A 72,089-nucleotide genomic window follows, 5' to 3' on the forward strand; every position below is an offset into this window, starting at 1 on the left:
TCTTGCAAGGAATACTGGAAAGAATCATGCAGGTTGAAATAAAAGGACACTAGATAGTAACTCAAAGCTGTCTGGAGAAATAAAGATAATGGTAAAGACAAATACTTGAGCAATTATGAAAACTAGTAGTATAACAAACTAAATTCTTAACTTTGGTTTGTAAACCCACTTTTGTTTGCTATATAATTTAAGAAAATAATGCATTGAAAAATATTAATTTATGTTTTGTGACACATACTGTATAAAGATATAATTTTGTGACAGCAACAACTGAAAGGGGTAAGGATGGAATTAAAGGAGCAGGGTTTTTATGTTATTGAAGTTAAGCTGGTATAAATTCAACTTGAGTGTGATGATTATAAAATGTTAAATATAATCTCCATAGTGACCGCAAAGAAAATAGCTATAAAATAAACACAAAAAGAAATGAGAAAGGAATTCAAATGTTTCAGTACAAAAAAAAAAACAGCTAAGCACAAAATAAGACAGAAATGCAAGAAATATATGGCAAAAAGAGCTTAAGGCATAGTGGAAATAAATAACAAAATGACAGAAGTTTATTCTTATCAGTAATTAATAGTAAATTGAACTCAGCGTCAAAAGATAGAGATTAGCAGAATGGATAAAAAAACATGATCCAGTTATAGGCTGTCTACAAGAGACTCACATTAAATCCAAAGACACAAATAGGTTGAAAATGAAAGGATGTAAAAGATATTCCATGCATATGGTAACCAAAAGAGAGATACATACAATGGAATATTACATAGCCTTAGAAATGAAGGAAATTCTGACATATGCTTCAACATGTATGAACCATGAGAACACTACGCTAAGTGAATTAAGCTAATCATAGAAAGATGAATAATGTATTATTCTATTTATATGAGGTACTCAGAGTAGTAAAAAAATCATAGAAATAGAAAGTTGAATGTTGGTTGCCAGGAGCTGGGGCAAGGGAGGAAAGGGCAGTTATTGTTTAATGGGTTTAGAGTTTCAGTTTTTTAAGATGAAATAGTTGTTCACATGCATGGTGGTGAAAGTACTTAATACCACTGAACTGCACCATTTAAATATGGTTAAAGTTATATGTCTTATGTTCCATGTATTTTACCACCATAAAAAAAAAGTTGGTAAAGAAAGTTGCGTATTTTCAAGAACAATTGTCTCTGAGCACCCACATTTATTTACATATTGATTTATTTTGAAAGGATAATAGGAACAAAATATTGATTTTGTTAGGAAATTGCTCTTAGATTTTAAAAATAATGTAACAATATGCCAGAATTAACAATATAACAAAAAATTTGGTATAAAGGGAAAAAAATTAACCCCAAAATATTTAAGCATAAGTATAATTCTTAAAATTTTTATACATTCTTTCTTTCCTTTTTTAATATCACTTTTTAAAATTTTTTACCAATTTATTTAAACCAAAAGAGAACACAACCATTCACCCATTTCTCCCATCCTCCATCCCTCCCTCTTGCAACACCAATTTGTTCTCTGTATCTATGAGCTTGTATTCTTTTTAGATTCCACATGTAAGAGAAACCATATGGTATCGTCTTTTTCTGTCTGACTTATTTCACTTAGCATTATATCCTTGAGGGCCATCCATGTTGCTGCAAATGGCAAGATTTTATTTTTTATGGCTGAATAATATTTCATTATGTATTTATTTCATTATATATATATATACCATAATTTCTTTATCCATTCATTCATCACTGGACACTTAGATTGTTTTCATGTATTAGCTATTATATATCACTATAATGAACATGGGGGTCCATATATCTTTTTGAATTAATGTTTTCTTGTTTTCTGGTAAATACCCAGAAGTGGGACTGCGTGTAGTCCAATTTTTAATGTTTTGAGGAACCTCCATACTGTTTTCCATAGTGGCTACACCAATTGACATTCCTACCAACAGTGCACAAGTTTTCTCTTTTCTCCACATCCTTGCCAACATTTATTTCTTATCTTTTTATAATACCAGTCTAAGAAGTGTGAAGTGATATCTCATTATGGTTTTGATTTCCATTTCTCTGATAATTAATGATGAGCATCTTTTCATGTATCTGTTAGCCATCTGTATGTTATATCATTTTTTAAATCTAGTCTTGCTCAAAATTTGTTCCAAAATAAGTACTACAAGGAAAAGAGATTTTTGTTTTAAATATATTTGAAAACTAATGAGTTAAAGGAAACAGGGTTCTTTTGTACAAATTCTTGCTGTGCTTTGTTATTATTATATAAATGGAGAACCTCTAATAAAATGTATAGAATGCACAGAATGTTCCAAACATATTCGACTTTCTTGACCATAGAATGCTTTATAACTAGTGCTTCATTGGAAACATTTTTGGAAATACTATTTTAAGCAGTTGTTGTTAGAGTATGTAGAGTTTATATACTGCTTTGTAATTTGTCTTCATAGTATATGTTTTAATAGTGGGATTCAGTTATATAAAATATTAAATACTGTGCTAGATTCTGAAATAATCATAAAAACATGACCTTTCCTGTAAGATGCCAACAATTCATGTGTGAATGTTTGTTGAAGTAAATGGGACATCATGATACAATATGAAAAGCGCTCTCCTAAAGGATAAAGAAAATTTGTAGTAGAATTCTTAACACAGGATTGGAACATTTGGAGACATTCCAGAGGAAGTGATGTCTAAATTAACAAATGGCTTTGGTGAAAGAGGATGAGAACAGAGAATTCTCCACATAGAGCAGGATGCAAAGATAAGAGGCAAAGTATGCTTGGCAACAACTCTTCAACTTAATGTATATAATATACTTAACCAATGAACTAAAAGTCAAGTATTTTGTTTCATCAACTTTTTACTCTTGTATATTTCTCATATTATAAAGAAAGATGAGATAAGCATGTTTACCTGCATCAATTTTGCTATATTTTGGGTTATTTCTGGGTATATTCTTGGAGATAGGACACTGAGGGAAAATATATAAATAGTTTTTATGGTCCCTGACATAAATAGCCAAATTTCTTTTCAAAGGAGTTACATAAATTGAAAAAAATCACTAACAGTGTTTTTGAATGAGAGTTTCACTGAATCCCTACCAGTACTCATCTATTTACCCAGTGCCTTTTCCTTATAGTTCTGATTAACATGCCACAGAAATATTTAGTCTTCTCAGGAATACATTTTTATGAAAACTAGATTTTCAGAAATCACATTAAAAAACAATAGAATAATATGCACAACATTAAAATGGCTATAGCCCTAGGTTTATGCAATTATGAATTAGAATTTTCCTCTTTCTATATTCTATATTTATGTCTAGAATATGTATTTTTTATTTTTATAGCTTAAAATAAATTTTCTGACATGTTTTGCTTCCATCTCCCTTTTGAAACAAATCTTTCTCTCTCCAGGTATATAGGTACATAGATCATCTGTATCTGTATACAGTGTCATACCATGTATTATATAAAATACTTAATACCACATCTAATACAATATTGCACATAATAATATTGTAGTATTAGATGATTAACAATATTTATCATGCACATTATATTATTCAAGATTTTAAAGAAGAATAAAGTTCATTTCTCTTTCATGTAAACATCTGGAGATGGGCAGCCCAAGGCTGATATGTAGCCCTCCTCACTGAGATCCTAAGGATCCGCCTCCACTTCTCCCAGCTCTATCATCCCTAGGCAGGCGGTCAGAGAAAGGGGCAGAGAAGAAATGGAGGAAAGGGCACTGAGCAGCTGTTTCTTATGAAAGGAAGATTGCTGGAAGCAAAATACAGATGCCTGGAGGGAGTTGGCAAGCTAAATATGGAGTTTGTGTATCCAACAAAAATGTTTTTCCTATACTAAGAAAGGGATAGAATATGAGAATTGGGAGAACACAATTTATCTGCTACAGCATTACACTAAAGTTTCTCTAAAACCTACAAGCCATTTACTGCCTTAGTTAATCCTCACAATGACACTGAAAGGTATTGTTTTCCTACATTCTACTGCCTTCCAAAGCCCCTCAGTGACCTCACTAGTAATTGAAAACTTTATTTTTAATATAATGGAGGCTAAGAAACAGGGAGGTTAAAAATGCTGTTTCAATGATGCTGAAACAGACTATTAATTCTATCAGTAAGTCTGATTAATAGGCATAATTGACCACTGTATAATAAGAAGTCAGTCAATTTTTACATAAAGATCCCTGATCCAGGATACAAATGAAATGATTTACTACTTCACTGACCTTTCCCATTTTGCCCCATTGCCATTGCGGCATTTAGACACAGCCTAACATTCAGGCAAACATTCAGCTCAAGCTGACTGGTTTTCTTTTTATCTTATTGCAGGGTTTGTGTAAAAGAACCTGGGGTTCTTTTTTAACACAGAGATTCCTGGGTACCACTTAAGCCCTATTCAATCAGAATCTACCCTGATGGAACCCTACCATCTGTCTTTTTTTTTTTTTTTTTTTTTTTTGAGAGGGCATCTCTCATATTTATTGATCAAATGGTTGTTAACAACAATAAAATTCAGTATAGGGGGGTCAATGCTCAATGTACAATCATTAATCCATCTCAAGCCTAATTCTCGTCAGTCTCCAATCTTCTGAAGCATAACGAACAAGTTCTTACATGGTGAACGAATTCTTACAGAGTGAATAAATTCTTACATGGTGAACAGTACAAGGGCAGTCATCACAGAAACTTTCGGTTTTGATCATGCAATATGACCTATAAACCATCAGGTCAAATATGAATATTCATTTGATTTTTGTACTTGATTTATATGTTGATCCCACATTTCTCCTATTATTATTATTATTTTTATTTTTAATAAAATGCTGAAGTGGTAGGTAGATGCAAGATAAAGGTAGAAAACATAGTTTAGTGCTGTAAGAAGGCAAATGTAGATGATCAGATGATCAGGTGTGTGCCTATGGACTAAGTATTAATCCAGGCTAGACAAGGGCAGCAAAACATCCACGGATGCAGAAGATTTCTCTCAAAACAGGGGGGGTGAGGTTCTGAGCCTCACCTCTGTTGATCCCCAAATTCTCACCTGATGGCCCCCCTGCGACTGTGCCTGTCTTAGGTTGTTCCTCCCTTGAGGAATCTTACCCGTCTCTGGCTAACCAGTCATCTTCCGGGGCCATACAGGGAAATGTAAAGTTGGTAAGTGAGAGAGAAGCCATATTGTTTGCAAAGGTTAGCTTTTTACTTCTTTGCAGATTTATGCCCTGTGGCTTCTATGCCCAGCACTTGTCTCGAGGTATCTTTACCACCTGGAGGAATTATGATACTCGGTAAATTCGATATGAGGCACGAATTCTATTTAAAGTTTGTAATTAGGAAGGAAGAAGAAAAGCTATAGATGTAGCATATGAAGGAAACTTGGGAGGATTGATTATTTCTTTGACATATCTTCTTGTATAGTACCTTAAGTATGTATAGGTTTTAAACTACTAACTAATTTGCACACACATATTGACATAATAGGAATACGGTGACATAAACAAAGCAAATCTATAATTACCAGCCATCTCCAGTGAAGCCAAGAAAACCATTTAGGCACCCTAGGCATTTGTGAAAATTTATCTATGATATGATGGATATTTTCCAACTGTACTTGAACCATTAGACAAATTAAAGCAGCCCATTTCTGGGATCTGTTCACATCCCATATGTTCTTTTAACCATAGATAGTCTATAGTCATGAGATTTTGGGGTGCTACAACTTGCACCCCTCCCAACTCCTGGTTGAGTTCCAACAGACAGATCCGGTCAAATTCGTTGTCTCACTGTATGCACATGCCAGCCTAGACATCTCCCTCCTCCTTCTCATGGCAAGTCCAGGAGATGGTGGGCTGGATGCAGCCACAACCGCAGCATCGTCCGGATCCCTGTGGAGGCTTTTTGATGATCATCCCCCGGCACGAGTCCTCCAGAGAGTGCTGATGCCGGAAGCTCCTCCTCATATCGTATCTTAGTTCATTTTCTGGGTATCCAAGCTAGGCCTTGATCTTCTGCGTAGAAACAAACAGACCCTTTGCCCACACTTTGACATGCCCTCTATACCACTGTGCAGAACTCATTGGAGGTCAGCACACAGTAACTGCTTTTTTTTTTTTTTTTTTAATTAAGAGAAAGGAATATTATCAGAAAAGAGTACCTCCATAGCTGATCATCTGACACCCTTTAAGTGATCAACATTAAGGATATTTAAAGCATGCGTTGATCTTTGATTTACCAATAGTTTTATCCTGTTAAGGAGTAATCCCCCTTTTCTTTCTTTCTTTCTTTTTTTTTTTTTTTTAAATTTTTAATCTACACTTACCTGAAGAATACTATGTTTACTATGCTCTCCCCTATATCAGGTCCCCCCTAACAACCACATTACGGTTACTGTCCATCAGCTTAGCAAAATGTTGTAGAGTCACTACTTGTCCTCTCTGTGTTGTGCAGCCCACCCTCCCCTTTCTCCCTCCCCCCCATGCATGCTAATCTTAATACCCCCCTTCTTCTTCCCCCCCCTTATCCCTCCCTGCCCACCCATCCTCCCCAGTTCCTTTCCCTTTGGTACCTGTTAGTCCATTTTTGGGTTCTGTAATTCTGCTGCTGTTTTGTTCCTTCAGTTTTTCCTTTGTTCCTATACTCCTCAGATGAGTGAAATCATTTGGTATTTCTCTTTCTCCGCTTGGCTTATTTCACTGAGCATAATACTCTCCAGCTCCATCCATGTTGCTGCAAATGGTTGGATTTTTCCACTTCTTATGGCTGAGTAGTATTCCATTGTGTATATGTACCACATCTTCTTTATCCATTCATCTACAGATGGACATTTAGGTTGCTTCCAATTCTTGGCTATTGTAAATAGTGCTGCGATAAACATAGGAGTGCATCTGTCTTTCTCAAACTTGATTGCTGCGTTCTTAGGGTAAATTCCTAGGAGTGGAATTCCTGGGTCAAATGGTAGGTCTGTTTTGAGCATTTTGATGCACCTCCATACTGCTTTCCACAATGGTTGAACTAATTTACATTCCCACCAGCAGTGTAGGAGGGTTCCCCTTTCTCCACAGCCTCGCCAACATTTGTTGTTGTTTGTCTTTTGGATGGCAGCTATCCTTACTGGTGTGAGGTGATACCTCATTGTAGTTTTAATTTGCATTTCTCTGATAATTAGCGATGTGGAGCATCTTTTCATGTGTCTCTTGGCCATCTGTATTTCTTTTTTGGAGAACTGTCTGTTCAGTTCCTCTGCCCATTTTTTAATTGGGTTATTTGTTTTTTGTTTGTTGAGGCGTGTGAGCTCTTTATATATTCTGGACGTCAAGCCTTTATCAGATCTGTCATTTTCAAATATATTCTCCCATACTGTAGGGTTCCTTTTTGTTCTATTGATGGTGTCTTTCGCTGTACAGAAGCTTTTCAGCTTAATGTAGTCCCACTTGCTCATTTTTGCTGTTGTTTTCCTTGCCCGGGGAGATATGTTCAAGAAGAGATCACTCATGTTTATGTCTAAGAGGTTTTTGCCTATGTTTTTTTCCAAGAGTTTAATGGTTTCGTGACTTACATTCAGGTCTTTGATCCATTTTGAGTTTACCTTTGTATATGGGGTTAGACAATGGTCCAGTTTCATTCTCCTACATGTAGCTGTCCAGTTTTGCCAGCACCATCTGTTGAAGAGACTGTCATTTTGCCATTGTATGTCCATGGCTCCTTTATCAAATATTAATTGACCATATATGTTTGGGTTAATTTCTGGGGTCTCTAATCTGTTCCACTGGTCTGTGGCTCTGTTCTTGTGCCAGTACCAAATTGTCTTGATTACTATGGCTTTGTAGTAGAGCTTGAAGTTGGGGAGTGAGATCCCCCCTACTTTATTCTTCTTTTTCAGGATTGCTTTGGCTATTCGGGGTCTTTGGTGTTTCCATATGAATTTTTGAATTATTTGTTCCAATTCATTGAAGAATGTTGCTGGTAATTTGAGAGGGATTGCATCAAATTTGTATATTGCTTTTGGCAGGATGGCCATTTTGACGATATTAATTCTTCCTAGCCATGAGCATGGGATGAGTTTCCATTTATTAGTGTCCCCTTTAATTTCCCTTAAGAGTGACTTGTAGTTTTCAGAGTATAAGTCTTTCACTTCCTTGGTTAGGTTTATTCCTAGGTATTTTATTCTTTTTGATGCAATGGTGAATGGAATTGTTTTCCTGATTTCTCTTTCTATTGATTCGTTGTTAGTGTATAGGAAAGCTACAGATTTCTGTGTGTTGATTTTGTATCCTGCAACTTTGCTGTATTCCGATATCAGTTCTAGTAGTTTTGGAGTGGAGTCTTTAGGGTTTTTTATGTACAGTATCATATCATCTGCAAATAGTGACAGTTTAACTTCTTCTTTACCAATCTGGATTCCTTGTATTTCTTTGTTTTGTCTGATTGCCGTGGCTAGGACCTCCAGTACTATGTTAAATAACAGTGGGGAGAGTGGGCATCCCTGTCTGGTTCCCGATCTCAGTGGAAATGCTTTCAGCTTCTCGCTGTTCAGTATAATGCTGGCTGTGGGTTTATCATATATGGCCTTTATTATGTTGAGGTACTTGCCCTCTATTCCCATTTTGCTGAGAGTTTTTATCATGAATGGATGTTGAATTTTGTCAAATGCTTTTTCAGCATCTATGGAGATGATCATGTGGTTTTTGTCTTTCTTTTTGTTGATGTGGTGGATGATGTTGATGGATTTTCGAATGTTGTACCATCCTTGCATCCCTGGGATGAACCCCACTTGGTCATGGTGTATGATCCTTTTGATATACTGTTGAATTCTGTTTGCTAATATTTTATTGAGTATTTTTGCATCTACGTTCATCAGGGATATTGGTCTGTAATTTTCTTTTTTGGTGGGGTCTTTGCCTGGTTTTGGTATTAGGGTGATGTTGGCTTCATAGAATGAGTTTGGGAGTATTCCCTCTTCTTCTATTTTGTGGAACACTTTAAGGAGAATGGGTATTATGTCTTCTCTGTGTGTCTGATAAAATTCCGAGGTAAATCCGTCCGGCCCCGGGGTTTTGTTCTTGGGTAGTTTTTTGATTACTGTTTCAATTTCTTTGCTTGTAATTGGTTTGTTTAACTTTTGTGTTTCTTCCTTGGTCAGTCTTGGGAGGTTGTATTTTTCTAGGAAGTTGTCCATTTCTTCTAGGTTTTCCAGCTTGTTGGCATATAGGTTTTCATAGTAGTCTTTAATAATTCTTTGTATTTCTGTGGAGTCTGTCGTGATTTTTCCATTCTCATTTCTGATTATGTTGATTTGTGTTGACTCTCTTTTTCTCTTAATAAGTTGGGCTAGAGGCTTATCTATTTTGTTTATTTTCTCAAAGAACCAGCTCTTGGTTTCGTTGATTTTTGCTATTGTTTTATTCTTCTCAATTTTGTTTATTTCTTCTCTGATCTTTATTATGTCCCTCCTTCTGCTGACTTTAGGCCTCATTTGTTCTTCTTTTTCCAGTTTTAATAATTGTGATGTTAGACTATTCATTTGGGATTGTTCTTCCTTCTTCAAGTGTGCCTGGATTGCTATATACTTTCCTCTTAAGACTGCTTTCGCTGCATCCCACAGAAGTTGGGGCTTAGTGTTGTTGTTGTCATTTGTTTCTATATATTCCTTGATCTCTATTTTGATTTGTTCATTGATCCATTGATTATTTAGTAGCATGTTGTTAAGCCTCCATGTGTTTGTGAGCCTTTTTGTTTTCTTTGTAGAATTTATTTCTACTTTCATACCTTTGTGGTCTGAAAAATTGGTTGGTAGAATTTCAATATTGTGGAATTTACTGAGGCTCTTTTTGTGAGCTAGTATGTGGTCTATTCTAGAGAATGTTCCATGTGCACTTGAGAAGAATGTATATCCTGTTGCTTTTGGATGTAAAGTTCTATAGATGTCTATTAGGTCCATCTGTTCTAGTGTGTTGTTCAGTGCCTGTGTGTCTTTACTTATTTTCTGCCCGGTGGATCTATCCTTTGGGGTGAGTGGTGTGTTGAAGTCTCCTACAATGAATGCATTGCAGTCTATTTCCCACTTTAGTTCTGTTAGTATTTGCTTCACATATGCTGGTGCTCCTGTATTGGGTGCATATATATTTAGAATGGTTATATCCTCTTGTTGGACTAAGCCCTTTATCATTATGTAGTGGCCTTCTTTATCTCTTGTTACTTTCTTTGTTTTGAAGTCTATTTTGTCTGATATTAGTACTGCAACCCCTGCTTTCTTCTCACTGTTGTTTGCCTGAAATATGTTTTTCCATCCCTTGACTTTTAGTCTATGCTTATCTTTGGGTTTAAGGTGAGTTTCTTGTAAGCAGCATATAGATGGGTCTTGCTTTTTTATCCATTCTATTACTCTATGTCTTTTGATTGGTGCATTAAGTCCATTTACATTTAGGGTGACTATTGAAAGATATGTACTTATTGCCATTGCAGGCTTTAGATTCGTGGTTACCAAAGGTTCAAGGTTAGCTTCTTTAGTATCTTACTGCCTAACTTAGCTCGCTTATTGAGCTGTTATATACACTGTCTGGAGAGTCTTTTCTTCTCTCCCTTCTTATTCCTCCTCCTCCCTTCTTCATATGTTGTGTGTTTTGTTCTGTGCTCTTTTTAGGGGTGCTCCCATCTAGAGCAGTCCCTGTAGGATGCCCTGTAGAGGTGGTTTGTGGGAAGCAAATTCCCTCAGCTTTTGCTTGTCTGGGAATTGTTTGATCCCACCATCATATTTAAATGATAGTCGTGCTGGATACAGTATCCTTGGTTCAAGGCCCTTCTGTTTCATTGCATTAAGTATATCATGCCATTCTCTTCTGGCCTGTAGGGTTTCTGTTGAGAAGTCTGATGTTAGCCTGATTGGTTTTCCTTTATAGGTGACCTTTTTCTCTCTAGCTGCCTTTAAAACTCTTTCCTTGTCCTTGATCCTTGCCATTTTAATTATTATGTGTCTTGGTGTTGTCCTCCTTGGATCCTTTCTGTTGGGGGTTCTGTATAATTCCATGGTCTGTTCGATTATTTCCTCCCCCAGTTTGGGGAAGTTTTCAGCAATTATTTCTTCAAAGACCCTTTCTATCCCTTTTCCTCTTTCTTCCTCTTCTGGTATCCCTATAATACGAATGTTTTTCCTTTTGTATTGGTCACATATTTCTCTTAGTGTTGTTTCATTCCTGGAGATCCTTTTATCTCTCTCTATGTCAGCTTCTATACGTTCCTGTTCTCTGGCTTCTATTCCTTCAATGGCCTCTTGCATCTTATCCATTCTGCTTATAAATCCTTCCAGGGATTGTTTCACTTCTGTGATCTCTTTCCTGACATCTGTGATCTCCTTCCGGACTTCATCCCACTGCTCTTGCATTTTTCTCTGCATCTCATCCCACTGCTCTTGCATTTTTCTCTGCATCTCATCCCATTGCTCTTGCATTTTTTTCTGCATCTCTGTCAGCATGTTCATGATTTTTATTTTGAATTCTTTTTCAGGAGGACTAGTTAGGTCTGTCTCCTTCTCAGGTGTTGTCTCTGTGATCTTTGTCTGCCTGTAGTTTTGCCTTTTCATGGTGATAGAGATAGTCTGCAGAGCTGGTACAAGTGACCGCTGGAAGAGCTTCCCTTCTTGTTGGTTTGTAGCCTTTTCCTGGGAGAATAGCGACCTCTAGTGGCTTGTGCTGGGCAGCTGTGCGCAGACAGGGCTTCTGCTTCCTGCCCAGTTGCTTTGGGGTTTATCTCCACTGTTGCTGTGGGCTTGGCCTGGCTGGGGCTGTTCCTCCAAAATGGTGGAGCCCCGTTAGAGGGGGAGCAGCCAGGAGACTATTTATCTCCGTAAGGGGCCTCTGTGCTCCCTGCTGCCCAGGGGGTTAGAGTGCCCAGAGATCCCCAGATTCCCTGCTTCTGGTCTAAGTGACCTGTCCTGCCCCTTTAAGATTTCCAAAAAGCACTCTCCAAACCAAAACAACAACAGCAACAATGAGAGAGGGAACAGAAAGGAAAAAAAAAAGAAAAAACACGCGATTTTTTTTTTTTTTTCCTCAGGTGCCGGTCCCAGGCACCTGCTCACTGGTCCTGCTTCCCTGTCTCCCTAGCACCAGGGTCCCTGTCCTTTCAAGGCTTCCAAAAAGCACCCACCCACCGGTCCCGCAGGGAAGGAACGCTCAATATTCTTTGTCCTCAGGCACTGGTCCCACGCACCCGCTCACCAGTCCTGCCGCCCTGCCTCCCTAGCACCGGGGTCCCTGTCCCTTCAAGGCTTCCAAAAAGCACTTGGCAAAAAGAGAGAAAAAAAAGGGGAAAAATGCGCGATTTCTTCCGTCCTCAGGTGCTGGTCTCAGGCACCCACCCACCGGTCCCACAGGGAAAAATGCGGGATATTCTTTGTCCTCAGGTGCCGGTCCCAGGCACCCGCTCACCAGTCCCGCCGCCCTGCCTCCCTAGCACCGGGGTCCCTGTCCCTTTTAGGCTTCCAAAAAGCACTCGCAGAAAAGAGAAAAAAAAAAGGGGAAAAACGCGCGATTTCCTCTGTCCTCAAGTGCCGGTCTCAGGCACCCGCCCACCGGTCCCGCAGGGAAAAACGGGGGATGTTCTTTGTCCTCAGGCGCCGGTCCCAGCCACCCGCTCACCAGTCCCGCCACCGTGCCTCCCTAGCACTGGGGTCCCCGTCCCTTCAAGGCTTCCAAAAAGCGCTTGCCATAAAGAGAAAAAAAAAAAGGGGAAAAACGCGCGACCTCCTCCGTCCTCAGGCACCGGTCTCAGGCACCCGCCCCCAGGTCTCGCAGGGAGAAACGCGGGATATTCTTTGTCCTCCGGCGCTGTTCCCAGGCACCTCCTCACCGGTCCCGCCACCCTGCCTCCCCAGCAACGGGGGCCCGTCCCTCTAAGGCTTCCAAAAAGCGCTCGCCAAAAAAAAAAAAAAAAAAAAAAACCGCTCCGGTTTCTCTCCATCTGCCGGGAGCCGGGGGGAGGGGCGCTCGGGTCCCGCCGGGCTGGGGCTTGTATCTTACCCCCTTCACAAGGCGCTGGGTTCTTGCAGGTGTGGATGTGGTCTGGATGTTGTCCTGTGTCCTGTGGTCTCTATTTTAGGAAGATTTTTCTTTGTTATATTTTCATAGCTCTATGTGTTTTTGGGAGGAGATTTCCACTGCTCTACTCACGCCGCCATCTTGGCTCCCGCCTCCCAGTGATACCATCTGTCTTTTAATAATTCTCCCATCTTAGTCTTCTGCCCACACACATATATTTCATCCTCAACCTTCCCTGCCATCATGTTTCCTTTCCTTGTTATCATGGTAATCCTAGCAGAATCACAACAATATAACAATATCAATGTTCTCTTAGCTGAAGAGTTCTACAAAGCGTTCTGTCTCAATTATATTTTTTAAACTATCAAAACAAACAAAGAAATCAAACCCTGATAGAATTCTTTCTTCGGGTTCTCCACATTGACTGACAGACAAAAGCCTCATCATCACCAGGCTGTGTGAACTACAGGATCAGGCTAGAAAACACAGGAAATTCAAAGCCTCTAAAACAACAGGAAGACAATTTCAAATTTTGTCAGCATTCCACCCAAGCTACTAACAGTATTTACTGGGCAAAACTCAGCATTCCCTTCTTGCTGAGCAGAGAACTAACCTCCAAATACATTCTGCTGAGTCATGTTATGAAGGCATGTTTCACTGAATTGAGTTGCCTGATTTATCAAATACCTTCACTTGAAGGCACTGACCTGGTAGAACTGACCATTGTGACGACCTTATACCCTCACCAGCACATTCAGTCATGTCCACCCACTCTTCACTGTTCACATGTCATGATAAACTGTATTAAGAGCTCTTGAAAGAAAAAATAAAGAAGCAAAAAAGAATAACAGAAAAACCAGTGAATTCCATAGGCAATTGAGTTGAGAAACACATGAATAATGTAATGCCTTCAACATCTCACTAAAAGTAAGGATACACAGAATAGCTCTTGGCTGATAACATGGCCACTACCCCAGTCCACACATGGTATTCTTGGCCTCCCAGGAAATTGCCTGCTCCTCTTCGTACTCCCAACGACAACCCTTTCACATGCCCTGGAAGTACCACACCATTCGAGTCTCCCTAAAGGTAACTGTGCCTAACTAAGGCCCATATCTCCTTGGGGTTCCCTTGGCTGGGATTTGTTAATCTGTCAGATCACATGTTAGTTATACATATTTTAAATATAAAAGAAATTCTGAAAGAGGAGTAGAAATGAGCAGATATGTTAATTTCAAAAAGTTTTCTTGGAGAAGTTTTGTTCTGGAGAGGTGACCTGTGAAAAGAAATCTGAATGAGATGAACGAAGCTACTCAGGTACCTGGGAAGAACCTGTTCCAGTCAGAAGGAACAGAAATTACAAAGACACTGAGGCAGGAATATGCTTGGATATTCCCTGAGAAGGCAAGTGAGCTGGAACAGAGCGAGCTGGTGAAGCTAAGATCAAAAAGGTTTTAGGGAGATACATTATCACCGTTGTAGGCATGGTATTTTTACAGTGTGAGTTGGGAAGCTGTTGGAGAATTTAAGCATAGAAGTCACATAATCTGATTTATTTACCAACCCTGGTTGCTGTATAGGGGTCAAGAGTAGATGCTGAATACAGTGAAAAAATTAGTGTAGCCTGGGCTGAGTTTGAGAACACTGGAAACAGTAAGAAGTTTAAGACACAGGAAGTATTTTGAAGGTGATCCTGATGCAGCTTGATTAGAAATGGAAACTGAGGAAGAAAGGAGTTTTGGATAACTACTCTTTTATATGTATTTGCCCTGGACATCTCAATGAATTAAAGTGCCATTAACTGAAGTGAAAAAGATGGAGATGGGTAGAATCAGAAATTTGTAGATGGGAAAATGTCAGTTTTGGATACGTTGAGTGAGCGATTCCTATGAGCCACCCAAGTGGGAAAGTTGATTAGGCAGGAAATGATATAGTTCAAGGGAAAGGCTAGAAGACTAAAGATACACATTTGCTGATCATCACAATGATATGTAGAGATATGTAGGTATCTGCATGAGATAATCCAGATTGAATGTAAATATTTGAATATATTTCTGTTAGCATATTAATAGTTTTGAGTTTAATTATTCTTCGTACATGAGTATTGCTTAATGGGAAGAAAATAACACCATATATCTATATCTATGTCTGTATTTCTATTGTCTGCCTATCTATCCATCTATCTACCTATCATTCTAATCTGTCATCTCATCATAGAGAATGCTATATATAAATTCAGGAGAGAAATTGAAAATATATATTACAGTTTCCTGAAAAGACAAACTAAAATTTCTCTGCTTTCTGACAAGCCAGTACATTTTTCCTTATAACTCATACATAATTGAAAACAGCAAACAGCTTACTATCATAAAGAACTTTTATGTGATAGTAAAAGATCCCCTTTCACATGTTAGTATTGGTCATAAACAGCACACTGAAGTCAAAAGTAAATGACATGAGCAAGAAATTTCATTAGATTTTAAATTCGGACAAATAAAATTCCATTACATTGTGGTGGCTAATAAATTCAAATCAATTAAACACATATTCATAATATGTCTCTTATGTGCCTGGCATTGCACTAAGAAAAATTATACAAAGATAAGCAAAAACAGTCACAGACTCTGGAGTTCATGTTCTGTCAGAAAAATAATCACACTGCTGATTGTATAATTACATACTGAGATCAAGATGTGAAGAGCAGCAACATGGATCTATAAAAGCATATGATAACAAAAACTTAGTCTGAGAAGTCAGGAATGACTTGAATGACTTCTTGAGGAAGTGACACTTGAACCTGGAGATAAGAAGTTTACAAAGCATCTGGGGACTTGGGTATGGGCACTGTGTGCTTCACAAAATGCAGAAAATCCAGTGTAAAGAGAGAATTGAAAAAAATAATGAGAAATAAGGCTAAGTACTCTTTATCCTGCTTGTGCGACCTTTTAGAATTTTTTGTGTGATTTACTTTTCTCACCTGGAAAACATGGCACTATTTTTTATTATCTCAAAAATCCCTTTTACTCATAAACTATAGTATTCAGCCTTCCAGCTCATAATTTTTAAGATGAGGGTGCTGTCCATGGTGCTAGAAAGTAGCTATAAAAAAGAATAAACTGATCTAGGTCTAGGATCCCAAACCTTACTATGTTTTGAAATCACCAAAAGCATCATACCCAAGATACTGAATTATAGTTCTCAGTATTAGGACCCTGATGTCTGTATTTTGAAGATACCTCCTCTTAGTGAGTCTGACAAATAATCTGCAGAATTGTTTGCCAGCGTTATTGTCCAAAGTACTTTTTAACCCTGGCATATATGAAATAAACAGATAACTTCTAAAAACTATTTACAACCAGACCTTTTGAAGAATAAATTAAATCTGAATTTCTAGACAAGAAACCCAGTAATAAGTATTTTCAAAGATCCCCAGGTGATTCTAACAAACAGCTAGTAGTCACATGAGAGGATTTGAATTAGGAGATGGGAATGGTGTCTATTGTCACTATGAGTCACCAAAAGGTTACCCATAAAGGGTTTATGGTATCAACACACATGTAAATCAAAGGCCAAGACTATTTTTCCAATGACATTTGAATCAACTGAATATAAACATGTGAAAGCAAATATTCAGAAGTATCTATTAAAATATGTTATAAAAATGTTAACTAAAAACTTATAAAAATGTTAAATGAATACCAGTTAGCCTACCAATAACTTTATATCACTTTTTCTCCCATTGAAAATATATTCAGTAAGGATAAGTTTAATCACAATATTTTGATTGTCTATCCAGTATTTAATAATTTCCTTGTGAAAACAAGTCAGTGGGTATACAGATATTTTGGGTTTGAGATTATGATTAATTACACTTTTCTCAATATATTTCTGTATTAAGAACAATACAAGAAGCAAACCTGATAGACAACAGATAGAAACAGGATAAACATATTTATTTTATTATTATTTCAAAAAACAGAATATAAAGAACACAACCTGAATGGAAGCTACAATCCAGCATTTGATATTTTCCTGGAAGTATCAGCATGAGAGATTATCTGTCCCCAGAGTAGCCATTTATATAGTTCCTTGAGGCAGTGAAAGATAGAAAGAAGCTAGAAATGTTTCTTGCATACCCTTTTATCCTGAGGACTGAAGTATGAACTTCACCTCCAGTGAGATAAATGAAGGGTGGGGTATTAGTATTTCCTACAACAAACAGCTACTTTAAAATTTTTTAAATACTTAATCAAGAAAGAACTACATTTAAAATTTAAGAGGGGAGAAAGAGAAAGAATGGTGGATTAGGAAGACAAGGCATAAACCTCTTCCCACACACATAAGAAGGTAACTACAGCAGATATAACTAAACCTGAAAATGACCTGAAAACTGTAGAACAGATTACCTATACTAGGGAAGAAGAGAAGACCACACAGAGAAGGGTAAAGTGTCAGAGTCATGATTGAGCAGAACCCAAGCCCTTCCTCCATCCCAGCCCACAGGCAGGAGGAAGAAGAATGGAGCAGGGAGAGGATAGATGCTCAGGAACTCTGCACACCTGGCCTTAGAGATCTGCTTTGGGAACATGAGTCCAAATTGACTGAGTTTTGTTAATTAGTGGGGGCTGGATACCAGGAGTAGTTGGTACATGGGAAACTGAGACTCCAGCTACTTGTAGAGAGCAGGCATGTTCCACAGGTCCTGCTGAGACCCAAAACAGAGGCAGCAGTTTGAAATATTTGCCAATAACAGGAAGGGCAAGAGAGGGGAAAGGGTTAGATGGAGCTCTCTCTGCAGGAGGAAGGGCAGGTGGATGGTACTGCCCCAGTCCTCCTTTGACACAACAGTTAGGGCACTCTCTGGAGACCCAGACACTTCAACACCTCACAGGTGGACAATCCCAGTGCCATGTGCCTTGCAGCCACCAGGACACACCAACATGATTTGCTGCAGCCACCCCTACCATCCTGGCATCCTGCTACCAGGTGACTCACATCACTGAAACTGACCAAGAGACACATGACCGCCCCATTCACCCTGTTAATCTGGCAGCCTTGCCATCACTGCAGGGAAAACAGAGGGTGACCATGCTCACAAAGGTCACAGCAGAAGCCACTGCTTTGGTCACAAAGCACCAGCCAAGACAGACTGCCATCCCCAGCAGACTGAGATAGACCACTGCTGGCAGACAGACAGAAAGGCAGCCCTGCCCATTCATTGCCAGTCAACAGCGACTGGGGTTCCACTATAAAGAAGAACAAGGCACTGGAGAGTAGAGTCTTGAGCTTATGGGCACCACAGGATGCCTTCTTCATAAAGCCATTACTCTCTAAACCAAGAAACATAGCAGATGCACCTAATACAAAGGAAAAAATACAAAAGACATGACAAATAGAGGAGGCAGAGGAATATATTTCAAATAAAATTACAGGATAAGACATCAGAAAGAGGGCTAAATGAAATAGAGATCATTGGTTTTCTTGATACAAATTTCAAGGTAACAGTTATAATAGGTCCACTGAACTGTGGAATGTATTGGAAATCTCAGGGAGGACTTAACAAAGAAATAAAATACCTGAAAAAGAGTCCACCCAGAGCTGAAGAATGCAGTAACTGAAATGAAATATTCAATGGAGAGAATGAATGTTAGATTGCTGCAAGTAGAGGAAATAAGCAATGAGATGGAAATTAGAGAGCAGGAAATGAAGCTGAGGAACATAGAGAAAAAATAATCTCTGAAAATAGAAGAATGCTAAGAGATCTGTGTAACAACAACAAATGAAACAATATTCACATAATAGAGCTACCAGGAGAAGAGAAAGACAAAAGGATATAACTTTATATCACTTTTTCTCCCATTGAAAATATATTCAGTAAGGATAAGTTTAATCACAATATTTTGATTGTCTATCCAGTATTTAATAATTTCCTTGTGAAAACAAGTCAGTGGGTATACAGATATTTTGGGTTTGAGATTATGATTAATTACACTTTTCTCAATATATTTCTGTATTAAGAACAATACAAGAAGTCTGAGGAAAGAAATAGACACTCAGGTCATGGAAGTACAGAGAACCCCTAACAAGAGGAACCCCAAGAAGACAACACCAAGACATAATAATTAGAATAACAAATAATAAGAATAAGGAGAGAGTATTCAAAGCAGCCAGAAAGAGAAAAAAGATTACTTAAATGGGAAACTCCATCAGGCTATCAGTAGACTTCTCAGCAGAAGATATACAGGCCAGAAGGGAGTGGCATGAAATATTTTTACTGTACTGAAACAGAAAGACCTTTAACCAAAAATCATCTACCCAGCAAGATTATCACTCATATTTGAAGGAAAGATTAAAACCCCTTTCCCTGATAAATTAAGGCTGAAAAAATTCCCACCACCAAACTGGTATTACAGGATATATTAAATGAACTTTGGTAGCTGGAAATGTGCTTAAGTCTAAATATCATTCACCAGTGAAAATAACCCTACATTAAGGTAATAGATCCATTACTTACCAAGCAAGTATGAAACTAAAGCAAAACAAAAGTAGTAAAACCAACTACAAAATCAGTCAAGGAATACACACATACACAAAAAAAATGTATATTATGACATATAATACATAAAGTATGGAGAAGGAAGAAGAAAAAAAGAAAGAAGTACCTGTGTTTGAAACAGATCAGTCATCAACTTAGTATAGAATGTTATATAGTTAGGAAACTGTTCATGATACTTATGATAACCACAAAACTAAAGCCTATAATAGGTAAACAAAATTTTTTTAAAAAACAATCAAATCACAACACTAAAGAAAACCATCAAATAACAAGAGAAGAGTAAAAGAAAGGAAGAAAGGAACAGAGAGGAACAACAAAAACAATTCAAAAACAATTAATAAAATGACAGGAAGGAATGTGATCTAAATCAACCATTGTGGAAAGCAATACAGAGGTTCCTCATAAAACTAAAAATAGAAATACCACTTGACCCAGGAATTCCACTCCTAGGAATTTACCTAAAGAATACAACTTCTCAGATTCAAAAACACATATACACTCCTATGTTTATTGCAGTACTATCTACAATAGCCAAGGTATGGAATCAAGCTAAGTGTCCATCAGTAGATGAATGGATAAAGAAGATGTACATATACACAATGGAATACCAGTCAGCCATAATAAAGAAACAAATCCTACCATTTACAACAACATGGATGGAACTGGAGGGTATTATGCTCAGTGAAATAAGTCAGGCAGAGAAAGACAAGTACCAAATGATTTCAATCATTTGCGGAGTATAACAACAAAGCAAAACTGAAGGAACAAAACCGTAGCAGACTCTCAGACTCCAAGAAGGGACTAGTGGTTACCAAAGGGAAGGGGAGGGGGAGGGGGGAGGGGAGGGAGAGAGAAGGGGATTGAGGGGTATTATGATTGGTACACTTGATGTGGGAGGATCATGGGGAAGACAGTGCAACACAGAAAAGACAAGTATACTTGTGATACTCTGTATCATCTTACCACACTGATGGACAGTGACTGCAATGGGGTATAAGCGGGACTCGATAATATGGGTGATTGTAGTTACCATATTGTTTTTCATATGAAACCTTTATAAGAGTGTATATTAATGACAACTTAATAAAAAAATGACAGTAAGGACATATCTAGCAATAATTAAATTAAATGTAAACAGACTGACGTCACTAATCATAAAGCATAAGGTGGCAGAATGTATAAAGAAACCAGACCAATCTATATGATGCTTACAAGAGACTCACTTCAAACCTAAAGACATACGTAGACTGAAAATGAAGAGATGGAAATTATTTCATGTAAATAATAGGGAGAAAAATACTCATATCAGACAAGATAGACTTCAAAACAAAGAAAGCAACAAGAGACAAAGAAGGACAAGAGACAAAGAAGGACATTAAATAATGATAAAGGAATCACTCCAAGTGGATATAACAATTATAAACATCTGTGTACCCAATATAAGAGCACCTAAATATGTAAAACAAATACTAACATAACTAAAGGGGGAAAAAGATGGTACCTCATACAAGTTAGGGTACTTTGATATGCTACTTACATCAATGGACAATCAACCAGAAAGAACTAAATAAGGAAACAGAAGTTTGGAACAACACATTAGATCAGATGAACTTAATAGATATCTACAGAACATTACACCCAAAAGCAGCAGGATACTCATTTTTCTCAAGTATACATGGAACATTCTCCAGAATAGTTCACATACTAGGCCACAAAAAGAGCTTCAGTAAATTCAAAAAGATTGAAATTGTATCAAGCAGTTTCTCAGACCACAATGGTATGAACCTAGAAATTACATGAAGAAAACAAAAATGTCCACAAACACATGGAGGCTAAACAACATGCTTCTAAATAAATTAAAACAGAAATCAAGCAATGCATGGAGACAGATGAAAACAAAATACAACAGTTAAAAATTTGTGGAACACAAAAGAAGTCAAATCTAAGAGGGAAACACATAGCAATACAGGCCTACCTCAGGAAACAAGAACAATCCCAAGTAAACTGTCTCAAGTCATAATTAAAGAAACTAGAAAAAGAACATATGAAACCCAAAATTAGTAGAAAGAAGGACATAATAAAGATCAGAACAGAAAAATTAAATAGAGAAGAATAAAACAATAGAAAAAATCAACAAAACCAAGAACTGGTTCTTTGAGAAATCACAAAATAGAAAAATTTCTAGTCAGACTTATAAAGAAAAAAAGGAAGAGTACACAAATAAGCAATATCAGAAACGAGAAAAGAATAGTCACAATGGATACCACAGAAATACAAAGACTTACTAGAGAATTCTATGAAAAATTACATCCCAGTACATTGGACAACCTACAAGAAATGGAAAAATTCCTAGAAAGATACAACCTTCCAAGACTGACCCAAGATGAAACAGAAAATCTAAACAAACCAATTACCAGCAATAAAATTGAATTGGTAAACAAGAAACTCCAAAAAAACAAAAACCATTACCAGATGGCTTCACAGCTGGATTCTACCAAATATTTAAAGAAGAGTTAACCCATCTTTCTTAAAGCATTCCAAAGTGTAGGAGGGAATACTTCTAAACACATATTATGAAGCCAGCATCATTCTAATACCAAAACCAGACAGACACTACAAAAAAAGAAAATTATAGACCAATATCCCTGATGAAAATAGATGCAAAACTCCTCAACAATGTATTAGCAAATCAAATTCAAAAATATATCAAAAGTATCATCCATCATGACCAAGTGGGATTTATTGCAGGGATGCAAGAGTGGTATAATATTAGTAAATAATCAATATCATACAGCATATTAACAAAAAGATGAATAAAAGCACATGATCATCTCAATAAATGCTGAAAAAGCATTTGACAAAGTTGAACATCCATTCATGAGAAAAACCCTCAACAAAATGGGTATAGAAGGTATGTTTCTTCAACATAATAAAGGCCATATATGATAAACTGATAGCCAACATCATAACTAATAGTGAAAAGCTAAAAGCTTTTCCTCTACAACTAGAAACAAGACAAGAATACCCATTCTCACTACTTTTCTTTGACATAGTACTGGAGGTCCTAGCCATGGTAATCAGACAAGAGATAAAAGTCATCCAAACTGGTAAGGAAGTAGTTAAACTGCCACTATTTGCAGATGACATGATATCATACATAGAAAACCCTAAAGACTCTACCAAAAAAACTGTTAGAACCAATAACTAGATTCATCAAAGTTCAGGATACAAAATTAATATACAGAATTCTGTGGTGTTCCTATATAGTAACAATGAACTAGCAGAAAGAGAAATCAGAAAATAGTTTCACTTACAATTGCATTGAAAAGAAAATATCTAGGACTAAGCCAAACCAAGGACATGAAAGACCTATACTCTGACAACTACAAGAACACTCATGAGAATAATTAAAGACACCAATAAATGGAAATCTATCCTTTTCTCACAAATAAGAAGAATTAATATTGTCAAAATGGCCATCCTGCCCAAAGCAAAGATTCAATGCAATCCCTATCAAAATACCAATAGCATTTTTCAATGAACTAGAACAAATAGCTCTAAAATTCATATAGAACCACAAAAAACCCCAAATAGCCAAAGCAATCCTGAGAATAAAGAACAAAGTTGGGGGGATTACACTCCCTGACTTGAAGCCCTACTACAAAGCTACAGTAATCAAAACAGTTTGGTTACTGGCACAATAACATATCTATAGATCAATGGAACAGAATATAGAATCCAGATATAAATCCATGCATATATGGTCAATTAATATAAGACAAAGGAGCCATGCATATACAATGGGGAAAAAGCCTCTTCAATAACTGGCACTGGAAAAACTGGACAGCTACATGCAAGAGAATGAAACTGGATTACAGTCTAACTCTACACACAAAAGTAAAGTCAAAATGGATCAAAGACCTGAATGTAAGACATGAAACTATAAAACTCTTAGAAGAAAACAGGCAAAAATCTCTTGAACATAAGTATAACCAATTTTTTCCTGAACATATATCCTTGGGCAAGGGAAACAAAATAAAAAATGAACAAGTGAGGCTACATTAAACTAAAAAGGTTCTGTACAACAAAAGATACCATCAGCAGAACAAAAAGGCAACTTACATTATGGGAGAATATATTTGTAAACAATTTATCTGATAAGGGGTTAACATCCAAAATATGTAAAGAACTCATATGCCTCAACACCAAAAAAAACCCAAATAACCCTATTGAAAAATGGGCAGAGGACCTGAACATACATTTCTCCAAACAAGAAATACAGATAGCCAACAGATATGTGAAAAGATGCTCCACACCGCAAATCATCAAGGAAATCCAAATCAAAACCACAATGAGCTATCACCTCCACCAGTCAGAATGCCCACCATCCAAAAGACAAGAAGTAGCAAATGTTAGCAAGGATGTGCAGAAATGGGAACCCACTTACACTGTTGGTGGGAATGTAAATTGGTACAACTGCTGTGGGAAGCAATATGGAGGTTCATGAAAAACTGAAAATAGAAATACCATATGACCCAGTAATTCCACTTACAGAAATTTACCCAAAGAAAACAAAATCCCTGATTCGAGAAGACATATGCACCCCTACATTTATCGCCACATTAGATACAACAGCTGAGACATGAAAGCAACCTAAGTGTCCATCAATAGATGAATGAATAAAGAAGAGGTGATACATATACACAATGGAATATTATTGAGCCATAAAAAGAAAGAAATCCTGCCATTTGTAAAAACATGGATGGACCTAGAGGGTATTTTGCTAAGTGAAATAAGCCAAGCAGAGAAAGACAAACAATGTAGGATTTCACTTATTTGTGGAATATAGAAACAAAGCAAAACAACAGTAGACTTGTAAAACCTGAGAAGTGACTTGGGGCTACCATAGGGGAGGGGCTGGGGTAGGTAGGTGGGAATGTGAGAGAGATAAAGGGACACAAAAATTCTCAATCATAATATGTGGGTCACAGGGATGGTTGTACAACATGGAGAATATAGTCAATGATTCTGTAACAGCTTCCTATGTTGACAGATAGTAACCACACTAGAGGGGGTGAGGAATTTAATATTATGGGTAACTGTTGAGCCACACTGTTATATACTTGAAACCAATATAAGATTGTATATCAACAATACTTCAATTAAAAAATTAAGAATAGGACAGTTTGTTAGCTCAGGAATTATATTTCTTTACACAGTTATTTTCATCAGCAATTTATCATAGGCAAATATAGTAACATAAAATTTTAATCTAAAAATGGACCTGATTATAACATATTTTTTAAATGGTTTTGTGTTCATTGTAAACTGTGTTGCTTTTTTTCAAAGTATCTCTTGTAGAAGCTCCCTCCTACTCATCACTGCAGTGGTCCCCAGGCACCATGCTCCTGACAAATAAGCGACACTTCCTATGACCTAAATGAGAGGCTCCCTTTACACTGGCTCTGACCATGATTTCAATGCACTGTTTTCTCATAATGTCCCAATCAACCAGTTGATTTGATACATTCAATAAACTAATTAATCAAAATGGATGTATGAATTGATGGATTGTCAAAATGAGTGCATTCATCAATACAATACAATTGAAAGTAAATGTTTAGAAGGCACCTGCATATCCATCTTGAACTGTAATTTTAACATCTTCAGTGACACTGTCCTGGGTCTTTCTACAAGAGCCCATTGTGCCACTGGCCCCACTAATGTTTTGCTTATGATGAGGAAATAGTAATTATTAAACTATCTAAATAAGATGAAAATTTAGAGACTATAGCAACTAAGATTCACTGAATCTGATTCATGCCTATGTGGGATTCTTGAGTCTACTCACAATTTCTCTCAATTGGCAAAAAACAGCCAAATCCAATGTGAGAAACAAAATCATGGGAAATAAAATGGAAAAAAAGCATTTTTCTCAGAGTTTGTAAACATGATTTCTGCTGTAAACATTAACAATAAAGAGCAGAATATGTGGGAAGAAAGGAATTGGCTCAAAAACAGAACACGAAGTTAAGTAGTCAATACCAGAATCCCATGCGATGTAATTCAACTATAAGAACTGAGCCCCTACTGCATGTTGGTGATACAGAGGCCCTCCAGGAAGGACACGTTATCAGCTTTAGGTAATGCGAGTGACAGTAGATATGCTGTGGGGGCAGAAGTAATAGCAATGATAGTGATTTTAATAAGTTTGATGATTTTATGAAAATAATTTGGGTATTGGACTCTGAGAATGAAGATGTTAGATGAGCAGCAATTATTTATCCTCATGTTTTTAACAGACAAATTAAGACTCAGAATGATGAGTATATGCCAATAATATTCTAGTTCCATGAAGAACCAAAACTTGGGATTTAAAAAAAAAAAAAAGGTTAAAGAAAGGAGCCCCAAACTTAGAATAGAACTCCAAGACACCAGCAGAAACAAAGGGTCATAACTGAAAATCTCAGCACAGGGAATCTATCACAAGCAAAATGAAAGGGGATGAGACAGAATCAAGCAATTCACAATACCTCCCTTCTCCCAGCCAAATGTTCAGCTCCTTCGTAGTCCTGAATACACTATCCATGTGACCCAAGGGTGGATCCGGAAGGCTGATCTCAGAGTTCCCTGCTATGAACCCAGGATTGGTGTGACTGCTTCCTAGTCTCGTCAATGAGAAACCAAAGATCTCTTTCCAGAACTTTTTAAGATGAAGAGGCCAGAGCTTCTTTGCACCCTTGGTACAATCTTCACTAATCTAGCGCATGTATATAACCTTTTGCTCTCCTCCCTCTATCACCATTAAACTCCTCTTTTTTTTTTTTAGGTAAAGCTGGTCTGCTGATTTTCGCTACTGATTTGCCAAAGTACAATGTAAAGAAATTTAAAGATTCTTTTCTCAAGATGTTCAAAGCTTTTAACTTTGAATTGCTGCCTATTGCAGTGTTATAATCTCTATTTCTTGTAGCTTTCTTTCTGGAAAACAGCTTGTAATCTCCATTCTGAATTTGTGGCCTCACTAAGAAAAGGGTCAGTTACTCAGAAGGACAAAAGGGATATATAAATTGATAATTTTCAAAATATCCACCATTACGTTTGTAAGAACAGCCCCTGAAATATATGTTACACATTCAACAAATCACATTTATTGTTATTTTAAACAATATTATTATTTGTATTAATATTAACATTTAATATTATGACAATCTAGCATTCATCAAACAATGAATGTAAATATCAAAATTGTGGTGTAAGTAGATATCTTTTCTTGAAAATTAGTAAATAAACTCTCTTTCTTTGTTCATTTTATTTAGATTGAACATCTAGAGCCTGCTCTGCCTCATATGTACTAAGGAAATGAGTTTTGTGAACCCTGAAATTGGAGACAGAAAGCAGAGAGATCAGAATAGCCAGCCCCCCGGGACCAGGGAATTCCAGGTCAGACTCTCCTAGGCAGCACCCATTCTTTGGATAATTGAACTGAAGACCAGTCAAGGGCTGCCCTCTACCTTGGTCTGATACGTCCTGCTGAATGACAAAGTTCTGTAGAACTCTCAGGGTTATTCCAGAAGCCACAACGAATCCAGAATTACCTTAGAGATAACTCCCCAGGTAACCAAAGCAGATAGGTGTAGAGAAATGATGATTACTGAAAAAGAGGTGTGTGTTCTGGAAATATTTACTCCACAGGGCCTCCAGCTTCCAGAGAGCATATTTTTGATGCTATATGAAAATAGAAGTCCTGCTGATGGAAAGAAATGACCTCATGAGGAAATTTTCCCTGTACTGGTATAAATCTGAGCTCTAAGCTCTAGATGACACTGCCCTTCTGTAATAAGGATATCCAGCGGCATTACAGTAATGAGCCATGCAGCAAATGCAGCCTCTCTGCCCTTCATGGGCCAGAATGGGTCAGTGTGACTAAAAGTGGTTCTCCCAGTGGCCTGTATCAGCATTCAGCCCAGTCCTTCCAGATGAGAAACGTGTCATTTCAGTGAGTACTTCCGATGGCAATCTATTAGTCTCTATTTGGATTAATTACACTTGTAGGAAGGCTTCACCCCGCTAGTGATCTATATCAAAAAAGCCCCATAGGCTGTCTACATTATTGTGGCTTGTCTCATTTGTTCACTCTCTCTTCAGCTTGAATTGAGACATACCCAATGGGTTATTATGAAGCAGACATGTCTAGAAAGCCCACCGTAGATTTGAAGTAAATGAATGAAATGCTCTGCTTGGGACAGTTTCTGTCTTACATTCTGACACAGCATTATGATTTTCTCACTGTTCTCTTCTCCCTTCAGGTCATCTGCCTGAATGGAAATGAATTATGGATAGAAGAGGAATCAGAGGTGATGTGGAAATGTATTTTAAATCTTTGTCTTTATGAGAACAATTGTAAATCATAGCAGCAGAGGACAAAGAGAAAAGTGCCTGTCCTGCCCGTACCACTTTCTCAAATTAATTTTTATCCTTCTTTTGAAAATAAATCCTGTAGTAAAATGGAATTTAACTTGCCAATGAAACAGTCATTTATCAAGAATAAGCAAGTCACACTTAATAAAATGAGACAAACCCCAAAATCTCCCTTTAGGTCAGTGTGAATCGTTGAAGACAGGCTCTCCCCATGAAAGTGCAGACTGTAGCAAGACACTGATCTTTGTATGAAATGCCTTTTTGAGAAGGAGGCACTTGAATTCCCCACTGGAAATCTTTCTAAGTAAAGATCCTCAAGCTTTAGCATGGTTAAATCTCCTGAAAGGCTCCTGAAATCGTGGGTTGCTGGACCCCATCTCCAGAGTTTCTGGTTCAGTCAGTCTGAGGGCACCCACTGACATTGTTAACACCTGTTAGGGGAAGCTGCTGGTGCTGGTCTGAGGACCATACTGGGAGAATTACAGAGCTGGAGGGGTGTCTAGGCCGTAGTCATACACAGACTCTCTCTTCCCCAAGATAGAAGGACTGGTTGATCTTTTGGGGAAAATTATGAAACAGGGTCAGTTCAACCACTTATTTTTCTCTTTTGAACTCTGCCCTTATGAGAAAGGCTTAAGATGCCCAATGCTGGAAACAATTACAGCACTATCAATTATAATTTTTAAAATTAAAAATACAAGTCTATTGCAAATAGAGTTTACATGGCTTATTACTATGCTCCAACATGACATTTAAAGGTCATGCAGTCATTCTTTTATTGCTACCCACTTTTGGATAGTTTTTCTTAACAGAACAAGTAAATATTAAATGAAGCATCAAAACAATAGGGCTGCATAAAAGAAAACTGTGCTGGCTTTACAGTGCACCAATTTAGCTAAGCTAAAACTGTATTTCCTAGAATTCTCTTTCTTGAGACTTGATGGGCTTAATGCTCCTCTCAGCTAAACTAAATTTTAGACAAGCTTTTTCCTAACTTTAGGCCCCTGACCTCCCTTTTCTTAGAACATTTACTTTAGAAAACTGACAATTGTAAAATCTTTCTCTGTTTTTTTGAGATGTAAATATTTTTTAAAGCCTCTTGTAGTTTCATAACCCAATATTGTCTTTCTCAAGGACATCAGAGCTATCCTTTTGGAAAGTAATCACCAAGGAAGATAGGGCCCCTGTCTCCCAGACTCTTTGGGAGGAGAGGAACCTAATTTCAGGGAGCACCTTGTTCCAAATTGTAAAACTTCCTCTTTCATAAAGATAAAAGAAAGCTTACTTTTCCTTTGGGTAATGCCAATTAACAAACACAGATGACTTGCGATCCCCCCAGCCTCAGCTTTTAAAACCTCTTGCTATTTGTTTTGAAACAGTTGAGCTTAGTCTGTTCAAATCTCTCTCTCCTATTGTAATAGCCTTGAATAAAGTCTTCCTTGCCTGATCCACATTGCCTGGGGCAGTTTTTGCTTTGATACCTTATTAGCATAGGCCACCAGGGTCATTTTGCATGATATTTAGAAGGCAAAAGGGAGGGAGCAGCCATATTCTTTTTATGCTCAGGTCAGTTTAGGACAATAAATGCTCTTGCTGTTCAGATACATTTGTCCCTGATATGCTGTCTCATTTTAATGCTGTTTGACAGCGGCTAGATTTATAGCTCCCTCAGCCTGTTGAATTGCCTTCTTCGGTGGCCATAAATTTATGTCCATAAATCCATAATTTCAGTATTTGCAACAACTGGGGCAGTAGCTAGCAATGGAGCCCCTCAAACTCTTGCCAGATCTCCTCAAGCTCTCCAAATCCCAGGCACCAGTATCTCCAGCTGGTTACTGACGTTGTTGAAATTGGAAGCTGAGTTGGAGATGGAGAGAGACAGATGTATGTTGGAGCTGGTCCTTAAGGATTTCACTTTGTCTTTGCTACCCCACCTCATGTCTATCATTTGTTGTTTTACTGCCTTACCTACTATATGCAGTCCCAGAACCAGACACAGAAGCAAAAACTGTATGTAAACTGTTTAACCAAATTCAACAATCACACAGTTTAATGATAATTGAGTCAAAGCAAGAGTCAAATGGTCTAGTTTTCTAGTTGATCATGGTGTCCCTTGAACAGCAATAGATGGAAAACATACTAAAATCTTATTTGGTTTGTATACACAGAAAAACTCTAGGTCTGATGAATAAAACCTTAACTTAAATTTATAACTGAGGAATAATGCCTTTCAATGAATTCCCACATGTGAACTAATTCACAGACCCAGAGCCCTGGGAGGCCTTGTGTCCTTAAACAGGAATGTTATTCCATGATAAAAGTATACAGTGTAAGTCCTCTAGCCTTTCCCCAAAGAGGCGTGAAACCTTTTACCAGGGTAATTATATATTGCAGAAAAGGGAATAAACAGACTTTTGAGAGATTGCTAGGCATTGGTTGTACACTTGAACTAATTCTTGGAGACCAAAAATTTCACTGTGCTGTACCAGTCATAGAAGAGGTCACTGGAGGTTTGAGATCCATAGGGTTTTGACTTGGGTCTATCTCACAGTGAACTCATGAGTTTCCTGTGGGGTATTTCCAAGATTCCAGAATGTGTAATTGCAATATATGTGCTCAGAATTCCTACTTTGGTTTCCTAACACGTAGAGTGAAATCCCTTACGTTAAGGAAAGTCAAGTGGAGGCCGCTAGAACTGCCTAGATAGTAAACAAACATGTTACATTCCTAGAGGAACTGTAGAGATTAGTACCATCATAAAGACTCAGAAGATGCAGGGATAGTAATTCCTATTACAACCCATTTAACTTCTATTTGGCCTCTGTGGAAGACAGATGGATCTTGGAGAATGATAGTGGGTTCCCATAAACTTAACCAGATGGTGACTCCAACTGCAGTTGCTCTTTCAAGTGTGGTTTTGTTACTAGAGCAAATCAACATATCCCTTCACATATGGTGTGGACCAGTTGATCTGACAAATGCTTTTTGCTTCATACTTTCTAGTAAAGACCATGAGAAGCAGATTACTTTCAGCTGCCCAAAACAACAATATATAATCAATATCTTACCCAGGGCTTATTGACTCTATAGCCTTATGTCATAGTCTAGTCTGTAGCGACCTTGATTTCCTCTCCATTCAGTGGGATATCATGATAATCCATTTTATTTGTAATATTTAATTGATTGGGAAGGATACGAAAGTAGTAGCAACTACTCTAGCATTATTTAGAAGCATCTGAACCAATAGATGTGCATTCCACAAAAATTTAGAGACTGGCCCACCTAATGAAATTTCTAGGGATCCAGTCAATGGTCCATAGCATGTTGAAATATCCTTTGCAAAGTGAAGGATGAATTGCTACATCTGACTCTTCCTGTCACTAAAGAAAGGGCATTAATTGTACCTTTTTAATGATGTAGGCAAAATATACCTCATTTGTATATGCTAGTCTGACCTATTTACCTAATAATTCAAAAAGCTTTTAGTTTTGATGGAGATCCAGAACAAGGAAAGGCCCTGTAACATGTACAAGATAGATGCCAAGCAAGTTGCCCTATCATTGGACTATGTAATTGATGGGATACGACAGTGCTTGAAGTGCCTTTGTGAGGTAGGAATTCTGTATGGAACTTTTAGCAGTCCTTCTATGTGAATCACAAAGCAGATATTTAGGATTTTGAAGCAAAGCTATACCTTCATTTGCAAATAAGTAATCTACTTTTGAAAAACATATCTTGCTTGCTAAAGAGTCGTAATAGGAACCCAATACCTGTCCATAGGCCACCAAATTGCTGTATGACACAAACTATCCATCAGGTCTGACTAACCAATCCATAACCTTGAGAGAGTACAGTCGCATTTCATCACCAAACAGAAATGGCAGTTAAGAGATTGAGTTCAACCAGTTTCTGAAGACACAGGTAAGTTGTATGAGCAAATGGTCCAAATGACTATGCCTATTTTTTTATTGAATTGCCTTCTCCTTCCCAATCTGCCCTATAAACTCATGAATAGTTGCTCGAAGAAGAAAAAGATAGACCTGATTTACAGATTGCTCTGCATGATGTTCTGGTACTACCTGAAGGCAGATGACTACAACACTATTCTCTGGGACATCTCTGATGTGGTAAAGGAAAATCCACCCAGTGGTCAGAACTTCAAGCACTGTACCTGGTTGCTTGTTTTGCCTGGACAGAGAGATGACCAGAAGTATGGATACACACTGATTCATATACAATAGCTAATGATTTGGCTGGATGATCAAGGACTTGGAAGAAACACAATTGGTGAAAAAGTCTGGGAAGAAATATATGATGGATGTCTCTGAATGGAAGCAGAGAATGAAGATGTGCACAGAAGGTAAATGCTGGCACTAGGCTCTGTTGCCATTCACACTCATTGTCACTGGTCTGACTCACCATGTTGGTGAAGGGTAGCAGCCAGCCTCACAGCTTCCGAAGCTCCCACTGGATCTCTTTATGCTTCTCTAAATCCTGGCCAGGTTCATGTTCATCTGCGTGGTGAAGAGTGCCAGATTTTCTTCAGCTCACCCCATGCTCAAAGTTGGAGGCTTGGTGGTAAGAGATCCATATGGTGGTCCTTCCTTCCTCCACTCCATAGCTGTCTTTCCTTCTTCAATATCTGCTTTGTTGACTTTATTATCAGCACCAGGTGCAGAACCTACCACTGTACATAAAGTATTAGCCAGCTCCATAATTGTGTAAGATAAATAATAATAAATCCCATATTCTATATCATTCTCAATGGCTACGTTTTTTATCAAATCCCAATGAATATAAAATCAATGAAAATGATCTAGAAATGTCAGAGCAAACCTAACATAAGAGGTTGATTTCAAGTCAAAATTTGAATGAAATAATTACAAAGGACAAGATAGGACATCCCTAGAGGAAAGAAGAAATACTACCGATATTTTAGGGTAAACAACAGTGAGTTTTGCCCCTCAGAGGAAAAGGGAGTATGTCAGAAAGGGAAAAAAATATTGTAAGGTAGGTGAGGGGATTAGAATACATAAAGTATCAAGTTTAGCTGAGAAATTTTTACTGCTGGTGAGCATCAACAAGATAGGCTAAGGCACAGCACCTTCATCAAGAGGGTTGAAGTGACTGCGACCTGAGAAGCACCTCTAAAATGTCTTGTTAGAAAGCCCAAGACAGAGAAAGATAGGAATCTTTCCTTAAAAGCAAAGCAGGGATGGTTTGCTAAGATAGGACCTGCAGAAATGTGAGCCCAGAGGTAGGACAGTAAGTCCTCATGATTAGAACCATTATAATTAGAATGACCATTTAGTTAGCCAGGTATATTGCCAAGCACTTTATATACACTGACTAATGGAACCTTACAGAATCGTTACTGTTTCTTGTTATGCTCATGAAGAAATTGAAGAATTTCTAAATAATTAGCAAATCTTACATTCAAACAAAATTCTCCCTCACTCCAAATGCTTTGCTGAGCACCAGTCAATGATAAAGCCAGAAGGCACTTGATCGAATGCTTAGGACAGTAAACTACTAGCGAGGACTATAGCATTTCCTGTGCCTAATGCCTGCCTTTGTTCTGGTGTGTATGACATTTAGATGGAATTTAAATAAACAAGCTGAAAACATTATAAAGATGTATAAGTGGGAGCCAAGTAGGAAAAAAAAAAGGACTGCAAACTTCACAGAGACACAACTTCACAGGGGTTTGTCAAAGGCAAAATAAAATATATTTACTTATTTACATAAATTATATCCCAAATGGAATGAATTCCAATTTTCCATCTTTAAAAAAATGGAGATGAAAATTCCTTTTCATATATATTAAGACAAAAGGAAAGAACACTCAAAGAAAAGAGAAATGAGAACTTTGGATGTCGAGTGGCTGCACAGTCTGGCCTGGAACTCCCAGCGCTATTAAGCAGCATTGAATGGTGCTTGGGAGCATAGATCCTAGAGCCAAATTGCCTGGGTTTAGGTACAAGCTCTGCCACATTCTAGCTGCAGCAGAGTACTGCAGATCCTTGTGCTCATCTGGAAAATGGAGCTGGTAATTTTTATGAGGATTATTTTTGTTCATATTTGCAAAGCATCTTAAAGAATACTTGGCACATGGTAAATCACCACAATAAATAAGTGTTTAATTATTAAGTTAAATACTTGACACTTTGGAGAATTTGCTAAAGGCATAAGTAAAATGAAATGTCATCTCCTTTGTGAGATAATTTTCAGTAATTCAATCAACAATTATTTTTTGAACACTTCACTTGTCAGGTTCAAAGTAGTGTTCATAGGCTAGGATTAGAGTGGTAAACAGAATTGACATTAGACATGGCCTTGTAGAAATGTATTGTTCTAATTCCTTATGCTATTGAAACCTATTAGAGTATTCACCCTGTTTTGAGGTAAATTTTATTTCCATAATTATTTTCCTCACTTGTGTAAATTCTTTGAGAGCCTGAAATGTGTGCTTGTTAGCATTTAAGTTGATACAAACAATAGTCACTCAAGAAATGCCAGTTGATGAAGGAAGGGAGGACAGAAGGGAGGGAGGGAGGGAAGGAGAGAGGGGCGGAGCCAGTAAGATGGGATGGGTAGCAGCATTAATTGTGGGTTCCAATGGCTTGAGCTCAATTCTGAACTACTACTTAGTAGCTTTGTGACATTAAATAGGTTATATAACCTCCCCAATTCCAGTGCCAGAAGCTGTTGATGAAGATGATGATAATACCTACTTTGTTGAGAGTTACTGTGAGATTTAAATGCCTAATGATATAAAAAAGTATAGCATAATACATGGCATATAATAATCACTAATATATTGCTATTATAAACTAATGATCAAAATAAACTGATCTCTAAAGATGATGCAATGATTCAACGTGTCAAAAACATTAAAGCCTTTGATGTATGTGTATATGCGTGTTCATGAAACAGTATTACTGTGATTCAAAAGGTCTTATGATTTTCATTTAAGCAAATAAAAGTGATACCAAAAGTTTCAGTGTATCTAGTTTATTGTACACTATTTTAATGCCATGTGAAGGAAAGGACTGCAGTGCTGGGTCCCTGCCATACTGCTGGACGTATCAATTGCTGCAAAATTGATGAATCAAATGCAATTTAGTCTGGTTCAACTAGATCCAGCTGGAGGCTGTTTCTGCAAATGAAGCAGTAAAAACATTATAGACCATAATATCTGCTCAGATCAGTCAGTCTCAGTCATTCTACTTGGCAGGCAATTGGTCTGACTAAAATGATTCTGTGTGAATGATTCTGTTATGGTAGAGGAAGCATAACCTTTAACCTGAAATAAAGAAGACTTCGTACATTCTTCTTAACTCAATAAAGGATGTTCAGTCATCTAGGCTTTAACATCTCCTTCTATATGTTCTATACATCTGCCTGATACTTTAAGAAAGCCAAATAAATGTGGCCTCATGAAGGCCAAAAGGGTCCCCTTTTTATCTTGGGAATAATCTTGAAGATCCATTAAAGATACTAGGAAGTGACGAGAGGATCACTGCAAATCATATTCTCTGCTCTGTCTCATGCAGGGTCCTAATCATAGGTTGTGTGTGTGTGTGTGTGTGTGTGTGTGTGTGTGTGTGTGTGTGTGTGTATCTGCCCCTATTTACTACTAATATTTGGACTTTGATCCTGGTTCCTGACACAGAGCTCCTAAAACCATTGGAATTTCTGGGATGATATGAGAGTCTTTTGTTCTCATAAGGCAATGCTTGATGGGTTCCTGGATGGGAGCTAGTCACTAGAAAGACCAACCCATGACCATAAATTTAAAACTTTCAGCCCCACCCTTCATTTCTGGAGAGAGAATGAGGGATGAGGGGTTGGAAACTGAGCTAATAATTGATCATACCTACATGATGAAGCCTCTATAAAAATCTCGTAAGTACAAGGTTCAGTGAACACATTTATGTGCTGGGAAGGGGGAACACCTCAACTGAAGGGGACAGAAGCTCAGGACCCTTCCAGAGCTCATCCTATGTGTCTCTTCACCTGGCTGTTCATCTGATTCCTTTATCATTGAACAAGTTGATAAACATAACTGTTTCCTTGAGCTCTGTGAGCTATTCTAGTTAATTAATGAACCTGAGAAAGGGGTCAAGAGAACCTCAATTTATAACTTGCCTGTCAGGAGTACAGGTGACAAGCTGGGACTTGGGACTGCCATCTGAAGTGAGCCCAGTCTTTTGGGCTGAGCCCCAACCTGTGGGATCTGATGTTAATTCTAGGTACATAGGGCAGAGTTGAAATGGATTGTAGGACAATCATTTTAGCCAGCTGGTGTTGGAGCATTGGTTGGTATGAAAAGATCCCACACATCTAGTCACAAAGTGTGAGTGTGAGAGTAGAGGAAAACAGTGACTTTTTTCCAGACAGATATGCAACCAGAGAATGATGTAGACACAAAGCTTTTCTTCTTGTCTACAAGCTTCTCAAGGGCAGAGGCAATGTTCTATTCAGTTATACCACTAGCATATGTCTGAATGTTTCATTTCACAAATAAATAATGAGTACCAGGCAAGTTGCAGCTACTGTTCAAGGAACTGAGAATACAAGGGTGAATAACATAGACAAAGGCCTTGTTCTTTTGGAGTTTACAGGTTAATGGGAAGATAAGACACTCACACACACACACACATACACATCTATTTTCTGAGAGAAATAAGCACGATGAAAATATATAATAATAGCGAATACATTGTTGAAATGCATAGATTAGGGCTTCCCAACATTTTTCACAAAAGTTTCCAAACCAAAACAAACAAACAAAACTAATATTTATAGCAGACACCAGGGTAAAGAGAAACGTTCACTTATTGCACTCCCCCATTGACTGATTAGTGATCTCAGAGTACCTACCTGCCCCACCACTCAAAATGACTGCCTGAGGCAAGGGGATACCTGGGATAATCAGGGTAGTATCTGGAAAAGCTACCTGTGCCCTTATGGTAGACTCTGGATGTGCAATTAGTTGGACTGGTGCAGGTAGTAGTCAACCCAACTGTTTAGTAAGCATCTGAATCCATACTTGGTAAGTTACCACACATTCAACCTCCACTTCCAAGTCCTCCCCAAGAACTTGATTCTGTACTCTTGTTTTGGCCTGGGGTGTTGATTTATAAAAAAGCCAAACACTACCAAGAGTTCTATTTCTACCCATAGACAAATGTTCCATGTCATTTTCCATAGATCTTTTACACATCTCAGATCTACTTTATATTTATTATACCCTTTAGGATAGTGATATTTGGACAGTGGGTTATGCTCAGTGGCTGCCTGCTTCTCCCTAGCTTATTTACCTGCTAGCCTTCCACCAAGGTAACAGAAAGTATTATAGATGTAGCAACCTGGCATACAACAAAAGATATGAAGAACCAAGAGATCTGTGCCTATGTGATAAGTCTGCAGTGGGTGTTCTGAATTTTACTGTGAAATTCTACTCTCAGAAAAGACATAGGACAAGACAATGTCTTAAGGGAAACTGCCGAAGTTAGCAGGTTCATCAGGGTGACCAGTGACAACTCAAGAACAGAACCAAAGAAAAAGAGCTACTTATTAGAATGCACTAAGGTGAGAAGGATGTAATGGATTATAAAATGGCCATAGATTCTTCCCATCCCTAGATGCATATTGCTTTGTTGTGTGACTGCAGAGCTCCTCTCCACTCATGGTTTGCCTATGTGAATTTCTTTAGTCCGTGGAGCAATGGCAGATGAGACCAAAGATGAAATTTGGAAAACTCTTTTGTGTTGGTCTTGCCCTTCCACGCTGTCTTTGGGAGCCCAACAGTCACTTGGACCAACGTAGGCAATGATGACAGACATGCAGCCTGGAGCCCTAGCCAACTGCCAGATAATCAGTTCAGCCACTGGCCAGCAGCTGAACACAAGTACATGAGTGAGTCTAGCTGAAACCAGCACAATAACCTCTACCTCGGGCTGGACTCAATTGCTAAGCCATGGAAAGATTAGCTAATGATTGTTGTTTTAAGCCACTACATTTGAGGTAATTTATTATTTAGCAGAAGATAATTGATATAGAACTTGTTACCTAGAAATGGGATCCTTCTTTACCAGACATGTTTCCCCAAAATGTGTACTATGGCTCTGGAACTAGGCTACAAGTAAAGGACTGATGAAGACCAGAAAAATAGTAATAAAATAGTGGAAGCTAAAAAAGTGGTGAGGAACTTGCTATAAGCACATTGGAAAAATGAGACTCATGTTAGGCAGTTGTGAAAAAAGGAATGACTTGGAAAATGGAAAATGTACCTAATGAAATTTTGGATGTAGCTAAAGAGATCTCCAGGCTGAGTGAAGAAGGTAACTTTTGGTTGGTCATGTTTGCATATAATAAGATAGGAGAATGCAGAGGTAAACTGAAGAACTATTTAGTTTGCAAAAAAGAATTGGTAAGAAATATAGAGAAGCCAAGACTTGGATTGTAAAATAAAGCTCTCTCACCTCTAGCCTTCCCAGAATTGTTAAGGATCAGTGGCTGCTATGTGCCTCCCACTCTTCCCACTGTTGAATGGAAGTGTTTATTTCTGTTATACTATCCCATAACATCACTGTATGCTGGGTGTGTAAGAGGCAAGTAACTGGTCTTTTTGGATTCTGAGTCTCTGGATCAATAGAAACTATATCTGATAAATTGCATTTGGATGTATAGAATATTTCAAGATCAAGATTATAGACTTTTAAGCCTAGGGCCATAAGTGGATGAGTCTTTTAAGAGTCCTAGATAAAGATGAGTATATTTTGCATGTGAGAATAATATGAATATTTAGAACCAGTGTAACCTGAGGACTGGCTGTGGAAGAACATAAAAAGAGCCACAAGTATTTCCTGCCTGTACTTGTATTCCTGCAGTGTGACATTGCAGATTCTACCATGGGAAGATTGAGTCTGTATATATCTGCACCTCAAGTCTGAGCCAGCTGTGTGGCTCACATTGACTACTGGGATTATGACACAAGCATAGCGTATTTAAAAAATTGTCCATTGGAGCTTGCTCTTTTGCTATACGGAACCTTAAGGCCACCAGGCAATGTTGTCTGCTGGAGGGTGAGAGGCTAATGTGGAAGAGAATTTGTGTGTCCATTCAATGGTAAGCCATCCCCCAGTCATGAAGCCTTCAATAGCCAGACATACAAATGAGGCCAAGAACTGCCAATAATGCAGGTACATGAACTAGGCCACATGAGACCAGCAGATTATCAAGCCCAGTTCCTGATCTAAAGAGTTATAAATTAATAAGCAATTGTTTTAAGCCACTAAGTTAAGGGATGATTTGTTATATAGCAACAGCTAACTGATACAATGAGGAAGGGATATATGGGCACAACACAGGCTTGTCTTTGGATCCCATTTATTTTTGACAACAAAGAGACTTTAGAGCATGGGTAAACTGACTTAACTCTAAGCCCCTATACATGGAAGGTCAGAGTGCTCCACAGATTCCTTATTTCAGGACTGCTACAGGAGAAGAATGGGGGTGACTAAACATTCAGTTTGAAAAGCTGGGAAAGGCCAGGGCAAAAGATGTTGGTAGAGAATGCTCCAGAAATTTCCAAAGCCTATTCTATCATAGTAAATGGGAAATCAGATCAGGAATGATTTAATTTTATATTTAAATGTTCGGTGGGACTAGGAACCAGTGAGTTAGAAAATAACACATGGTTTATGTATTTTTGTAAAATTAAAGTTGCTATTATTTTAAGTGGAGCTCAGATAATTAAATGTTTCTGTTGAGATTTCTCTAGAGTGGAGGTGGACAATGATGTTGAACTGTGATCCAGATAGAAGTTCATAACAGGCTTATTTTCTGGGATATTTGATGTGGCATCTTGGTGGTCATATGCTGCTGCTCGTCCCTGCCCACCTGCTGATATCTGCACCAGTGTCATTGTCTGCTGACCTGCTGCCATGTCCTGAGAGCTGCTGCTAACTAGACCCCAGGCACCGAGTTCTGTGAGCGACTCTGGGCTCACCGTGACCTTCTGACCAATCAGACAGGCAACTTCTCTCACCCGTTATGTCTGTTTGTCCCAGTAAGAGAAAGATGTTTATTAGTGTTGTGGCTTTTACAGTCTTTATTATTTCAGATAATTATGTTGGCAGGATCTATTGAAAAGCATGTGGACTCTAGAGTCTGGGGTCAAAGTCAATACATGACTGGTCTTGAGAAACTCATCAAAATATTCTGAGATTCTTTCTTCTTCTATAACTAGGGAAAATAACAATTGTTATATCTACCTCATGGAATTGTTGTAAGGATCAAAATATAATCCATATAACACATACATATGTGTATGTGTGCATATACATACATACATATAATGTTATTTTAGGATTTCAATGAATATTATGATTATTACTGTTCTTTGATGGCCCTTAAACTCTGACAATTAGGGATAAGATGGTAGAATACTTTATAATTTGACCACCTGTCTTTTAGTCATATATTCTAGTCCTCAAATTCAGGGTGAGATAGATCTAAATCTGTGTGGGGAAAGTGAGGAATCAGAATCAATGTTCACCTTTTTATTGGTTTATGCCAAAAAATGTTCAGCTGTGGATAGTGGTGATTTTACTCTGATACAGAGGATAGATTCTCTTTCTTTCTCATTGCTTTGCCATTTCTATTTGGATAATTCATTGTATAAGCAACCCATAGTCCCTAACGATCCTACAAAGGAAAAGTTATCTGTCAGTGTTTCCAACAATGGAATTATAATGCAGTTACCTTGTCAAACTGGTAGTAACAGGTGTCCAGAAAGCCAGGCCAACGAATTGCATTTCATGGCCACTAGTTGATGCCATGAAGAAAATAACTCTGAGAGGAAGAAATAATTTGTAAAAATAAATGGAAACAGAGAATTATTTTACTCTTTTTTCTTTTCCAAAATGCAAATATTTTATTCTTTTCAAGGACCTCTGCTTCTTCTACTCAGATACATTTTGTTAAATGCCTTTGACTTCAAAAATATTTTGAAACATATTTCATTTTTTTAAATGTCTCTGATATCACACTTTATTCAACATCTAGAATGTATGCTTTATATTCGTTTAGTTCACACCTGTCTGTGGCCAGGTGCTATATCTCAGGTAAGGGGCCCGAGGCCAGGGAGGCAGAGCTGAGTGAATGGGGCAGTTTCTGACCTCAGGGCTCCAGGTTTCTACTGCTCGTTGAGGCTTTCCGTGTCCTACTCCCACTAGTTCCCTTCCTGAGAATTGCCCTGTCGTCTGAGCCTTTGTACAAGTGAAAAGACTAATAAAATTAGCTTATTTCCACAGTGTGTTTACTGTATGGACAGACACCATAAGTACTTTCTATAAATTATTTCATTTAATCTTCTTAGCAACTTCACAAGGTTCATTCTATAATGATCCCAGTTTACAGATGAAAATACTGAACAGTAAGTAGTAGAGCCAGCATTTAAATCTAAGTTTACATGGCTCCAGCGTCCTTTTATACACATTATTTGCTATTATCATGAGTATTTACTGCAAATAATCCAACTTCTAAAAAATGGATTTTAAAGGCAAACAATGTAATTTTCATCTATATTAGTTGATCTACTTTACATACAATTATCTCGATTAATTCTCATAACTCTATATGAACCAGACATTTCGATTCCACTATAGAAATGAGGAAACAGAATCAACTCAAGAAACATATCCAAGATCACTTAGCTAATTAATGGTAAAACTATTACTCAAATCAATGTTCCACTTCTTCAACAGTAAGAATTTCAAAACAAGGATGACATTTAGGGGATATGATTGAACAGGGAGGATATAGAGCTCCTGATTCCCTTGTTAGCATCTCATGAGACTAGCATTTATTAGTGAATACTCACAATTTATTTTCCTCTCCATCTGCTTGCAAACAAGGATAGACATCTGAAGAGACAGAGAAGTAAAATATATTTTATATAAACATTATTGAGACAATTGGATTACAGTATAGAGAAATATGAATTTGGATTTTTCTCACACACTAAGCATGATAATTAATTCAGGTATGCCAAAAAGCAAATGTAACAGTATTAAGCTTTTTTGGATCATTTTCTCTAGAAGAAGATGTGGTCTGATGGACAGTGTCCCAGCCTTGAACTCAAAAGGCCGGGGTCCATACCCGAGATTGATTATTTTTTGCTTCTGCAAAATTTGGTGAATTGCTTAAAGTGTTGAAGTTCCTGTCACAATAGCCAGATTAGAATAATATCAGGGTGTTTACAAAATGCTATGGGAAAAACTGTGGGGAGGACACACACACACACACACACACACACACACACACACACACACACACTCACACACAGCCCATACCTCTGAGCAAAGTCACAGCCTGTCTATATGGTACCTTCATAGTGCCCACTTGGCATTCTTAGGTAACAAGTTGTAACTAAGACTGTCTACATGAAACCAAAACAATTTACCATATCATTTAAGGTAAGAACTATCAACTAACAGGCAAATCAGTTAAATAGTTTGCTCAGTACCAGTAGTGCAAACAACTTTACTTGATGGATTGAATTACTAGCTTATTATATCATCCAGTGGAGTACTGTATGTAGATTCCTCCTGAGTGCTTGGGTAGCCTGACACTCTTAATGAAGCAAGATTTTAATGGTGATGATGATGATACAGTGATGTCTATATTTTGTGATACTTTTCAGCTTACAAATTGTTTTCACATGTATTACCTAATTTAATGGCTCAAAATATCTGACTACATATAACTATTTGCCTTTCTCTTCGTACACACGCACACATGCACACACATACACAGTCTTATTATTGAACAATAAAGAGTAAAATCCACACCTATAACCTCTTAATTTTTTAAATCATAGAACTTTGTGATCTGATTAATCAGTTAAAAATTATGTGAAATAAATGGTGTTTATTTATACTTAAATAATTATTTTAACACTTAAAATACATTAAAAGAACATTCATTCTGGAGTATCTTTAATTGGTGAGTAACTCTATCCTAAAAGAGTATGTTTCCATTTAATAAAGTTAAAATCTATACACAGATTTAACATAGCAAGACTTGCCTGTTTTAGTCACTAGCTACAGCAGAAGTGTCTTAAAATCTATTTTTCAGATACACAGTCTCACGTCAGTCAAATGTCTTTCTAGAGCTTCTTTTCTCTTTGTAGTGACTCAGATTAATTCTTTTAGTACTGCCGTTTCAATAAATGGCCTCCATGGTCACTGCTAGAGAGGAAAACAGATTATGGAAGTGGTATGCTTGTTCTTAAAAGCTTAAGCCAGAAATAAGATGCATCAATTTCACTTGCATCTCACTGGCTAGAACAAGTCACATGTCCCTTTCTAACTGCAAAGGAGTCTGGGAAGCAGAGTCTTTCTGGGTGGGCAGGAAGGAGAGAATAACCCCATACGAAAAGCATTAGTAAATTTTACCACAGTTTCCTTGCAAATATTGAGATAATACTTCCTTTTTTAAATATTAATTTTTCCTCTGATTTCTCTACATTATAATAATTCAAGATCGAAGTGAAGGATTTTCTTACTTTTTCAATATGGAATAAAAGAATATTTGACAAGCTTCATGATTTTACTTTTATCTACGAATTATATGTTTTAACATAATACAATGCTTCAAAGCACAGTTTGGTTCATGTCAGTAATAGCTCTTAATGAGTCAGAAAGAATATAATAATCGACCACAATCGAAACTAATCTTCCATAAAGAGAACAGAAATATCAAATGTCTTATTCTGTGAAACAAATCCAAATTAACTGCCTCATTTGTTACATCATATATAATGTACACTTGAACATTGCCACAACTTTCTATGGACAACTAGCTTCTCAGAGAAATTTAGGAAAATATTATCAAGTAAGAGTTCACTGTGAAAAGAAGTAACATGTCTAATGATGCAACTCTTAATTCTCTGTGGGTTTTATTATTATGAAACAATTATTGAGGTATGGTATTGTGAGTGTAACAAAAATGAAATAAAATTAAACTTTCCACTACACTCCATTTCTTTGGTTAGACACACACACACACCCTCGTCTTTCATACAATTCAAAAACAAAAAAGTCAGTGTAATCTAATTACCCTACAAAAAACTGTAAATGAAACACTTAGTCTTTCATCAAAAGATATCACAAACTGTCCACCTTTCCAGAATTTGTGAGAATGGCTCATTTTGTCAGTTTCTTCCTTTTTTCTTTCCTTTTTTTTTTTTTTAACTCTTGTCCTTTGTCTCTGTGGGTTTGCAGCATTTGTATTCCTTGGCTGCATTTGACTACAGACTGTAGGTTAGGTTAGGTCTCTGCACCTATATTCTTATTCTGGAGAGGCAATGTGCACCAGGCTGTTTTCATGACAGAGCACAGCAGTACAGCGCACAACCAGTATGAAATGGAACATGGAACTGGAATAGGGTTGTTCTCAAGAAAATGTGCATGAAAATTGATGAGTCACCTGATGAGTTTGACTGTATTAGGAACAATTTCACAGACTGTGGGTAAATACAGATGCATAAAAAAGCCAAAGGAGGAGGAGGAGGAAGTGCAGGAGGAGAAATGAAAAGTATCAAAATTACAGATAAAGTAATTTTCAAGAAAAGAAATGATATACATTTGTAGTTTTATATGTATGTGTGTATACATAACAGAGATGTACATGAAACCCAGAGACTAGGGCAAAGGTACGCTAAGAGGCTGTCAGTCATCTCTGTGTCTGTTCCACTGCAACATATGCTTTATTCTTTCCCTCTATGTTCCAGTTTTCTCAACTTTCCAAATGGTGTGGTGGAAAATGGACTTTCACAATTTCTGACATTATAATTAAGGTTCCAGCCACTAAACCTGGAAAAGCACAGTAAAACATCCAAATTTGTCTAGTCAGGCTCATTATCCCAGGTTGAGTAGAAGTTCATCCTTTAACCAATCAGGTGTGGCCTCAGAGACCAGGAGCAGCATTAAAGTTTATTGTTATTTGGTCAAATGTCTTTGTCAAAAAGAGCTCCTGGGGAAAGCTAAGGGGGCTTGGTAAAGACTAATGAAGCTGAAAGACCTTCCACATATGGTGAGATAGGGTCAGACTTCCCAGGCAGGGTCAAAGGTTTTCTAGAGAATAAAAACGAAAGACCTGACAGTAACATTGCTACCACTTCAGCCCCATGCACTGAGAACCTACACATGTTGCCAAGACCTTGGAGCACAAATTTCTCATGGAAGGCAAATGACTGGGCTACAGACAAGGGCATTTTTCAGTGTTAATATTTGGTGGCTGTTATTGTCAACAGCTGTCTCTGTGTGTGTGCATGCATATGTGTATATATATATATATATGTGTGTGTGTGTGTGTTTACATATATATACCTGTACATATATAATGATAGATATTTACACACAAATATATTGTATACTTGGAATAACAGAGATATATAAATATACAGATCCATGAAAATAGATTAATAACTTTAAAATAATGAGATCATCTACTATATATAAACACTAAAAATAATTTTACTTGAATTGAGCAAAAAAAAAAAACAGAAGAAAGTATCAGTCTTTTCAGAGATGCATATTTCATAACAAAATATATGTGATTCAACAATATCTAAGTTTCAGAAAAAAGGTTATTTAAAATACTGGTATTAGAAGAGTTATGGCATTTAAGAAATACTTTTCCAGTTCACACATCTTTGGTTGCCTTTCTCTGATGAGAGAGGTACTGATTAGCATTCTTGCATTTCTGCGCATCTCCCCTTCCCTCCCTTTCCATATTAGATACCTAAACTATCTTTACTGTGGATGAGTGAAAAACATTTTACATTCTGATCTGTTTTCATCATTTCTTTCATTGTTTAGTCTAATTTCCATACTTTAATGGATTAAATACTTACTGAAAGGATGTAAGTATTTAAAATCCTTTAACCATAGTTGCTCCATTGTTAAATTCTGTCTTTTAATATAGTTCATGTTTTGCTGGATTTCAGCATTTTGTTTTGTTTTTCCCCTTTTCTCCAGAGGGATTTGTAGGTACCTTATGATCTTTCCTCTTTGAGAAAGCCTCTCTGTAGAACTCATTCTCGCAATATGACTTAGATGAACACAATAAACTTGCATTACACTTTTTATCCCCCAGTACTTTGTGGACATTGCTTCATCGAAGTTTGCAACAGGAAAAAATAATGAAGTCATCTGAATATTCTCCCCTCATGGACGATACTGATTTTTTGGCTAGATGACAGAAGAATTATTTATCTATCCTTTGAGTTCAGTAGCTTACCTAGATTAGGTCTCAGTTTCTCTAAGTCTGAGTCAATTTGGCTTTGTGCACCAAGGACCCTTTCAAATGATCAACCTAGTTTTCTCATTTCAGACAGATTTTAAGCAATTGACTGAAAACTCTTTCCTTATTTCATTTGTTGAATTATCTACTTGAAGGGCTTAATGGTCTATTTATCTCTATGCTCTATTGTCCTTTTTTCATTGCTTCGGTATTATGCATTACATCCAATAGCTCATTTAATCTCTTTAGCTTTTCTGTACTCAGTGGGACTGGTATGATACTGTAAACCTTTGTTGATATTACCAGATTAGGCACCAAAAATACCAGAGCATCACACACCACTGGTCTCCAAATTAGGCTTTGAATACCATTAATTGAATGGCAGAGTCTTAGCCCTCTCCTCATCTGCTCAAATAACTTACTTTCTGGGAGGGGAAGGGAAATTTACATTTAATTAAATAAAGGCAAAACAAAGTATTTTGATTCTCTGCCAAAATGGGAATTAATGGTCTTTACAGTCACTTTCTTGTACCCTCAAAGCCAGGGAACTCCTCTAAGACCCCTTCAAGGTAGCCACCTATCTATAGGTCAGCACCAGCCATGATCCACTCACCTTATAGTCAGGAGAGCCAAACAAAATCTAATGAAACCAAATAGTGCCACAACCAGGGCTCTCTCATCTGAATATCTGAGAGGAATAATGAAGGACACTCTCAACATTTGGAAAGGGTCCAGAATCACATGGCTAAAAGCAGCAGACAAAAAAAAAAAAGATCACGTTCTTCATAATTTTGCCTGGGTCTTATTCTCTGGTTATTATACTTACTATTCACATCATGGACTGAAGTAATAGAAATGTCAAGGTCATTATCTTTTCCTGCTTTATTAAAATATTTATCTAAAATTCTAAATAAAGTGAGAGAGTAGGGTAATGAATCACACCAGGTTTTGATTCGGAAGTTAAAAGCATTGCAGAGAAAATCTGTCCGGTGCTCTGAGCTATTATGTTTAGATCTTACTCCTAAAAGAGATAAGAGGTCTACCAGGGGGTATAACATGAGGACAGCTGCTCTGCTTAGCCAGGATTCCCTATTGCCAGGGGTGACGACAAGCTTGGGGTCAGGCTCTTTCATGTTTATGTCTGACATTTCAGACCATTTGTTTTCTTTCTTCCTGATTGGAAATGCTTAGCTATGTGATTCACATGATCTCATCGAGGCTGTAAACTCAACCTGTTCAAAATATTCCCCAAGAGACCATCATCCGAAGCTGAGAGACATCGTTGCCCTGGAAAATGCACGAGTCTCCTGCCTCAACCCTGACGGAAAGGTTTAGAACATGACCAGTGCCCAGATTCCCTCACTGAGTCAATATGCTTTGAATTTTCTGAAGTCTGAATGCTCTTCAAAAGGTTTCTATATTTTATATTATCTAACATCGATATTGCCCTAGAGATAGTGAACACAGAGAAAAGAAATAAAATCAGAATAACAGAAAGTCTGATTCTTGTCTATTACCCAAGTTTTTATTCACTTGTTTGACAGTTTTCATTATGTTTAAGGTTTTGAAGTGTGCTCAGCATCTTGATTCCTACCGTTTTGTTGTCATTAGAACAAATGCTGTGTGCCTAGCACCACACCACTACACCAGAGCACCACACCTGAACGGCACTTGCCACATCTGTGAAATGCTCTACAAACCATTTCACTTCCCAGTATATTGAATTTCTTACTCATGAAGAGGAAATAACTAAAAATGAACCAAAAATGAAGATGATGATGGAGCTGATGATAGATACCCAAGACCACTGCAAACCCCTATGTGCATTTCATCTCAGAAATGTGTTGAATAGCAACTTCCCATTTCCTCCTCCCCCCATTCCCTGTCAACTACCATTCTATGCTTTGCTTCTGTGAGTTTGACTATTTTAGATACCACATATAAATGGTATCATGAAGTATTTATCCTTCTATGATTGGCTTACTTGCATAATTTCTTCAGGTTTATCCATGTTGTTGCAAATGGCAGGATGCCCTTCTTTCTTAAGGATGAATAATATCCCATATATGTATATACTACATATTCTTTTATTACCCAAAGTCACACAGATTCATAAGCAGCTGAGCACTCAAGATCTGATCTTCTCAAAGCCTGAATTATTCCCTCTAGAGCAAGCCACAAGGCTGGACATACCATCTATTCCTTATCAAATGGTCAACCTCTGGGAATTAAAACCACATTTGTATCAACAAGGACTTAAACTTTCCACCTTCCTTCTTGGAGGACATCACATGATTGAGAGTGCCTTGTCTTATGAAGCAAAGAGCTCCAGCTTGGGAGAAATAAAAAATGGAAGATTAAATTAAAATAGTACTGGGTCAGGAATGAATGACTAATACCCTATGTTTTGCAAAGTGTAATAAATGGATCCCTAAGGTCCACAGAGGCCCAGCTTTTTGAAGAGGTGGTTCAACCAAAAGAAGAGATGCTTCAACTTTCTCCTAAAGTTTTATTCCAGGCCTTACTAAAATGGAAAGATGAAGTTTCCTGGGATCTGGGTGACTTAAAATAAGTATAAACTTTTTTTCAATTTTGCTTATTTATTTTTATGCCAAGAAGCAACCAGTTGAAATATATCAGTGACCAATCATCATCCAGGATCTTTTTCCCTCATTGCCAAGAATTCTCTCCTAAAAGATGACTAAGACCAATATTCCCGTTCTTTGATGCAAATGGGTACAGACTGAGATAGTCACAAGTCACACTTATGTTCACCCAGTCATGAGAATAGGCTGCTTTATTGTTTAACCCAAACATAACATTTGAAATCCAAAACAGATATGGAATTATTTTCTCTTAATAATTTGAGCTAATGTACATTTAGGTTCATTGAACGAATGAAGTATTTAATAAAGTCTCTTCCTTTTCTCTCTAGCATATGCTCATGACCACAGAAGGTATATCATTCCAGCACATACAACAATCCTGCCAAAATTAAAAGAAAATATGATAATTTGATACTTACAGGATGCTTTGTTTCTTTGCATGTCTACAAATGAAAGTCTCTTTTCAAATTGCTATGTTTCACTAGGTGCCAAAATAGATCTGCCCAAAACATCTCTAGAAAATGAATACTGTTAGAGAGTTGAGGACCTGCTGTTAATCAATGCTTCTCCTTGAATATGAAAAAACACATGTGTCATTTTCTTTTCCTTCCTACCCTTTGCCCTCCCCTCTCTTGGATTTTGATTGGGTCTACTGTTAGTATTTCCATTATCTTGATTTTAAGAGTTCACAGTTGGAAGATGTATAGTTGTGCAATACTGGCACTGCTTGTTTCATGATAGATAATGAGCTTTAATAACCTCCACCAGGAAAATGCTTATTGAACTTTCAATTAAATATTTTATGCAAAAATTACAACCACCTTGCCAACACTGAGAAGAAATTCTACAACAGCACTATATTTAATGCTCCTTCTGGATGTAACCTCCCAAAATGAAAACACAGATAATTGTTAACAGGTTTGGAAGTGGAAAAAAAATTCAGCAATAAGGGAACAACTGCAGAGTGTTATATGCTAGGGGATGCTATTAATAGACTGCTACAGGCTTCCACATGGGGAAGTTAAATCTTGTATATCTATAGAGCTTTCATTTTAAAAATGATTTTCTCTAGCTTCTGTGTGTGTGTGTGTCATTTGTATAACTCCAATGTTAATAACAAGTCAGGATTTGGAGTGCTGTACAGAAGGCAGTAACAGTAAAGAACAAAATATTTATTCATTCAACTCTAATATCCTAATTTTCACCAACTTCTGAGAAGAAATTAGTTCACATTTAATCTTCCAAATGTTGTTGTTTCTGACCATCCAAATGCTCAGGCAATAAATTCCAGTTTTTCCCCATATTCTCTTCTTCAAAGAGTTCCCAGTTTTCTAGGGGTCACAAGGGCCTGAGAATCCACTCCGGGCACCCTTTCAGCCTACAAGGGACATGAGTTTCCCTTCACACTTCCCTTGATTCCATTATGGACAACCACTGGCTACCATGTTAGCCAGACAGGAAACTGGCAGTACCACTGTGGTCACCAGCAAAAATCCATGAAATAGAAAATGCACCTGTGAAAATCCATGCACCAGGCAAGGATGAGGGTAGGATGGAGGAACAGGAGGAAAGGAGTCTCAGATAAGGTTTCTTCACTTCTGTTGGGTTTTTGGTAGGCAGGATAGTCCCCAAGCATGTCTAAATCCTAATCCCTCGAGCCTAGGAATAAGTCACCTCACAAGGAAAAGGGGATATTGCAATGTGATTAAGGTCAAGGGCTTTGAGATGGGTAGATTAGTCTGGACCTAACCCTATTGTATGAGTCCTTCAAAGCAGAGTGCCTTTCCCAGCTGAGGTCAGAGTCAAAGACAGATGTGACAAAAAAACAAGGATCAAAGATGTGCAATGTTGCTGTCTTTTAAGATAGAAGGGGACCATGAGTCAAAATATGCAAGCATGTCCTACAAGCTGGAAACATCAAGGAAACAGATTCTTCTCCAGAAAGACAGGCAACACTGTCAACATTATTTCACCCAATGAGACCTGTGTTTACTTTCTGACCTACAGAATTGTATGATACTAGATTAGTGCTGTTTAAGCCACTGACTTCATGACAATTGGATATAGCAGCAATAGGAAACTATCCAGGTTTATCACAGTTTAGCAAAGGCTTTTTGTGTCGTTATCACAGACTGCTGTCTCCAGTCAGGTTACTGCCCCCTACTGGCACCAGGGCTCATTCATCAGAGGTCAGCCCACCACGACTAGGCAGAGAGGGAGGAAGCCCGTTGTTTCCTTCACAGTAGGCTCACGCAGAGATGGCAGGCAGCCCACATGCGACAGCCCCTTCTAGTCACTCACTCAGAGTACAAGCTCATCAACAGAATGGCTGACTGCCAGAAGGAGCAAATTTCTCATTTCAGAATCAATATTGCCTTTTAACCTTCTCCTTTAATGCTGAAACTAGCCTTCAATTCAAATTCTGCTGTTTAGTTTCTTCAAAGACGGTATGCTACTCTTTCTGAAGTCTTTCTAATGATGCATGTAGCCAATAGAATACTATGGGAGTTACACTTTGCCAGTTCCAGGCACAGCTCTGAACTATTCTGGCTTGTTTAACAGCCATAATAGGTACAGTCACTTCTACTCCAGTGCTCCAGTGCCATGGTTACTGGGCAGGCATACCACCAGTGTGGGGTTTCTCCCAGAGGCAACCAGCATGTCCAAGCTCCAACTGGAGAGTGGCCCACCTGCAGATAGACACCCAGAGTCTCCCAAACACATATGGGTACCTCCTCCACCCCTGGTGTCTAATCTAAGAGATCTATTTGCATCTGAATTTCTCTCTAACACATACACACGTTGATACATTTGCTTCCACTGATCAAGTCCGTTGGATTATTACTCGCTTTCCATTACAAAGTTTTGAGCATGCATTGATGTGGATATATATATATATATATATATATAAAAGATTATTGATTCATCCCAACATACATGTAATTTTAATTTCACATAAAAAATATAGTAACACCAAAGACCAAGTATTATTATGTATGTGGCAAGAAAAATTTTGATCTAAAAAATATTTTCTGCAAAATAATATAGCAGTAATACATGTTTCCATTTATACTGTATCTCCTTACTCTTCATGACAACCATATGAAATAATTACTACTATCTCCAATTTTCAGAAAGGAGACTGATGTCCACAGAAGCATGCTAACTTGCTGAAAGTCTCATTCTGTTAATATTCAGCCAGGTTTCTAACCCACATTCTCATAACACACTTCTACGACCCATTCTCCTCACTCCTTTTGGCCAATTTCTACCTAAAGATGGAATAACCATCTATATAGACAAACATCTTGATTAGGATCATGGTTCTTTCATTTAAAAAAAAGAATATTAAACATACATCAAAGCAAATGCAATTGCTCTGAATCAGTATATAGAACACCAGCATTACATGTTCTTGCCAGAGCCTCTCACCTAAACTCTTGCAGCCCACACCTGACTGGAGCTATTCTAAGAGAAATGCTATTTATGCAATAATTTTTGTAAGACACAGACCATTGGCTACCAGAGAAATCCAAATTGAAACAGCATTGTTTTAGCTCACTATTCAAGGACAGTAGAAGAATCAGCTCCATGAAATTCAGATTTAATCCTAGTGTCAGATGCATTGAACAGTGTCTTCTTTACTAGGTCCCAGAAGAGAAATTTCTTTCATAATTCAGAATCTGGAAACTGTGCTCCTCCAGAATTCTACTTAGCTTTTCATATTTTGGAGACTAAACCTTGTAAACAACTATATTGCCCTCCCTTTCCAGGCCTTTAAGGAAGTCTTAAGTCAAATTTGCAGACATATCTCGAGATCATATAGTCTGTTTGACTGTGTCATTAATTTTAGTCTTAGTTTTATTATCATCCTCTTCATCATTTTCCTGCATCTTACTTACCTCATTTATTTCGCTTAGACTTTTGATTATATGCATTTTCATAATACTCAAAAATTTTCTGGAACTTGGTGGTTAATACTTTAAAAGGAGTAAGATGAATTTCTGGTTTTGTAAAGCCAATATAACAATCAAATCTATATTTCTGGCTTAATATTAAAATAAAGCTTGAGTAACCCTAAAATTACATAATTACTATTTTTAAATGATCCTTTATGAATACCCACTAATCCAGCTAAACTTTGCTAGGAACTCTAAGGAAAACTCCTTAAAACAAAGATAGCTGGAAAGAACCTAATAACAGATATTACCTAGGTTGAAGCAGGATTAGCAAAACCTTAGATTTCACAAGTGTGAGTAAAAGAGTTGAAGTCTTATTTTGAACTAAGAGTATAGACATAGTCATTGGAGTTGGATAAATTAGAGGTAAATTCCAGGTTCTCCCCTTACTGTAACTTACTTTGTAACTTTATAACTTACTTCTTCCTTGCATTCTAGTTCCCACTATTAAAAATATTAAATTTTGCTTGAAATTACATGAGATAATGTACTTAAAGGATTTAGCATGCATGGCATAGAATAAGTCAACAAAATGGGAAATATTATTGCTATTATCATTAGTATGATTATTAACTCAAAATAATAAATATTAGCTACTGCTGTTATTACCACTAATGTTTTTATCTTAGAATAAAAAGTGGCCCACAGGGACACCTGAAATTGAGTATAGGACTTTGCTCAGAGACAGCAATGAATTTATTCAAATGGTCATAATTTACTTAGAAACTCCAAAGTTTTCATGTCAATAAATTAAAGAAGCAGAAGTTTTTGAGTACAAGAGTTAATCAAACAACTACCTGTATGATAGCATAATACTAAATCATTTCCTGTAACATGTGTATTTGCATGCATCCTTAGAAACCCATCAGGATCAATTAGCTTCAGTCTACCACCATATAACTAAGTAATTTAATTTATCTGTTTAATAGAGTTATTTAGTTCATCCATCTGGTTGCCAAAGAAATGGTGCCAAAAATGATTTTAGGTTTGGTGCTTATCATATTTAAATATCCTTCCTAATTTTTAGCCATCAGTTAATTAAATTGGTTTTGGAGAATGTTAGAGGAACATAGATACAGAGCAGTGTTTGCTTTTTTTGTAATCTATTTATATAGTTGTTCATCTACTTATGATATTTTTCACTTAAATGAAAATACAAGAAATTTTTAGTCAGATTTTCAGTTTAGCAATATGTATATAGGAATGTATTTCTCTAAGTCATGAGAGTTCCAAAATACTGCAGGTCACCTATGCCACCTGTGAAAATATCCTGACCCTTTACTCCTCTCAGAGCAAATGTAATTTCCTGAAAAATTTTAATCCAATAATGCAGTCAATGCTTATTTAAAAAAAATAATTTCAGTCAATGTGACACATCTATTTTTATACTTATGTTTATACTTAAGTATATACAATGTTTATACTTAATCAAGTTTTATTCACAATAGAAACTGTTTCTTCCTGTTTTATTAATTTACGAATGGCCAGTACCTGGAATGTGTTTGATGCATGTGGGCACTACTTACTGAATTACTGAATGAATGACTGGATACATTAGCATTTAAACATAGGAAAACAATAAATAATCTTTACAATTGCAGTTCTGACTAAAAATAACTTTCAATAGTCTATGATCAGCGTCTTTCTGTGGACAGTTAAGTAAAACAGCAAAATTTGATCCCATCCAATGCTGAGTACTGAGTAAATAAGTGATGATAATATGCCATTGTCAATGATACTGGTGTTTCTAGAATTGCAGGCATCATGAACTTTGCATATCTAAAAGAATCTTGACTTAACAAATCTAAAATATTCCCTTTGAGACCGTCAAAGGATAAATCAAGCTTCTAATAAGTCATCTTTCTTATTCAGTCAGGTTTAAAATCACAGTCAACCAGATACTTATGTTTGAATTCCTATTTTCTTATTTTCATAATAGATTACTAAATTTCCAGATGGGTTTTTTTTAATCTAGATGGATTTAAGTAACTTTAATGATTTGAATTCATATTGCAAATACTTCCCAGCCTCTGATTTAAAGAATTATTTAATATATCTTTTTTAAAGATATGCTATTAACTAAGCTGAAATATTCTCAACATATTTCATTTGTGTACAAAAGCTCCAAAAGTGTTCTGAATAAAAATGACTTGCTAAGATTCAGTAATACATTATCTCATATTTACATATTTCTTAAATAGATTTACATATAACTATCAAATAATTGCTCTGGTTATGCTTAGAATTTTAAATTTTACTTGCCTCTCAGATAATACAAAATAGCTTCCAAGGCAATTCTCTATTTGTCTTATCCGATTATATGTATGCATATTTGACATTTGCTGAATATTAATCATACTTTGAAAGAGCAAACAATAGATTCTTCTTCATTGTAGGTATTACTGACTGCTGGATAATTATTGAATAGGACTATTTTTTTCTCAAATTTACCACACAAGAAGATATTTAATGTTCCTTTTCAAATCAGGATGCTAAGTATTCCACCATCAGCAACTAATCCCAGTGTAAGCATCATTGTTTTACAGATGTTTTACGTAAATTCTGTTTTTAAAAATGATGGTTGCTGATGGTAAAGATCAGCCCAACTTAGTTCTTCAACAAAGGAACATGATAGGTTGTTCTTTCTGAAATGTCAATACCACAGAAATAAATTATGTTGGAGTTCCAGGCATTCTAGGTGGTACCTGGAGAATATGTGCTAACATGGCAAGAAGAGCAGAATCTGTAGAAGTCTCTTCATGTGACATGAGGACCATAAATCTCCACTTGGTATAATCTATCCTTTCATAGAGATAAGCATGAGACAGGCATTTGAGTCCCTGTTTATTTGTGAATCTATGGCTTTCCAAATCACCACATATCATAGTTTGTTTATTTATCACTGCAGACTTATGATGGCACATCACTTCTGCCTGTAACAGATAACACTGCAGCAGCAACGTGCAACTTGCTTTTTAAAAGTAAATGTTTGTAGAGTTAGATTCACTAGGAGATGAAATTAAAGAGGCTTTTATGAAAAACTACATATGACAAAACTTAATTCTAAAAGGTAAGTTTAACACTAAGAAAATTAAGCTTTTCTTTAAAACCTGTGAGGAAACATATTTGCCCCTCAAGTAAGGCATATTCTTAGCATTCCTGTGATATTGGCTAATAGCATTTCTTCTGAAACAGGAAAAAGCAAATGACAATTGCTAAAGTACTTTGTTACATTTTAAAAACAAATATTTAGGTAAACGTTCTCAGTATTTCATTAAACATTCAAAATTATTTAACAAATAAATTTCCCTTTAGAGTTGATAGAGATTAATTTCCAAGGTTTCTCAGATACTAGTCTAATAATTTGACTCACTTTAGTTTCTAGTAAATTACCATTTTGATGTAATGATACAAGGGAACATCTCTTTCCCTGTATATTTTATTTATTATTTCTAAAATAAGACTTTAGAAACAAGCTTATATGATTCTGTTTGTATTGTAGGCTATTAATTAGACACAACACGGATATAGAAGAGAAGTTCTGGTAAAAGAAAAAACATTTCTTCCACAGTACATGCTTTCTGTCTCAGGCCACTTACTAGTAAGTCCTTCCTCTACTCAAACAGCATGTCATCATCTGCCTTGATGGTCTTGTTGTACATGTACAGTAAGGCACTCCTTGGTGACGGGTTCTGAGTCATTGGTGGCATTTGAATTTTCATTATTTGGGTTAGTACTCAAATGGAATTTAATCCTTTCAGAAGAAAATAAAAATTTTCCACCCCAAATGCTTCTGCGAATTGCTAAGCTATTTAATGATCTTTACTGTGTTAATTGTCACTGCCATTGTAAAAAACTAGTATTCCAACAGCAAATCAAAGAAATAATGTAACAGGAGATCATAATTTCTAGTATAAATCAGTCGGAACCACAGAGGTTGGTAAGGAATGCAGAGTATTCTTGGAAGATGGTCAAAATCCAATCATGATCAGTAATGTTCTGATTTATCACTTCTCCTGCCTGCTTGCTCTCTCATTTAAATGACCTATGCTTCGTTTTTGAAGTCAATGCTGGAAAGATTTCAAATCTAGATGACATTCAACAGGAAGACATAAACAAAGCCAAATGGGTATTTGACATCCTAATGCCCAAGCACATGGGTCAGAGTTCATTAGGTTATTCATCCAGCCTTGTGATTTAGCTTATTACCTAGGGTCTGAAATAAGGCAAACTTGGACTAAAGAAAACTGGACAGTGGCTATAAAAAAAAATCTTTCTTCATTTCCTGGACCATGGAAATCAGTTATAACTCATAGACTTTTCAATCACTGTTCTCTTTGCCTGGAATGCTTTTCCCCAGAATTTCTGATTCATAATCCAAGTATCAACTCAAATGTTAACATCTTTAAGAGATCATCTCTGACCACACCCCCTCACTATTCTCTGTTTTATTTTCTCCATACCATTTCTCACTCTCAGGAAATACCTTCAGTATTGATTTATGGTTGCTTGTTTATTATCAGTCCCTCTCTCACCACCAGAATACAAGTTCTATGAGGAAAGGTACCTCTATCTATTTTGCTCATCAGTGTTTCCCCAGTGCTCTGAAGAGTAACTGGCAAAGAGTAGGCACTAAGTAAGTGTGCATAGATAAATGAATGAAAAAGAATGAGTATGTAAAGACAAAATATTCAGTTACTTGCAGCCTAGTACATAATTGACACTGAATGAATGAAAGGGTGAAGTCATTATCCATTTAGTTTCTATAGGAAAAAAACTTTAAAATGAAATATAATTAACAAAGGATAAAATTCTAGTAAAATGGATAATATGTATAAAATATTTGAATTGTTATTATCTTGGAAGTTATTAGGATCATTTATGATGCTGGGCTGAGTACACCACCAATAAGATGGGTTCCCAAGTTCCAGGACTAGGTTGATTGGCGCATACTAACAGCTTCACATAAGGATTATCGATTTTCACAGAGAGGTTAGTTTTCTTTCTGTGCTTGGCTCCCTGGGAGAAGGCCATGTAACATAGTAGTTAGGTGCACAAACACTAGTCAGAGGTTATGGGTTTCTCTGATCACTATAACCTTGTGTGAGTTACTTTACCTCCCCAGCTTTCTTCTTCTTCATCTTCAATCATGTAGTACTCACTTCATGTCTTAGTTGACTTGGTACACTGTTACAAAATAACCATAATCTGGGTGGCTTAAACAAGAAACATTGGTTTATTACAGTCTGGAGGCTGAGAAATCCAAGATCAGAGTGCCAGCATGGTTGATTCAAGGTGAGGGTTCTTTCTGACTTCAGACAGTCATCTTCTGACTGTGTCCTTACATGGCAGGGAGAGAGAAAGAATGATTGGGAACAAGCTATCTGGTCTCTTTTTATAAGGTCACTAACCCCATAATGAGGGCCATACCCTCATGAGCTCATGTAAACCTAATTACCTCCCAAACGCCCCACCCCCAATAGCATCAAACTGAGGTTTAGAGTTTCAACATATAAGTTTTGAACACAAACACTCAATCCATAACACTTCATGAATGTGTTGTGGGCTTACATAAAATAATATATGTGGGAACTGAGAACACCTTGGGTACATTATAAGTACCCTAAAGGTTTTGACTTCTATTATTAAAATAAATAGAATAATACTAGTATTTATAGAGGACTCATAAATACAAAGAGTTTCTGTTACTAAGTTTGAATAGAGAGTTTAGAGTTTGCAGGTGGCTTTTATTTCAGCTCAGGAAAAAAAATTTGCTGATCCCATCTCTTCATTCTATGCTTTAAAAAAATTCAGTTCATTTCCCATGTTGAAACATTGTCATTCAGTTTCTACTTCCCAGCCAAGGATGATCAGGATGTGGTCCATCTCCCACATTAGGGTCAAAGCATGGACTGTGGCATGACAAATGCAAACACCAGCTCTGGCTGGAATTGTTTTGTCAAACTACCTATGAATGCAATAGACCAAAAAGAGCTCTTAAAAATGGAAGTTTTGAAAGCAATTCACAAATGTTTAGTTAATGATTGCCAGCAGAGATGATGTGCAACAAATGCCCTCAAGGAGCCCTGGTAATTATCAGGGATGCTCAGGAATTGACAGAGGACTGTGTATTTCTATGGTCCAGAAGAGTCCTTAGGCAGTGAATACCAAACTCATGGTAAAATGTATGAATGCCTTAGGACAAATTCCAGATAAACTAGTTTTTGCCTTTATTATTTTGAAGTTGTATGCCATCCCAGATAACAAAGATGAGAAAATAGTGCCTGGTGACACAGTATACCCATATTTTAAAAATTCTCCAAGTAAACATGGCTTTGCTTGGCTTATGAGGTTGATGTAAGATTATATAATAATGTTTTTAATTTTTCTCACTATAAAAATCATGTATGTTCACCAACAAATCATGCTTCCTCACAAAGTATGAAATAAACTCATTTGTAATGTCACACATAGAACACCTTTGTTAACATTTTGCTCTATTTTTCAGTTTTAAAAAATACAAATACATAAACAAAAGTGGGGTGATTACTGCTTTTCCATTTTGAGTCATTTATCTCTGAAATACATCTTTTTGAAGTATTTGAGTATTTATAAAGTTGGTTCTTGGAACTTCAGGCTTTGGGATGTGCTCTCAGTCTGGGAATGGAGAGACATAGGCAATAAACAAACAACCACAAAACAGAGAAGTGATGACAGAAGTACATGGAGAGAACAGAATTACGTTGAGAAGAAGAAATAAAGTCAAGTCAGTGAAGTCTCCAAAGGAAATACTGAGGAATTCCGAAGTTTCCCAGAAGTTCTTCAGGTAGACAAAATTAGGAAAGTTCATAGAAGAGAAATAAGAAATCTGTGTGGGTCAAAGACATAGGTGAGGAACAATAATCTTCTTTGTTTGTACTACACATGATATGGTTTTTTCCCTTGGAGCTAGAACAGAACAATTCAAATCAATGGCTGATGAAAGAATAATAAAAAGTAAAAATGTTGGTAGCTAACATAAAGAGCTCCTGGGAGATGAATATCATATCATTAAATTAAGAACCACGGAAACATGATCAGAAAAAATATATATAGGATAAAGAGCATAAGGAATAATAATTAACTGGATAATCTCAAACAATTGAAGATGATACATGCAAACAAAGATAGACAAAACGACCTATAGAAGTCATTTAAAAAAAGAAAGAACATAGGGATAGAAAGCAAACAAAAAAGAAGGCAGTCAAGTTTATTTGCAGAGGGCAGCTAAAATAAAGTAAAGATTATCCTTTGCAGAACCAGCTAGAACACAGAGAATCTATGTAAAAATAATAAATACTCTCTCATGAAGAGAATGACATTAAAAGAGAAGACCAAGATATGTATTAGTGCAAATAAGGCAAAATGAGAGAGAGAGAGATGAAAGAGGTGGTGAGTCCACAGTGCCCCCAGCAGCAGTCTTGAGACTCCAGGGGATGGGGAGCTTAACTTGCAGAGTGCTCTTATATTGGACACATGGAAACTTCAGTAGCTATAAAAATTGCAGGTGTGCAATAAAGAAGAACTTCGAACATCAACATTCTCTGGAAGAGTCATTCCAGAAGATAATCATCAAAAACCTTCAACAAAGATCCTGGCGCTGTTGCAGTTGTAGCTGCATTCATCCCACCAGTTCCTGGACTTGCCATGGGAATGAAGAAGGAGATATCTAAGCTGGCCTGTGCATACAGTAAAACAACAAATTTGACTGGATCTATACTGTCGGAACTCAACCAAGAATTAGGATAAGTGCAAGTTGCAGCACTCCAAAATCTTATGACTATAGACTATCTACTGTTAAAAGAACATATGGGATGTGAACAGTTCCCAGGAATGTGTTGTTTTAATTTGTCTGATTTTTCTCAAACTATTCAAATTCAGTTAGACAATATCCATCATATCATTAATAAGTTTTCACAAATGCCAGGGTGCCTAACTGGTTTTCTTGGTTTCACTGGATATGACTGGTAATTGTAGGTCTGCTTTGGTTATGTAGCTGTATTCCTATTATGTTAATGTGTGTACACAATTTAATTAGTAGTTTAAAACCTATACATGCTTATGTTACTCTACAAGAAGATTTGTCAAAGAAATAATCAATCTTCCCATGTTTTCTTCCTTCTGCTACTTGTATAGCTTTTCTTCTTCCTTCCTAATTACAACCCTTAAGTAGAATTCATGCCTCATATCGAAATTACCAAGTATCCTAATTCTTCCAAGTGGTAAAGATACCTCAAGACAAATGCTGGGCATAGAAGCCACAGGCCATAAATCTGCAAAGAAGTAAAAAGCTAACCTTTTCAAACAATATTGCTTCTCTCTCACTTACCAACTTTACATTTCCCTGTATGGCCCTGGAAGATGACTGGTTAGCCAGAGACGGGTAAGATTCCTCAAGGGAGGAACAACCTAAGACAGGCACAGTCACAGGGGGGCCATCAGGTGGGAAATTGGGGATCAACAGAGGTGAAGCTTAGAACCTTACCCCTCCTGTTTTGAGAGAAATCTTCTGCATCCGTGGATGTTTTGTTGCCCTTGTCTAGCTTGGATTAATACTTAGTCTATAGGCACAGACCTGATCATCTAAATTTGCTCTCTTACAGCACTAAACTATGTTTTCTACCTTTATCTTGCATCTACCCACCACTTCAGCATTTTATTAAAAATAATAATAATAATAATAATAATATAATAATAAGGGAGAAATGTGGGATTCACATATAAATCAAGTATAAAAATCAAATGAATATTCGTATTTGACCTGATTGTTTATAGTTCATAATGCGTGAGCAAAACAGAAAGGTTCTGTGATGACTGCCCTTGCACTGTTCACTATGTAAGAACTTATTCACTATGTAAGAATTTGTTCACCATGTAAGAACTTGTTCGTTATGCTTCAGAAGATTGGAAACTGTTGAGAATTAGGCTTGGGGTTGATTAATGATTGTGCATTGAGTCCCCTATACAGAATTTTATTGTTGTTAACAACCATTTGATCAATAAATAAGAGAGATGCCCTCTCAAAAAAAAAAATTGCAGGTGTGTAACTGCAGAATGGTTTTTAGGGTTTGTTTGTTTTTTTTTAAAGCACCCAACATGGTAGCCATACACTAAACTTTCTGTAGTAAAAACAGAGTAAGTTATGCTTCAAGTGTGAGGCAGTATGGCATAGAGTCTAACCACAAAAAGAACTATTTCCAATCCTGGCTCCTTACTTCCCAGCTGTGTGACATTTGTCAAGTTTTATAAGCTCTGGTCCCAGTGTTTTACATATAAAATAGTAATAATACTGCCTATTGCAGAGAATTGTGTCAAAAAACAATAATAAATAGCCTAATTCTTTGGGTCACTAAGACAATAAAGGATTTAGAACTGTGACTAAAACATAATGTAAACCATGTGTTAAATGATGGTGATAATGGTGACAATGACGACGATGATGACGATGATGATTATGACAATGACCATGATGATGACAAGGAGGAGGATGACGATGACAATGACAATGACAATGATGATGAAGATTAAGATGACAATGACAATGATGACCATGATGACCATGATGATGACAAGGAGGAGGATGACAAGGATGACAATGATGATGACGATGGTGACGATGACGATGATGATGAAGACAATGATGACGACAATGATGATGACAATGATGGCGATGATGATGATGATGATGACGATGATAATGATGACGATGACTATGGCGGTGACAATGATGATGACAATAACAATGATGGTGTCGATGATGACAATGATGATGACGATGATGATGACTGCCTAGGGACTAACTTCCTGGTCCCCAAAATTAGACAAACACCATGCTCTTTGGAATTACCTTTGTGAGCTTAAACAAATCATCAGGAAATAAAAATCAAAACCACAATGAGATATCACCTCACACCAGTCAGAATGGCCAGCATTCAAAAGACAAGAAATAACAAGTGTTGGCGAGGATGTGGAGAAATGGGAACCTTCCTACAACCTGGTGGGAATGTAAATTGGTGCAGTCACTGTGGAAGGCAGTCTGGAGTTTCCTCAAAAAACTAAAAATAGGAATACCATTTGACCCAGTAAATCCACTTCTAGGAATTTACCAGAAGAAAACAAAATCCTGGGTTTGAAAAGACATATGCACCCTTATGTTTATCTCCACATTATTTATAATAGCCAAGATATGGAAGCAACCTAAGTGTCCATCAATAGATGACTGGATAAAGATGTGGTACATATATAAAATTGAGTATTATTCAGCCATAAAAAGAAAAGGAATCCAGCTATTTGCAACAACATGAATGGATCTAGAGGGTATTATGCTCAGTGAAATAAAGCAGGTGGAGAAAGACAAATACCATATGTATTTCACTTATTTATATAATCTAAAAACAAATCAAAACAGAAGGAAAAAAACAAAAACTGGACTCAGAGACACTGAGAAGTGACTGGAGGTTACCATGGTGGAGGGGCTGGGGTGGGTGAGTAGGGAGGGTGAGGGGAATAAAATAGCACAAAAATCCTCAGCCATAATATAAGTTGGTTGTGGGGATAGTAGTACAGCATGGAGAATATAGCCACCTTTCTCTGCTGACAGATAGTAACCACACTGGAAGAGGTGAGGATTTAGTAATATAAGTAACTGTTGAGCCACTATGTTGTACATTTGAAACCAATATAAGATTGTATATCAATGATAATTCAATAAAAAAAATTTTTAAACAGAAACAAAAAAATTATGTAACCACTCTAAGCTTCAGTACAGTAAGAGAGAATGATGGTAACTACCACTTGGCAACCTGTGAGAATTAAGGATGAACGTGCATGTGTAGCATGAGGAATATGAAATCTGCCAGGTGCCTTCAAATTTGGGGCAAGACGGTATCAGGGTTGATGTAATTCCTACAGGGAAGCATCATGCTTACCCAGTTTCATTTCCCTTGTGTTGCAAGCTAAGCTTAAGTTTAGTATAATTATGATGGGCTCTTTTATCCTGAGGGGTCAAAGACAAGGCCACAATGATAGAAGCTTCCTCTCCTAAATACAGATGTAACCTATATAATTTTTGAGCAAACATGAGCCTACTTTGGTGACTTATACAACATTCTAGACACCTGGTAAGAAAATCAGCCATGGCTAATTTGAGGGGAATTCCAGTAGAAATCTGAACTAGAAATGAAGCTCCAGAAATTCCAGAGAGCTGACTGCATTGTCCAGAGCTTATCGTGATCAAGCAGAAGATACCCTCTGGAGGTGCTCCTCATAAACCACCTGTACGTAAAATTGCAATATTTCAAGAATCTCTCTCCTGGCTTTAGTGCATCTGCATATCCATAAGTGTTTCAAGGGGTGGAGAGATTTGGCCCATCTACATATCAATAGGTAATTACAAGGGTGTGCATGTGTTTCTCTGAACTGGAGAGGTTGGGTGGAGCTCTCTTCTACTGCAGCCTGGTCAAGAGAGAGACTGGGCAACTGCTTGTAAGAAATAAACCATTTCCTTAACTTTATTTCTCCCTTTGACTAATTTCAGTTTCAAAGGTATTTTTGCCCCAGGATTTTCCCCCAGAGTTACAGCACCACTTCAGTTTACAAAGAACTGAAATGGATCAGTAGGATAAATCTCTTCCTATGGAAAGAACTGGTTATGCAAGAGAGCAGAAAGGGGCACCAGACTGAGGGATTTTGAGAGAGGGCTACATGTTGGAAAGGAGGAACTTGGAGGAGGACAGTGAAGATAGAAAAGCAGACACGCAAGACCTCCTTTTTGGAATGACTTCTTGATCATGATTAAAGTAATACCTATCCAAGAAATCTGCACACTTCAACCCAATAATCATCAGTACCTACCATGGATACATGCACATATATAGATGTATATATGAGGGTTTTCGCTGCCACATTGTTGTAATAGTGAAATAAGGAAAGGACTGACCCTTCTATTAAGAGGAAAAAAGGTAAGCTAAGAATGTTCATTACAGTATGTTTAGAAGTTTAAAAAATTTATTAACATGAAAAATTCCCTTACACTTACACAACACCAAAAAGGCAACCATTAAAATCACACTTGTGAAAAATGATTAATGGTACAGAAAAATATATACATATGTAATTGAATATATGTGCATATATAATTTCATCTATATATTTTTCAATGTATAGAAAAAGAGCCAAGACATAATACCCATTAACAGTGCTGTTTATGTTACTTCTAGTGAGGAGAAACTGATTTTTACGTTTGCCCTGCTGAAACCCTGCTCCAAAAGAGGCAAAGCTCATATGTGATAAGAGCAGAGAAGCAAGCAATCTTCACAGAAAGTAGGCAAGAATGCTCAACATCGAGAGTAACAAAGCAGCAAGAGAGTGAACAGTGCTCCTGTCCATGGTTCTTTTATATACTGTTGCCAAAGCCAAGACAACCCTTTATTCTAAAGTCAGGAGGAGAAGCAACATGGTTGCCAGTATCCAGAAGCCTTATTAGCATAACACTCATGAGCTAATTTTTGCTTTGCGTCACAAATCCCTCCCAAATTCTTCCCAAAAAAACCATTCCTTCATGTTGGAGCTAATTGGACTATTGTAACTCCAACCCTAACTACTGGCTTCATTTTGTGAAAATTAATTATATGTCATTAGCAGGGAGAGAAATCCCTTGCCAGGGAAATGGAGTAGGGCATGCACAGGTCAGCAAGAGTTGGAAATTACTTTTGGGGACCAAAATGTCATTGAATAGTTCAGCCTTCTTTCTTTGTCTATCTCTCAACAAAGTCTAAAACCCTTGGGATTTCTCCTGAATATCCAACTTAATTCTTTTTATTTATATTCATTAATTCTTTATCATCTTCAATAATCTTTTTTATTAAATCCTCCCAACTCTTTTCACCCTCACTCAAAAGCAGATCTATCAAAAGTGAGGAGCAGAACAGGAAGTCAGCATATACATTTCTCCACTTTTCATTTTATGCCAAGAACATGCTTTCATATTCAAGATAACAAGTAATATAATCAAGAAAATAATCAAAAAGTAAAATTATAAAAAATTATCAAGACAAGTGAAGATTTTCCTCAGAATTAGAAATGCATTTTATATATACACTAAGTCGTAAAAGTCTTTTATGCATGGATATACTTGTTTCTCCAGGATTAATTATGGATAAGCAGATATTTTTTTAAAAAAATGCTGTCAGAATCCACTTACCTGGTACAAAGTTGCCAAAACCAGAGTTTGCAGGTTTATAGGAATTATAGATCTCTATGAAATAATCATGAGATATGCTCTTTGAATCCAATAAAATACATATTAATAGTACCAGGGTGCCATTGTTTTAGTTGCAAATTCAGCTGAGCAATCAGTGGAAATTTTTAGTTTTCTTTTAATATTTTCATAGTATTTCAGGAAACAACTTCATTTTCTTATTTCCCCCTTGCCCTGTGAGCCTTCTTGCAATCATAGCATGTTGTAGAAAGCTTTCTTAGCATGTCATATCTCAAATGACAACTTACAGGAGGAATAATTTCCTCTGAAGTAACCATTTCAGAGACATTCTTATCATTTCCAGATAGAATTTTAGATAAACTATAAAAAGTTGTCTAACTGAATACCAGCTAGTCACCCTAATTTCTTTCTAAAGTCATGTTGGCAGGCAACTAATTTTATTTTAGAATAAATTTTATTTTATTTCTAAAACAATATACATTTTACATTTTGGTACTTCATATCTTCAAATGAAATTGAATTACATAAGAACTTTCTAGGTACATGACTACTTCCTCACAATTAGCTAAATGTTCCATGTACTCTAGTCTCTATATCAGATTTTGCATTTAGATCCCTACACTTAATAGTTCATTTCAAACTTTTGTATAGATCATGTGTCTGTTAGGGGATAAATTCACTTCACTGAGGCAAATACCAAGTAACGTTTCCTATTTAACATTCTAAAAATGCTTAGGGACATATTAAATGAAGTTCTATAGAAAAACAGTTGTATCTTGCCTATTAGGGTAGAGTTTAAATGCAAACTACATATTCATCCATGCTTAGTTACTGAACCATAGAAACACTTAAATAAGCAATTTGTAGTTATTCAATGTGAAATAGTTATCCTATTAACACTTAATTCAAAGCATAGAAATAAAAGCCTTCCTTAAAACCAAAGATGAAATAGAAGCAAATACTCTGAATGGCTAATGGAACCCATGCAGTAAAGCTAACAAATGCTGCATGTTCTCTACTAATTGCTCTGTTTTCCTGTTCACTAGAAAATCATACATCAAATTACAGAGATTACTGCTAGGAATTTACATACCACCTGTATTTATTTCCATTAACATTTTCCTGTAAATGTCTTTTTATATTTTCAGCCTTTAAGTTGAAACATTAATGTCTTTACCTTTCAGAAACTTGAAATTAATGTACTTAAGTATCCTAATTTTTCCCTCTGTGACTCTTTTTGGAGGTGTCGCCTACACTCAAGAGCATTCCTAATACAGCATTGTCATTTATGAAACAAGAAACCTCAGTGTTTTATTTGGCTGTTGTTGAAAGATTTTTGTCTAGTGAATCATGGTCTAAATGCAAAGCCTACCTCCCAATCCTTACCCCTAACTATGGAAGCCCTGGGTGGGCAGAACTGATCCCTTTCAATTAGTGGCTGCACAGCATGCAGGGCAAGACCTGGACTTCAAACACTTGACCAATGTCCCTCAAACACTTACCTTTAATCCTAGGATTGGAAGAGTTAACCATTGCAAAACTGTTTTTGGTACAATATCTGTGAATATGAATAGATGGAAAATGCAAGCACAATGAGGAGTAAATTATCTCAGTTAATGTCCCATCTTTGCCATTTACCAATGCCATCAACAATGTTCTGTGATCTTTAGCAATGCACTGAAATTCTCCAACCTTAGTGATTCATTTTTATTGTGTTTTATAAAAGTGCTGTGTCCATAACAGATTAGACATTAAAAGAAAAAACTGGTCCTAATTTATCATTTGAGAAGTTTATCATCAAGTTTCTTTGAGCAACCTAGTTGTCTGCTATCTACACAGTAACCAAGAGGGCTGAAAAATCAGTGCCCACAATGACATTAAACCTGCGAAAAATATTTCTGCAGAGACCCAGAGTCCTTCTCAACTGCAGAACCACCTACAGGCTGTCAGTTCTCTGAAGAACTGAAGAGAGCTAGTCAGTGGGAAAAATCATGAAGGGACAGAATGTTTCTGTTCATATCCCCTCCCCACCCACATTGGTCACTGGTATTTACTTCCTGATTCATCTTACTTATCCTGAATATCAGACAGTCTAAAAGCTGAGCAAAACATCAGTAAAATTAATCAGAGTAGCAAATTTGCTCTCACTGTAACATGGGTATGCAAACAGAATACATCTTCTTCACTCTTTAAGACTGATCTTACCTCCCTCAAAGCCCCCACACCCTGGACAATAGAGGAGGAAGACGGCATTAGTCTATCCAATCTGTTAATACTAGCCTAATGCAATTATTTAAGTAATGTGTTTAGATAAAATATGCAACCACTGAAATTTCACATCTCCTCCTCTGTGGTTGGAATTTTGTGGCTTATGTGACCTCAGAAAGACTGAGAGAAATCTTGCATCCTTGTGTTGCCCTCTGATTCCTTTGGTTTCCATGGTGATGTTTTATTCCTTGGCTGCTGCTCTCCTGCTGGGATAAAGCAAGCAGCTTGTCCAGGCTCCTGGGCCACGCTTTCTTGGCTTGGTGCAGACCTGAAAGTTTAAGGCTTGCAAGCATGGTCCACCTGTATTCCAGGCCCCAGGCCTTACTCTAACCCCATGAAGTCTGATTCCCAATAGTTATGAGTAAATCAGTATCTCTGATGTCTGTAAACTCATTCTTAACACACAAATGTATACTGAGGTACAGAGTCCTGTGCTAATGTGATATAGAAGACCTCCATATATGAAAAGGCTTTCATTCTTTTCAAAACAAAAATCCTGTTTTGAATGTGTTCAACCTCACTGTAGCATTGTATTCCTACTCTCAAGCCCACCTCATCCCCTTGGGTAAAAGGATGCCATAGGCTCATTAAGGAAAATGCCAAATAGCAGCAAGGCAAAAAAGAAAAACTTATTGATAGTTTACTTAAAAATAGAAGAAGAATTGAGAGGCCCCAAATAAATATAAAGTAGTTCTTCTCTCTTTTTCAGTTCACTCACTAGTTCACTCAGGAAAATGGAGGGACAGGAGGATGGACTGAACAGTCAACGGGAGCTAAAGAAGGAAAAGGGCAGCAAAAGCAGAAGCTGGCAAGTGATTGGATCAGCCCAGCAACGCGAGGGGGCCCTTCAAAACCCTCTAATTTTGGATTATAAAATCCCTCCAAACTTCCCCCTATCCCTAAAATTATTTTCTCAAACTATTTATGAGAATCACTGATCTGTAAAAGTGGTTAGAAAAAAAAAATTGCAAATCAAAGGTAGTTCTCCTGGCTTGATTTTCTGGAGAGCTGGAGAGCAAACATGGTAAGATAAGAACCATCTTAATTAGCCTCAAATGTTATTTCTTGTCTCTCTTCGTCCACCTTTGGCTGACTCTTGCATCCCTTCACATCCTATCTCATTATTCATGTGGAGCTCATAGCAGAAGGGAAAAAATTATAAATATCATTCTCTTTATCTACTGAACATTGTATGTGGCTATGCTTTTCCCAAATGAATTGTAATTGTGGCATTTTATAGCACTGCTAAATTCTCCTTTATTATCATTTATTTTCTGTTACCTCTGTGCCTGTCCTTTTCAGAAGGTCACATCAGGATGTTTTCTTCAATACCATTTTTAAGATTGTGTCAACATATGTGTCAAGATGAAAACCTGCATTATGATATCTTCTTATTTTCTAGATGTACATTTAAGCTGATTTTGTTTCCCTTACACTGATGTTTCAGTAAAATAATAAATGTCCTAAATATGTCACACTCTATTCTACATTCTTTGCATATAACTACACTTGTGCAAGGATCAGTGCAACATTTTCAACCCCATGGCTTTTATAACAAAGAGTGAATTAATGAGTATGGAGCTTTCTTAGCTCAGTGCTTTTTAGGGTGGCTGTATCAAAGCACTGTGGACTGGATGGCTTAAACAATAGAAATTTATTGTCTTAACAGCTTTGCAGGTTAGAACTCCAAGATCAAAGCGTGTCTAGGGTTTGTTCCTTCTGAAAGCCAGGAGGGGAAAAACTGGCCCCTGCTTTCTTCTTAGTTTCTGATAGTTTGCTGGCAATCTTTGGTATTTTTTTGGCTCATAGATCTCTGCCTTTATCTTTATGTGATGTTCTCTCTGTGTACATTCTCTGTGTTTGGCTTCCACCCTACCTCCACCAGTGAGGACAGCAGTCATATGGGATTAGGGCCCACCCTAATCTTAACTAATTGCATCTGCAATGATTCTGTTTCCCAGTAAGATCACACTGTGAGTTTTTGGGGTTTGGGCTTCAACACGTGTACTTGGAGGGGACACAATTCAATCCATAATATGAGACATCCCCAGGAGAGACACATTTGGATATTTTATGGTCACCTCAACAATTATTTTCAGAAAGAGTCTTTTGCAGCAGATCCTCTCACATCTAAGCATTTGCGGTGTCATGCTACTTAACCCAGTTCATGAAAGTAAAGGTAATGTTTTATCTTCAAAATAATCTCAGATGCCTTTCTTAAGTTCCTCTGACCATAGAAGCTGGGTAATAACACAACCAGTCTCCTTTTATCTAAACCATTTCTGAGCCAAATGCCTTCTTGAGAGAGGTTCACTTCACTGTTTTTAGATTGACCTGTCCTTGGAGGTCTTCTTGTGAACCTAGTATCCTGGCCAGAAGTAAAGGGATTCTCAGGAGAGTAAGTTTGTATCACCTAATGTTGCCAGCTGTGAGATGCAAGAGAGTAGGTCCCAGTACAAGGTCTGGGACAGAGTGGGCGCTCAGCGTTTATTAAACGATCAAGTCGACAGTCGACTGAATGTTGGAGTATGACCAGGATAAGCAGACATGAAAAAGAGTTCCATGAAGGAGAAATGAGGGAGCCTGCTTTACAAAGAGTAGAATATGTACATAGAGAGAAACCAGCCTGTGGCCTTTCGATTTCACTTCGCCATGATGGACTGCTTGCGATTTGCCAGAACCCCCACCCTCAATACCTGATCACCCTTGATATCTGGGCAAATTCACCCAGCCCCCTCCAGATGATATCTAATCATCTGGGCAGCCTTCAGCTAGAATCCTGGCAAGGTGGTTTAGCCAGAATCCACACTTGACACTTGATGTCTCCTTGCAGTATTTTTCCATCCACCTTAGCCTTGGCTATAAATCTCCACTTGTCCGTCCATGCTGTAATTTGGCATTGGACCCAGTTCCATACTGAAGTCCCCTTTCACCTATTACCATAGTCGCTAATTAAAACCCATTTTCACCTCTTTAGGTATTGCCTAGTTCTGGTTTTCTATGACAGTCAACTTTCTGGAGGTCCTAATGTCATCTGTGAGAGTTATTATTTTTCCACATGTTATTTTATTATTTACTATCCATATTATTTTTCCACATTTTTATATGTGTGTGTGTGTGTGTGTGTGTGTGTTCTCTTAGAAACACCAATACCACCTACAGTTATCCTAATTTAAAGCATCTAACTGAACTCAACTGGTCAAGTCTAGCCTGCCAGCTTTCAGGATTATGAAGCCTCAATTAGGGCCTTCACTGATGGTAACTTACACTACAGAATTTTTTAAGAGTAGTTTCATATATTACTTATGATATCAAGCCTTGACACATGCTAAATCCTGAATAAAAATTAGTTCAAAAATTAATAAAAGATGGACAAATGGATGTGTAAATGAATGTTTCTGTTCTTGAGTTCAATACCAACATGTTAAATAAACTTTATTTTTTGTAACATTTTATTTAATACCCAAGTTACTTCAGAGAGAATATGTTACCACATCTAGTTGAAAGGATGGAGGACAATTAATACAGACAGAGCATGTGAGTAGCCAGCCACATCTCCTGACAAACCATCTTTCTCAGCTATACCTTCATGTAGTACAGTTTTCATTATACTCCCGTGGACTTGGTGCCGATGGTGTGACCTAGGTTTTA

This window comes from Manis javanica, chromosome 2, assembly GCF_040802235.1.
Source record: "Manis javanica isolate MJ-LG chromosome 2, MJ_LKY, whole genome shotgun sequence".
Taxonomy (NCBI): Eukaryota; Metazoa; Chordata; class Mammalia; order Pholidota; family Manidae; genus Manis; species Manis javanica.